At 32.6% G+C, this 71367-nt stretch overlaps 2 protein-coding genes and 1 long non-coding RNA gene across 3 annotated transcripts; all 3 read right to left on the bottom strand.

The window, feature by feature from the left end:
- Nucleotides 1-7274: 7274 nt before the first annotated feature.
- Nucleotides 7275-14488, bottom strand: LOC143081942 (BET1-like protein). The gene is made up of 4 exons (XM_076257578.1): nucleotides 14364-14488; nucleotides 10817-10902; nucleotides 9845-9901; nucleotides 7275-8640 (listed from the first exon to the last, which is right to left on the bottom strand). Exons 1-4 carry the CDS (start codon nucleotides 14389-14391, stop codon nucleotides 8473-8475), a joined length of 339 nt encoding a protein of 112 aa, XP_076113693.1. The 5' UTR covers nucleotides 14392-14488; the 3' UTR covers nucleotides 7275-8472.
- A 2911-nt stretch (nucleotides 14489-17399) lies between these two features.
- Nucleotides 17400-21185, bottom strand: LOC143081941 (uncharacterized). The gene is made up of 4 exons (XR_012980169.1): nucleotides 20987-21185; nucleotides 19608-19723; nucleotides 18621-18832; nucleotides 17400-17976 (listed from the first exon to the last, which is right to left on the bottom strand). It is a non-coding gene; the product is annotated as an uncharacterized LOC143081941 (long non-coding RNA).
- Nucleotides 21186-47136: 25951 nt separating this feature from the next.
- On the bottom strand, nucleotides 47137-71148 carry LOC143083638 (protein SpAN-like). The gene is made up of 13 exons (XM_076259915.1): nucleotides 70995-71148; nucleotides 65230-65329; nucleotides 59618-59756; nucleotides 58551-58620; nucleotides 57766-57975; nucleotides 53785-53911; nucleotides 52878-53003; nucleotides 52367-52518; nucleotides 51133-51281; nucleotides 50149-50270; nucleotides 49569-49678; nucleotides 48116-48237; nucleotides 47137-47781 (listed from the first exon to the last, which is right to left on the bottom strand). Exons 1-13 carry the CDS (start codon nucleotides 71052-71054, stop codon nucleotides 47502-47504), a joined length of 1767 nt encoding a protein of 588 aa, XP_076116030.1. The 5' UTR covers nucleotides 71055-71148; the 3' UTR covers nucleotides 47137-47501.
- Nucleotides 71149-71367: the final 219 nt, after the last annotated feature.

The following is a 71367-nucleotide window of genomic DNA, read 5'->3' as shown; positions in this document are numbered from 1 at the left end:
TAGCATTACAATAGGTACAGTCCTATAGCATTACACTATGTACAATCCTGTAGCATTAAATTAGCTACAGTTTTATAGCATGGCACTAGACAGAGTCATATATCATGACACTAAGTACACTCCTATAGCATTACACTAGGTACAGTCAATGACGTAGGTTACAGTCATATAGCATTACACTAGGTACAGTCCTATAGCATGACCCTAGGTACAGTTCTATAGCATGACACTAGGTACAGTCCTATAGCATGACACTAGGTACAGTCCTATAGCATGACACTAGGTTTTAGTCATTTAGCACATTATGTACAGCCGTATAGCATTACACTAGGTACAGTACTATAGCATGACACTAGGTACAGTCCTATAGCACGACATAAGGTACAGCCTTATAGCATTACAGTAGGTACAATCATATTGCATGACACTGTGTACATTTTAATAGCAGTACACTAGGTATAGTCCAATAATATTACACTAGGTACATTTTTATAGAATTACTATAGGTTAGTCTCACTCTTTTAGCATTACAGTAAAAACAGTATCGTTACACTACAAAAGGGATATTTCTCAAGGCATTACAACTTAAAGAACATGTTTTAGCTTAAATAAACAAGCTACATTCCTATAGCATTACACTTTAATGGCATTCTTGAAGAATGACACGAGATTGTAAACATGTTAATTTTTAAGTACAATTAGATATAAAAAGAAGGTGTGGTATGATTGCCAGTGAGACAACTCTCAACAAAGATACAAAGTGACACAAAAATTAAAAACTACAGCCTGTATATTTTTGTTCCGAATATGAATAAAATATATACCATGGAGGTTAAACAATCACCTATCAACCAAATGATAACAAAAGAAGAGCAAGTTCACATACAGAGGGATACGGCATCTGTAAAAAGACAGTTGATATCCTATATATTTAAAGATAACCATATGTTTTATAACATTGGTTGGAAATTGCAGCATAACATTTTTTTGTTGCTCAAATATTTGTGGTACATGCTACACATGTTGCTCAAATGTGTGTGGTACGTGCTACAAATGTTGCTCATATTTCAGTGGTACGTGCTACAAATGTTGCTCAAATCTTTACAAGTCAATTAAAATGTACCTTAGAATACTGTACACTGTAATGTTTTAATTCACTATATAGAACAGAGCAGTGAATAATCCAACTCTTTTAAAAGAAACACAAATATCACACAAATTAATAGAAGACTGCTGTTCTAACAACATAGTGCCCAATAAAGACTGGTGATGATGTATGAGGCTCCGTTAGACTTAGCATGATTTTATTGTTTGTAAACAAAATAGACAGGTTATACCAAAGTTCAGCAATATGAAGTTTGCATTTCTTTAAATATTGACAATGCAATTTCCCAAAGGAACTCCTTTTACGGCTAAATATGTTCCACTTTAACTATGAAGTTTTGAAATCTTATCCTAGAATTGAAAGTGCATATGCACCACAATTTTTTTCAAAGGTCAAAATATAGGGCTGTGCGGCATATTTTCAACATTATATGCCCTAAACTTCGTGAGTTTAAACTAACACTAATTTTCTTAACTACCTCTACCTCGAATGAAAGGTTACCACATATTTCAATGTAAACAATATGCACGTGTTTATTTACTGGTAACATTCCAAAGTTATGTCGATGTGAGATGGAACACAGATGGGGGCTAGGATGAAATTTGAAAAAAATAGGCAGGACAAGAATTTTGAGTTAAAAAAAAAGGCAGGATGAGACACTGAAAAACCAGATGCTCCGCAGGGCGTAGCTTTATACGACCGCAGAGGTTGAACCCTGAACGGTTGGGGCAAGTATGGACACAACATTCAAGCTGGATTCAGCTCTAAATTTGGATTGTGATTAAATAGTTGACACAGCATAGGTTTCTGACACAGAATGAATGTGTTCTAATGAACTTAAAATTTTTGTTTTCTCTTAGAGCAATTCACTATGCTGTTGAATATTAATCCTCTCAAAAAAATGTTTGAGAAATTTTCTTTTTTATTTATGAAATTTCAAATGAGAAAAATTGAACCCAATTTTTTTAATCACATCCCCCTTTCCCTTATTCCAAAACTAATCTCAATTAAAATTTCTAATGGAGTTTGCAACAATAACTACTCATTTAAATACATCATAAAATATTAAGATGTAAAAAAACTGCTTGTTATCACTGAATGGTAAAGATTATTTTAATTTATCAGTTGGTAGTAAAAAGTGAATATACATTGTATATTGTATATAACAAAGATTTAAGTTGATTCTGGACAAAGAAAGATAACTCCAATTAAAAAAAAATCTTGCTATTGCACAATATTTTGCAATTAGATATTTCTTGCTTACTATTCTGGACAAAGAAAGATAACTCTAATTAAAAAAATTTTGCTATTTCACAACATTGTGCAATTAGATATTTCTTGCCATTGCGCAATACTGTGCAATTGAAAAGACTTGCTATTGCACAATACTTAATATAATAATTTTGGATCCTGATTTGGACCAACTTGAAAACTGGGCCCATAATCAAAAATCTAAGTACATTTTTGGATTCAGCATATCAAAGAACCCCAAGATTTCAATTTTTGTTAAAATCAGACTAAGTTTAATTTTGGACCCTTTGGACTTTAGTGTAGACCAATTTGAAAACAGGACCAAAAATGAAGAATCTACATACACAGTTAGATTTGGTATATCAAAGAACCCCATTTATTCAATTTTTGATGAAATCAAACAAAGTTTAATTTTGGACCCCGATTTGGACCAACTTGAAAACTGGGCCAATAATCAAGAATCTAAGTACATTTTTAGATTCAGCATATCAAAGAACCTAACTGATTCATTTTTTGTCAAAATCAAACTAAGTTTAATTTTGGACCCTTTGGACCTTAATGTAGACCAATTTGAAAACGGGACCAAAAGTTAAGAATCTACATACACAGTCATGACAGTTAGATTCGGTATATCAAAGAACCCCAATTATTCAATTTTAATGAAATCAAACAAAGTTTAATTTTGGACCCTTTGGGCCCCTTATTCTGTTGGGACCAAAACTCCCAAAATCAATACCAACCTTCCTTTTATGGTCATAAACCTTGTGTTTAAATTTCATAGATTTCTATTTACTTATACTAACGTTATGGTGCGAAAACCAAGAAAAATGCTTATTTGGGTCCCTTTTTGGACCCTAATTCCTAAACTGTTGGGACCTAAACTCCCAAAATCAATACCAACCTTCCTTTTGTAGTCATTAACATTGTGTTTAAATTTCATAGATTTCTATTTACTTAAACTAAAGTTATTGTGCGAAAACCAAGAATAATGCTTATTTGGGCCCTTTTTTGGCCCCTAATTCCTAAACTGTTGAAACCAAAACTCCCAAAATCTCCCAACCGTTCTTTTGTGGTCATAAACCTTGTGTCAAAATTTCATAGATTTCTATAAACTTAAACTAAAGTTATAGTGCGAAAACCAAGAAAATGCTTATTTGGGCCCTTTTTGGCCCCTAATTCCTAAAATGTTGGGACCAAAACTCCCAAAATCAATACCAACCTTCCTTTTGTGGTCATAAACATTATGCTTTGAAGTCTGCTAAACTAGTAAAGAAAGTCCCAGTCAGAAATAAAAATCAAAATAGGTAAAAAAGACGACCTTGGTACTCTGAATCTTGCCGTGAACTTGGCGTTACAGTAAAAAATTATGCAAAGTTAGTTAATAAACATCCCTATAATTCTGAATACAGACATAAATTTTATTCTTTCAGATCTAGACTTAGACGTCTATGTAAATATGAAGAAAATAAATACAAAAAAGATATATTTTCAGAACTTTATACATGTGAGAAAGACCAAAAGATGTTTTGGAACATCTTGAATAAATTAAGTAGACAAAAAAGTAATAACAAAGAAAATGAATCTTTACCCCAAGAAGATTTCATCCAGTTTTATAAAAAATTAAATAGCTGTGACATAAATCACAATAGTTTTCACTCTAAAATTATTAAAGATTTTGACTCTCTAAAAGAAAAGTTTAATTTATCACATGTTACAGATGACTTAACTCACTTGAGTTCAGAGATAACAATTGAAGAGATAGTAACAGCTATTCGTTTAATTAAAAATGGCAAAAGCACATCAGCCGACATGATTTCAAATGAAATGTTGAAAAATGCAATCCCCATCTTAATAAAACCACTTCATAAACTCTTTAATAGCATATTCGAATCTGGTCAATTTCCGAGAATATGGAATGAGAGCTTACTTGTTCTCTTGCATAAGAAAGGGGACAAATTTGATCCAGGGAACTATAGAGGTATATCTATTAGTTCAAACCTGGGTAAACTTTTTAATAAAGTTATATATAAACGTTTAGTAAAATTTATGGATATCAAAAATTTAATAAGTAAAAATCAAATAGGTTTTAAAGAGAAAAGTCGTACAGCTGACCACATATTCACTCTTAAGACCATAACTGATCAATATAGACAAAAAAAGAAAAAAGTTTTTGCTGCCTTCATAGACTTAAAAAAGGCATTTGATACTGTATGGCGACTAGGCTTATTTTCTAAACTCATAAAACATAATATCCCCCAAAAAATGTTTAATGTTATTTATTCAATGTATACTGATACAGTAAGTAGAATAAAATTCTCTAATGGGTTGAGTCCTCCATTCCTATCAGAAAGGGGTGTTAAACAAGGTGACGTATTGAGTCCCCTTCTTTTTAACTATTTTATAAATGATCTAGTAGGTAATCTTGATAACAAACATACGGATCCAGTTGCTATTGGGGATACCTCTTTGAACATTCTGTTATATGCAGATGATATTGTTTTACTATCTGAAAGCAAAGAGGGTCTACAAAAATCTCTTGATATTTTACATGAATATTGTTCAACATGGAAACTACAAGTTAATACTGATAAATCAAAAATTATGATATTTAATTCTAATGGCAAGACATTGTTAAACCATTTTACTTATGATAATGCATATCTTGAAACAGTAACAAATTATTGTTACTTGGGTATTGTTTTAAAGTATAATGGCAATTTTTGCCTTGCTGTGAATACTCTAATGGAAAAAGCCAGGAAGGCATACTATAAAATAAAGAAAACTATAGGTCTCAACAACCCATGTAGACTTCTTGAAAAATTGTTTGATTGTTTAGTTACTCCCATTCTTACATATTGTAGTGAAATTTGGGGGGTGGATTCACATTTTAAAGACTCTGATCCATTTGAAAAACTTCATGTTAAATTTATCAAAGACATATTAGGGGTTCACTGTAAGGCATCTAATGATGGATGTCGAGCTGAACTTAATAGAATTCCCTTGAAAAATAAAATATTATATTCAATATTCAACTACCTGAACCATATAGTTTCTTCGGAAAATTCTTTGGCATATGATATATTCACTAAATCTGTAGATTCAAACCCTTGGGTCATAAAGGTCAAGAGTCTTTTGAATGAACTTGGAATGTCTTATATCATCAATAACTTTAATTATGTTAAAGGTAATTTAAATTCTATTAAACAAAGAATTAATGACCAATGTTTGCAAGTTCAAAATGCAAATATATTTGAATCCAAAAAGTTAGACTTTTTCAAAAGTGTCTACATAATGGGCAGAAGACCACCCTATGTTGATATATTAAAAAACAGAAGTGACAGAGCTGCAATATGTAAGATCCGTATAAGCGCTCATACACTGATGATTGAAAGAGGGAGACATCTAAATATTCCCAGAAATGAGAGATACTGCTCTGTATGTAATTCTGGTCAAATTGAAAATGAAAAACATTTTCTTTTACATTGTGAAAAATACTCAACTAAGAGGGACATATTTTACCATAAAGTTTCAAATATAATCGTTGATCCTACAAGATTTCAAAAACATGAAAATAATATAATCTTTTTATTAAATAATAATTCATACACAATCCTAAAATTAACTTCCTCTTTCATCTCAGACAGTTTGAACCTGCGTAAAGCAGAACAAACTCTATAAAATTGCTAATAATCATTGTTCATAATATTACATATTAATATTGTCATTATTTTCAATACTTAATATGTTTGACCAACTATGTAATTGATATATTTTTTTTTAATCATTTACTGTTGATGATATTGATATCGTTCGATGATATTGTTCTAAATATGCCTATTGATATTCTATGCATTATTACTATTTGTATACCAGTTGTATGGGCCATTGCCAATTATTGTAATTGTGTTTGTGCCAATAAAATATTTGTATATTTGTATTTGTATTTTGTTAAAATTTCATAGATTTCCATTCACTTTTACTCAAGTTAGAGTGCGAAAACTAAAAGTATTCGGACGACGACGACCCAGACGACGACGCCAACGTGATAGCAATATACGACGAAAAAATTTTCAAATTTTGCGGTCGTATAAAAAGTCAGGATGACAATTTAGGTAAAAAAAGTCAGGATTAACTAAAAAGAAAAGGCAGGACGGAATAGAGTGAAAAATAAAAAGGCAGGACAGAGATTAAAACTAAAAAAAAATGCAGGACAAAATTTTTCATCCTAGCCCCCCCCCCCCCCCCCCCCATCCCCCATAAAAATCAAATGGTAGCTCCCTTACAGTGTGGACAACTGGAGTTCTCATGTTATACTGAATCCTTGATCATTAGTTTGTTTGTCATCGGCGATCAATAACAACGATTTTACACCCACTCAGTCTGTAAGAGGCTTTCCAGTGGGGATTTAAAAGGCGGAAAACTGCTTATTTGAGTGAATTTTCTAAGTTCAAGGACCATAACTCTGCACAAAATCATAAGACCAAAATAAATTTCAATCTTAATCTATAACTTCTTATGATAAAACAATAAACCAAATATCAAATGAACATCTTCAAGTAGAAGAAAAAAATGTTGAAAACTGATATGCCAGAATGATGGATGGACAGACAGACAGACAATAGAAACTAAGGAAGCATGTGATATTGTTAATGAAATTGACAATGTCATCATAGGTAACATAGCAATAAACAGATTATCATTAGTCCACTCAACTCGATTGCTTTTCTCACTAATGCCTTCCGGGCTCAAGTAAAAAAAACCAATCTCTCTGAGAGGAGCAAAGATAATCTACAATTTCATGTACATGTTTATATATATCTTTTTCATGACAATTAACAATACCATCTATTCCATTCACAAAATGATGGAAAAAAAGAGAAATAAAAATGTGCAATAATACTGAAAGTGATAATAAATTAAACATGTTTTAATGATATTTTATGGTCCACTTTTATACAAATATAAAACACACTGATTGTTAATACAAGATGTTTTGCACATAGAACAATACAACAAAATATACATGCAACTTTTAAAACAATATTTCATGTTTTTGAAATGGCTTCCGAATACTCTACTATCTCAATTGAACATGTTGAATGACCCTGTATTCAATTTTAAAGGAGTAAACTCAAAGGAAAAATCAAAATGGAAAGTCCATAATCAAATGGAATATGGCAAAATCAATCGCTCAAAAATATTAAACGAATGGATAACAACTTTCAATCTCCTGACTTGATTGAACAAACTAAATGTCAGAGCTAAGTAAGGGAAGTGCTGGACTGGTACAAGATCTTTATTGAAATTCTTCACAATAACATTTGTATATTCCGAAGGCATACTGAATATTTTATGGAGGGAACCAACCTTAGGAAAGTGCATACACATAATCTGTATCGGTTTTAAATTGATACCAACAGTGACCCGCACTGAAGAAAATGGATGTTTCTCAGAATATTACCCCATCTATATAACAATAATGCACAATAAATATTAATCAATTACACAGCTTTTAAAAATACCATTGAATGTACTTTATCAAAATAAATGAATAAAATAACTACACTACAGCTCTTGTTAATTTTGATAATATCCTCTAACAAAGAATCTTCCTGAGGACAAATGTTAAAGCTTAAATTTTGGAGCACATCTTTACATACAAAAGCTTATATATTTTTTCTAAAGATTTTTGATGCGTCATCTCTTATTATGGATAAAAGGAGTGTATCCTCAACACAGGTTGAACAATGGTGATGTCATAACAGAGCATTTTCCACTATGTACCAATGCCCACCATCCAAAAAATTCACCTAATTAGCTATAGGGTTAATTATACATCTCAAGGTACAATCAAAAAAGTTTCTAGTGTCAAAAATTTTCAGATGCTCCACATGAAAGAATGTAGAATGATTTTCTATTGTCAAAATAAATGACATGAGTCACCCCATGATAGAAGTCAAGCCTGTATAACCTCTATCAAATATGAGCAAACAAAAGAATCCTGTTCAATTATACCTTGGGACCAACAGGGAGAAACTGCAGAGGTGTTATAAGATAATCAACATTCAATGGTATTTTAAAACTCATTGCAAAACAATATAAACATTGGAGACCTCTCAACTAGTCACTTTTGTAATGAGATAATATGCTAAGAAAAACAACAGCACAAGTCCTATAATCATATAACACATCAACTTCCTGTTTCCTTTGTTGGCTGACACCATATGAGAAAGTCTATTAACTGTTCCTCCTAATAATCCATGTGTACTCTCAAAGTCATTACCCTGCAATGTAAAATTGTTATCAGTTGTGATGATTCATTTAGTTTAACTAGTATTTATTATTTTACAATTAAATGTATAGCCTTTGTATGAGGTGACCTGAAAGAAGTATATTGACTGATGACAAAGTCTGAGGTTGATATATTTTTTTGGGTCGATATATCCTGTATTGACCTGATACATACGCTTTAATAGTTATATTATTAATTTCCGACCATATTTGTATGAAAATCATCATTTGATTTTGTTGGAAATTTATAGCTACATATCATATTGTCTCAAGACAGGAGACAATATGATTAGTTGTTATTTCATTTATTTTTTATGTTTGTTTTTTAAAATCTTATGTATTTAAAGATGTTTTGTTCAAATAATCGATCTTGGATTTTATATTAGGGAATACGTTGATATGATTGGTCGAGAGAACTTTCGGTAGTTGACCTTGATATTGGTTATTTTTCGATAGACGACGTTGACCAATGTAAACAAGACGGTGGCAATAATAACACAGACGTTAACAAAATTTATTTTCACTGCACTTTAATTGTTAAATAAAATAATATACAAAAAACATTCCTTTGAATGATTATAAGAGTTTTTGCAGTTAACTTTTTGTCAGATAGCAAATTTCATTGATATACATGTATATATGTATATATATATATACTTTTATGAGAGACAAACTTAAATAAAATTTCAAAACTTGTTTCAGAGTTACATATTTGACTAAAGTACTACAATGTAATATGAAAACTTTTACTGTTTATGCAATTGCAATAACTTTCAATATTATTAATTCGTATATTTCAACTAATATGATTCATTCAAAAGGATTCAGGGATACAGGTGTGTAGCTACTTTTACGTCAAAACGGCCAGGCATACCCTTGAAATTTGATAAAAAAAAATAAAATAATTAAAATACAATACAAAGAACAGATTAAAAGCACATCAGACTTGTAATTCTTCTTCACTGGTTTCACAGTTTCAACAAAATGGTAACATACTAAATGTACTATATTTTTTTTTCATTTTCTGTCAAATTCTTAATCTATTGTAAATTTTTGTCACTTTCATTTTGTTTAAAGCAATTCATTAGTATCTGTTGAGATTTGATATGTGTCTTGCCTTTTTGTCGACCCTATGACTTTTATGTTTTTAATCAACAAAATAAAAATTGTGAGAAAACAAGAAGATTGAGAACCTACCATGTCGTCCAAGTATCTGTTAGAGTCTTTTGATTCTGTTTCTATATCAAACGCAAGCTGAAAATAGTTAAATTATGAAAGAGAACTATATGAAAATTGAATCAGTAACAGATTAGAGGGCCTACAACTTCTCTGTTTGAAAAATATATTGTTTTATCATGTTTATGCATATAATCTTCCAGTTTTGCTTTACTCGCTTGCTATATATCATTCAATAATTAAGTGCTTGTATGCACTGATGGGTACAAATTGCTTAAATTTATCAGTGGGAAGTGAAATTAAATATTACATTGTATAAAGAATTGAATGTAGTTGATTTAACTACAATTATTTGGAGTGAGGAAGGTTAAACTTCAATTGTAAAGATAACTTCAACAATGACAAAAATATGATATTTTTAGAACAGATATTAGATTCATGCACCTTGCACAAGTTACAGTAAATTCAGAAATTATTGTGTTCAGTTTTAACTAAAAATTTATCTGGCAGTAAAGACATTCAGATATTTGATTGTTATTCTTAAACACTATAGTCACACAATAAGAACTGTCTTATTTGATTGGCATACAGCTGAGCATCTGCTGTGTTTTAAAGATAAAATTCATTCCAAAAAACACAACATCCTCATGATCCTGATCAATGTTACACATTTTTTTAATCATTGATACAGTGATGTTTTTGAAAAATTTATATTATGTATACATGACCAGTAAATTCACAAATTATTGCTTGCATTTATTATTGCGATTTTGTAATTAAATTTTAGACTAAAATGCAATTTTATTTTTTGTGATATTGAGAAAAGTCCTGTTTTATTCATATAAAAAAAGATTCAAAATGTGAGTTTGAATTATTGCAATTATAACATGTACATGTACAATGTATAACACTGTCCAATTTTTCGCAATAATGAAAACATTGCAATAATTTCTGAATTTACAGTATTCTGTATTAAGTCAGGTTAGCACATACTGATTTCAGTCTTGATACTTTGTCTGATAATCCATCAACTCGTCTTTGGTTTTCAGAATCAAGCATTTCTTCTGATCTAGACAATCCTTAAATGTAAAAATATATGGTCATCATACAAAAATTACATGTCATATTGCCTAGGGCCACACTTAAAAATATTTTGGTTTGCCCAAACCCTACCCAAACATTGAGACGGTGGGTAGGTACAAATGTACATGTACATGTAGGTAGGCATTTTCTTTTTTTTTTTGGCAAAGATAAATTATAAGTATCCGATGTTTATCATATTTATTAGTCTTCATGCCTATCTGAATGAAAAAAAATATTTTCACATCAGGACAATAAAAGATTATGAGTAGGCAGCTATTTTCTGGGTAGGTAGGGTTAGGGCAAACAAACCTATTCTTTTTTATGGCCTACAATGTAGTTAACATGGTTTCTAAATCTACATCACATGTATGTATTCCATTCTACCCCATTATTAATCAAGGGTATACATTTACCTACATTTGTAATTGTAGAAATACTTTTTGAAATATATGTATTTCTTGGCAAGCATGTGCACTCAAGACTTATATATTTATTATTGCACATAACGATTTATTTTGCATCCTAGGGGAGTTAACTCAATTTTTTTTATACTACCATTTTATATATGAGTAACTGTAGTAAAGTACAAAGGAAAATATTTAAAAATTGATTGCCTGAAATACACATTAAATTTACTTTCCAAGCATTTGTTGAGCAATATTAATGAAACTATTTAAGTAAGATGTCAAAATTTCCTTAATCTAGTTATCAAAGAGAAATTAAAAATTTAGAAATAAACATGATAAAACCATGATAAACATACATGTAAATGTACATCATTTTATACATAGTCCAAGTATATAAATTTCGAAAAGCTTTTACAAATTTTAGAATCATCTGAATGAAGAAACCATATGCAAAAATTAAAATCACAAAAATACTGAACTTAGAGGAAAATCAATTCGGAAAGTCTATAATCACATGGCAAAATCAAATAACAAAACGCATCAAAAACGAATGGACAAGAACTGTCATATTCCTGACTTCGTACAGGCATTTTCAAATGTAGAAAATGGTGGATTAAATCTGGTTTTATAGCGCTAATCCTCTCACTTTGATGAGTACATGATCATGTTTTGTAAATTCAGAATGATATTATCTGTAATGACCTGATACATGCTATAGAGTTACATGTGTATCTATTTAACTAATAAAAGAATTCAACTCGTGACAGAACGACATTGATAATTAACTCATGCGCTACACTCATTTGTGAATTAACGTTTGTTCGGTCACCTGTTGAATATTTTTCTCCACTTGAATTCTTCGATTAGTTATTCTGTAATTATATTTTTCTTCAATGGGTCCCAAATGTAATGGTCATGATAGTGTGATATGAATACACCTTATACATGTAGTTACATGTATTTGTTTTGTCCGCCATTACATTTTTTGTACATGTCATCACACAGGTTCCTGTAAGGCCAACCTTAAAAATATGTTTGTTTGCAGTTTTCCGACTGTACCTTCAGACTGAAGGGTCGGTAGGTAGGAAAAATATTTTATTTTATCAGCCAAAATACAGTTTAAACAAGCAGTTACACTAAACCAAGTTTCTTGTGAAGAAAAAAAAACATTTTAAAACAACAAACACTGGACATGCTGAAAACCAACATCAAATGAACAGGCATTTTCAGATAAAAAACTTTTTAACCAAAACAGAAACTTTAACATAGTGTCATTATCCAATTTATGACATAAAATATGGTATAATTATTAAATACTGGAACACTTATAAACAAGGAATGTCATTATGACTAGAACTGTTTTAAAGAAATATATTCAGACATGTATGCTTCTTGACTAGAATGTTTTCATGAGTAGAGTATTTTCATCAGAAAAATGTAGATATTAAAGATTTATAAGACAATGTATTAAAGAGTGTATTTTTAATAATAAAAAAAAATAACCATTGAATCTTCCTCAATTGAAAAAAAGGCAACTTGAAAAAAAAGTATTAAGACATTCGACTGTTTTCATATTTCTAACAATATTTAATTATATGTGATAAGGTTATATTTTTGCCAGGCTTTAATGAAAACCAAAGAAATCTAAAGTTTGGGGTGAAATCCATAGCACCCCATTAAAAGTAAATGGTCTGTACTGAAATGTTTTTAATGCATAAAAAAAATTGGCAGCATAGCTCCTAAGGACATGTTTTAATTGAATTCACACAGGCCACACAGTTTGGGTATATTTAATATTGTAAGAAAGAGAATAATTGCAATGAGTGGGGCAGCCGGCCCCCTTATCCTAAAGGAGCATACTCATTGCAATCGAAGATAGATTTAATATAGAGAGAGTATATTTATTTTTCAAGCTAACCATTCATTTCCTCTACATCTTTGTGTAGTTAGGGTTGCTTCTTATTGATTTGGCATGATCTATATCCATTAACCTTTCAAATGAGCCCTTCCTCCGTACAGGCGTGTTTACAGATATCCATGAAGATTTAAGTCACGGAGGAGTGGTTTCATCTTTGTCGTCTTCACAACGATTTGTAGAAAATATGCCATACTTCAAGCTGCTGTCGAATTATTTAACCACTAAAATTGGTTCCATAAAGTCAGGCTCCACAGATTGTGTACCCGATTTGTTTGAGACAGAATGGTTATCGTGTCAGTTATGAATATCCGCTGCATCATCGTCAATGATATCATCACACATCATTACATGTGCCTGAATCTGTATAAACAGTTTACTAATAAACTTTTTTGTTTGTTATTTGTCTTAAAATTGACACGAGACGACAGCGTAAAGTACTCCTCCGTGACTTCATGGATACCTGTAAACAATTTCCATGTGCTCTATCATTAAATGGTCACATGAACGCTTGACGGGAAGCTAAGAAAAACCGAACTTGAAATGCGTAATTGACCCAGACTTTAAATCATTTCCGGAAAGGACCCAAAGTTCCGGATCGCGTCAATAGAAGTATTAAAAAAAAATTCTTCAACTATAAAGCAATAAAATTTTCACAGTCGGGAGGATTTTCAAGGGTCGGTCGGTAAACTGCAAACAAACAATATTTTAATTTAAGCCTAAAATTTTGACGCCATAATACAAAATATCTGACTCCACAATGAATGGAAAAGTGATTGTTGTGTGACGTCAATAGTTTAAGCAGTACAGATTCTAAGGGCCAGCCAGGAATAGTGATATGGTGTATTGGGGGAACATTAGCACACACACGAAACCAAACATGAGTAAAAGGGAAATAAAGCATCAAAACACAAATAAAAAGGCGGAAAACGTTGTACGAAAATAACCCTTAACCCCCATCTTAGAGTAAGGGTTATAGACAATTATGACATATCAGGCTGTAACACTTTCATGCAAACATGATCTTGATACATGATATAGGAAGATGTGGTATGAATGACAATAAGACAACTCTCAATTCACAATGTTTTGATTGAAGAAACGAAATAAAAAAATTGACGCGGATAACTATTACCATTCCGGTTGTTCCTGTAATCTGTCATTTTTCAGAGTGTTGATGTGTCAAAATCTCCAGCAAAACATTTGTTCAATGTCAAAACTTATTCTAAACAAAGAGTTATTGATTGCTATTAGTAAAACGTATCAATGACATGACTTTTCATCTCTAATACTTTATCCGTTTCCGGATAAAAGGTTGAAAAATTTCCGGAAAAGAATAACATTGATTAGACACCAAATATTACAGTGTGTTTTTATATGCCTTTTACATGTTTTATACACCTTTATTCTAAAGATGGACCACATTTCCCCCTATAAAAACAAGATCGCAAATAAAATATAAATTATTGTGTAGGCATAGTGAAGACTGTCATACAACCGACTGGCATTCAGTATAAAGTTTTACTCAGTGAAACTATTTACCAAGAGGGTACTTGCTTGCGAGTTTTGCACGTTTTCGTTTATTTAAGATCTTTTTCATTCGATTTATAATCAAAAAGAAATATGAAACATCATCTCCTTAAATAAAAAGAAAAAAAAGCCCTCAATCGGACACTCAGATGACGGGTCCTTAAAAGTTTTATTTATAATATGAGGAAGCTGACTACTGTGTTATAACAGTCTCAGATTCTCAGGAGGAAGGCGTTATCTTAACTTTACCAGCTAATGAAGCCAATATAACTAACTATGTCCTTACATACAGTTTACGGTAGTTTTGATCTAAAATATAATAATAAATTCCGAGTTGGAATATTTAAGTTAAGGGTCCATAATGTTTTGTACTGAAAACAATTTTATTGGCGATTTATCTGAATGACAATGCTTACATTCATTATCTTGTGAAATTTTCATATCCATTTTTCTTTCTTTGCAAATGTTAGATTGGTTGGCGATTGATCTGATATCTCAAAAAAAGATACCTCTGATATCAATAATCTAAATAAGATCTGTTCGGATTGTTTTCTTTCTGAGATCTGCGATTTTTCAATGAACGGAGACATAATTACAATCAATCGATCGCTCTGGCTAAGATCATCGAAGCATGCACGTTTAAATCCTGCCTTTCGAGTTATCTTAGCGCTGTTCTGTGTTTTGCATATTCAGTGTTCGTCATCTGTGAAACAGATTTTCCATAACGGTCATCCAACTCATTATGGTCTTCGTAATTTTTTTGTAGGCATGACTTTAACTTCACAAATTGGAACTATTGGTTAACACATTGTAGAATTGAGTCTTTTAAAAGCATCCTTGAATGACGTTTTTTTTCAAAAATTTTCTCATTTTTTTGTCTGATATTTTAATAATTGTAATATGATGGCTTGTTATCTTAATAATTGTATTATGATATGATGGATAAAGAAAATTATGCTTTCACTGTTTTGAGCTAATCATCTGTTCAGCAAGGATAAAAAAAAAAAGAAGAGTAGTGATCGATATGTAGTCGAAAATAACCTAAGATTTCTAAATTGAATTGTTCCAAATTTATTTTCTGTCGGGATCTTTATAGCAATACATTAAGGTAAGGGTTTTTCTCATTGATGAAGCCCGTACATTTGCACATAGTTGCTCATTTTACTTTATTTGAACTTTTTATGATAGTTGTCTCATTGGCAATCACACCACATCAGTCTCATTACAGCAGCACACAAAACGCAGAATCGAGGAATCTAAAGAATGAGCACCACTAACACCCACTAAAACCGGGGTGATCGCAGGTTCTCCGGAAGAATAAACTGATCTTTCTCTACATGTAGCTCCAGTCATGTTGCTCCAAGTTCAATATCTACGCATGATAAGTCTAATTTGGTATTTACATTGATGGAAAATGAGACTGGGGTTGTGTTTACGATGATCGGAACATATTCGTTGTCGGTCTGTGAAACTGATATGCCATGTTGGTCATCCAACTCGTAATGGTGTATGTTATTTTTTCGTGGGCATGACTTTAACTTCACCACTTGGAACTTTTGGTTATCGCTTAGTCGAAATCTTAATCAACTCCTGATAGGAATTATGTCCTTGAATGACGGTTTGTTTTTATATAATTTTTTTTTCGTTTTTTGCCTGTAATCTTTACTATTATGTTATGATAGATAAATAAAATTATGCTTTAACTGTATTACGCTAATATTCCGTTCAACCAGGCTATAAACAATGCTAAAAAGGTCAAAATGTTTTATGAAAGTCCATAAATGGCAACTACAAATAGAGAAAATTTATCTCTCCCAGGCCATGCGCAAACACCAAATTAATTTGAATATCATAAATTGCATTTGGACATGCTAGGCTTAACACTCGTCATGAAATATCATTGAATCTTGTTTTATACATTTTATTCCCTTTTCTAAACTCATCAGACTTTACAATTTATTTGTAGTGTATTTTTTTAATTGCAATTTATATCGAACCCGTATCAGAACTTTCGTATTTGTTATTTACGTGTTGGTGTGAATCTGAAAATAGCATTGAATTTTAGATTTTCGCCTGTTCATTGAATCGAGGAAGTTGTCGCCGTCCTATTTCTCTTTTCCATGAGGAAAACACCTTTCCTATTTCTCTGAGTAAAAAAAAATCGTCAAATATTTTTCACTGGACGTCACGTACATAAATCATTAATCAATGAATAGACAATATAAAATATGCGTATTTTTAACCTAGAAAACAGTCAATATTTATAAATTCAATCCATCAACCATTAAACGTAACAACAAATCGACCAATACAGCGGTTCCAACCACTCGATATAAAGAACTTGTCACTTGATACATTGCAAACATTTTATAACCAACAAACCAACCAACCTTCCAACCAACCAATCAACTAAAATTGTCTAACATATATTACACTCAGGAAATATGGAATGAATTTCTTTAACAATTGTTTATAAAACATACATTTGATACACAAATGATTGTATACATGTTCGTTGGTAGTAATTTTACAAAAGCTGCTCCTGTACCTATAGACACCTTATAAATCAATAATAAGACTATCGAGCATAATTCTTAAGTATATATATATATATATATATGGCTTATTATACTATGAAACACATGCGTTTGAGTCATATTTTTATTTATTTACATACTTAAAGCAACAAGTATGTTTTGGTCAAACTCCAATCAAAATAGTGTCACATAAAATTGAGGTAGCTTATACAAATAGTAGCACAACTAATTCATACATAAGAATAGAATCTTATGTTCTACATACTCAAACTTAGAGACATGTAATACATACATGTATATTATATGTACCTGCCCAAACGACTTGTTTGAACAAGAACCCCAAACGTTTAGGTATGCAATGGCAATGTATTGAACTGTTCTTTTTACCATACTGCATGCCTGCATGCGCACTAAAGTAAAATGTAAATGCAGCCATATGTTTTGTATGTTTTCTTCCAATATACATTGTATATGTTATCTATTTGTGCGTAACTTTGTCAAATATTTCTTTATTCAGAATACACAATTGCATAATGAGACCGTTGCTAGGACACACTTTACGACATCTTCTGATACACTTTACGGCATTCCAGATAGGCAACTGTTCCTTTAGCATGAGATAGGCAATTGCCATTGCGGGCGATTTTCGGACTCCGCCTGAACAGTGAACCAAGACTTTACCTGCAATAATAAAATGGTATTGTATTTTTTTCCCTTAGATACAGTATATGAAACAAAAAATATCGTATAAAGTGTCAGTTTGTTTAGTTATAAAATATAAAGGGTCGCTATCAGGGGGCAATGGGGTCCAGGAAGAATTTTTTGATGACGAAAACTTTGTTTTCCATTTCTAACACCCGCTTTTATCTTCCACAGGTAAATATAATTATAACATCGTAATTTTGTTCACAACTTTTGCAAACTTGCTGCATTTGGTTTTCCAGACTTTTCATTTATATGTAACTCAAAATGAATGATCACAAATTTGAAATAGAAAAGGAGGCACTGACTGCCATAATAGGAGCCCCCTACAGACATGCTTCAGTGGTCACCTATATAATCAACAAATGTTCCCCACAAAAAAGGGGGGCTGGAACAGCCAATGCTAATTTTTAGATTTAATTTAAAATAAAGAAAACAATTAACTAGCTGTCGATAATTTTGCTCGTGTATATATAGAGAAACAGATACCGTTATACCCTGAATGATAAGTAAATTGCACCGATTTTTAGCTTGGTTTTTACTTTCATTTATAGCTCTCACTTGATAGAGTCCCAGAATAGTGCACGACACAGTAGGAAAAAAGTCTGATTAGATTAGCTTACCTCCATCTTTTATTATGTCCTCTATCAGGTCCGCACCATCTTCAACAATATTCAATAAGCATGTGTACACGTTATCATCCGAACTTAGTGGACAGTATTTTATGTCATAAGGTTCATATATTAATGGGTTCGTTTTCACTTCGTTTGGAGATAGATTTATAACTAGATTTATCCCAAGTTCCTTTAGTTTTGCCGCATCCCGTGCAATAACCCTGAAAAAAAGAATATGGAGTTATAAAACATTGTGAGTTAAATTGTATTTTGTTTTGGCTGTTCTGTTCACTTGATTATAAACATACCCTGTTTGGTATCCACCGAAAACGCGTCACTGACATCGTTACTACTTGTTTCCGTCTCTAGCAATGAGTTTGAAGATGTGCTGGCGGAATTTTAGTAATCAATGCTTCTATGACTGTCATGATCTGAACCACAAATGAAGTACATAGTCCCTGCACGTATTTTGCAGTGTTAAATTTTTAAAGCATTGTTTTATTCTAAGAATCAGTTCAATGCACTGACAACTTATAATGTACTACACTCGTAGAGTTTAGAGCTTGACATATGGGCAGTTACCTTTAGTAGAACAATGAATATTGAATTTTTACTAGATGTCTTTTCTGATGTTATTGTGTTGTTCTATTGGTGTCGCAACGACGCACATACTATTACGTCGCATTTCTTTTTATTACTTAAGCACCCCCCCCCCCCCCGGCACATACTATTACGTCGCATTTCTTTTTATTACTTAAGCACCCCCCCCGGGCACATACTATTACGTCGCATTTCTTTTTATTACTTAAGCACCCCCCCCCGGGCACATACTATTACGTCGCATTTCTTTTTATTACTTAAGCACCACCACCCCCCGGCACATACTATTACGTCGCATTTCTTTTTATTACTTAAGCACCTCCCCCCCCCCCAAAAAAAAAAAGAAAAAAAAGAAGTAAAATAGAAAAATAACGAAAGGACAATATTTTTACTTACTCGTTTCCTACAAATAGATTTTTGTAGACTTCATTTATGTTTGAGTCTGCGCCATCAGCTTTCCTGTCCATAAAGTACATTAAAACTTCGTTACAAAGTTGGACATCGTACGACTCCTACAAGTTTAACGTTAAAATGTTTATTTGTAAATAATAAACATATTAAAAATCATCATGCATATTTTAATTCAATATAAATATTATGCCAATGAGAATGACATCTATTTAGAAGAGACCGAATGTGGCGGAAGTTAGCAACCATTGATCCCCGCATGGTGTACACAAATTTACATCATGATTTACTCTGTATTCACATCTTTATGTCAGATTTTGTTAAATTTGTTGGGAGATTTCAATATTAAAATAAGAAGATTTCTAATGAGACAATTCTCTTTACCTTTTATTTTGTTTTATTTAGTATACTAGTACAAATGTAAATAAATGCTATTGGAATTTGAATTCGTGCTGTTACATATTTTCCCGTATCTTGATTATTTTTTGTCATTTACCAAGGTCATTTTGATATTCTTCTATAGTGTGGTTCTAATAAAGAATGGATTCATTGCTACATGTATGTGGTGTAAAAAAGTACAACCGCTTTACTTTTCTGGCAATCCCCTGAAGCTCGAAGCCTATTAGTGGAGCGAAGAGACAGCTCAGAGAAAACCGAAGTCCTTAAAGTTTTGCCCCGTTCGGGCCGAACTTGTTCCCTAAATTGCTGAAAAGGAATGTTCCGGTGCAGTTCATAATTTTGAGCCTGGCGCTCAACGATAAAACTAGTATCTAGCCCGGAGCCCTTTCCCCCATCTTTTTCCCCTTCCTCGCGTATCATTACTCCGGAAATATGCAAAATGGTGCTTACAAACCAGAACAATCAATATGACTGATTTTGGTAATTAGTCATATTAAATAGTTGTTCTTTGAAGTAACATTCATAGACATGTCAATAGCAGAATTGTGCCATTTTTGTGTGCGAAATAACTGGTGGGATACAATTGATAAATGTATTTGTTTTTCCTCTTCAAATTATTAAAACACAAACCTTAAAAATTTACCATTTGAAGACAGTTATAAATTTCTAAAGGATAAAGAAAACAATACTTGCTAACGATTTCCCAAAGAGAAAAAAAAATGAAATGGATAAAAAAATATATAGTAAAAGGTTATTAACCAGAAGAAGATCGAAATTCCAAACGAGCAGAGCTATACGAACTCAATAAGTATATAAAACACAATCAACACCATAGAATAATGGCTCCGTAAGAATGAGACAAACATCATGACTTTCAATTTAACCCAGAGTCACAATTTCGATAAAAACTTTAGCTTCTCTTAACACTTAAAATGTAAAATTTAACACGTATATATATTCCTACTCACCATTTTGTTCTATTAATCTTTCTCATTTGGTCTACAAGAAGTCGGTCAGTGTTTAAATTGGTAGATAGGTCCAAAAATAAACCAGTTCCTTTCAAATTAGAAAGAAGGTATAAACAAGCCTATTGTTTTAATTTGAATAAAGTGTTTATCTCCATGACTGGATCATTAATTTTCAATGAAGCTAATTGAAAAATGAAAACCATGAAAAAATTTTAAATATGAAATCGATAGCCTGTTTACTCTATATTGGCGATATTTAATATTCTTAATTTACCATTAAATTTAAAAATGGTATTTAAAAATAAATACAACATTACATGTACGTGATTTAATCGAGAGTGTTCGTAATAATACGGAATCACATTAATTATTACGCGATACAACTCTACATATTGGGTATACGATTCGGACAAAAAAATTCTTTCACACAGAAAATTCAACAAAAGTCGGTCATTTTTCACTTGTGATATGATATGAAATAATATAAAAGAAACTTCGCATAATGACTTACCAATGACAGTAGAAACTTTACAGATTTGGCTGTATTTATATAAAATAAATAGAAAGTATGGTAATGTATAGACAAAGTAGAGCTGTTTCCCGTCCTTTTAGGCGCACGTTCATTGAATTAATTTCGTTCCTTAAAACAGATGTCTTTTGTTTGCTTTTGCTTATCTGATTTCTTTAAACCCATTAGTTTTAGTTCGGTTTAAAAAAAATCCAGATTTTGCTTTTTAAAAGTTATATTATATCAACGATGCTGTCAAAACTTTCAGTCGGAAAAATACAAAGAATACAGTCATTATCAATTGAAAAATAGAGATTCAAACTAAAACATAAAATTCAATTGGATTGGATTGAGTGGACCCCGGGAGAGTAATGTGCCACTTTAGTGGCAATAGTCGTCATTGAAAATTAAATATTTAAACAAGACTATAGAAATAGTTCGGGGCACACTTAGTTGCTCTTAAAGGGTAATCTGCTCTGCTATAGTGCCCATTGTTCAAAACTGAAGATTTCAACAGAAACATGGTTTGGGCATGCTCAGTTGTTATGGAAGGGTACTTTGCTCTACTGTTGTGTGGCAATTATCGTCATTCAAAACTGAAGATTTACACTAGATAATAAAAATAGTTTGGGCAAACTCATTTGCTCTTGAAGGGTAATATGCTCTACTATAGTGCCAATTGTTCAAAACTGAAGAACAAAAACATAACATTGTTTGGGCGAACTTAATGGCTCTGGAAGGGTTATCTGCTCTTCTTATGTGGCAGTTGTCGTGTTTAAAATGATGACTTTAACAAAAACATAAAAACACTCACTTTTAAAATAGTTTGGGCACAGTCAATTGCTCTGGAAGGGTAATCTGCTCTACTATTGTGGCAATTGTTGTCATTCAAAAATGAAGATTTTAGACACAGTTGGAGCAAATTTCGGAAACTAAAGGACTATGGGTAATCCCATTGCCTGTACACCAAAATGAAAATAACGTTACATCATTGGATGCATTTTCATTGTTTAGAACGTTTTAAACCAATCATAACGTTTCGGTGTACGCTTTTAAAAATATTACCCAGAATAGATTCTAAAACGGCGAAATTTCTGATTACGCTGTAACATGATGGAAATTGGCCCATTTTTTACTTTGAAAATATAGCAATTTTGATTTTCAATGAGACATTTGAACATTATTTAAAAGTTTGTGTTAAAGTGGTTCAAAACAAGATAAATTGCATTACGAACAGTTTCAATGCTGCATATTCATTCTTGTTTTTAAATTGATGCACTGCGTGACGAAATACAAATTACTTATATAACATAGTCTTAGGCCGTGTTCACACCAAACGCCGTGTCCAGTAAACATGTTTACATTTGGTTTAATGTAATCTACACTAGTTTCACATAAGATTTGTCCACATCTTTACACCTTGTTTAGTTACCTGTACATAAGATTTGTTCACACTTATAAACTATATGTCATTTAAATGTTCATTACGTAGAACCGAACTCAATTTTTCGAACAACTTTTCTAGCAGCTAAGGGAACGACCATTTGAATTAAAAAAAAAGGAGGTATGGATTTCCCACAATTTGATTAAAAAAAATCGGGTCATACAGGTGTCAGACCACCAATTACTCCCTCCAATTTAGAACGTATGTAAAAGTAGTCCTACTTTGACACAAAATCGTGCTTTTGATGTCATCGTTTACTTAGACTAACCAACAAATTTGCAGAAATGAAACTTTTGGTGAAAGGGAAATATATCTAGACCATTTTGAGCCAAAATTCACTTGTCTATGAGTTTGCATTAAAAATTCAGGATTAATGCGCTACATAGTACACTAATTTAAGATTTCCAGAAAACCGGGAGTTATTTTGGTAGTATCTGTCTTTTCAAAATCAGAAATTTGTTACAAGACTTTAAACATTGGTTGAAAATTGGCATGTAGGAAGGTGATACATGTACAATTCAGGATATACCTGGTTTCCTTGAAGTTAAACTTAAGGTAAAATATTTAGAAAGCTGTGAAAATTGCAAAATTTGGTTGAACAGATAGGGATTTTTAATTGGTGGTCTGACACCTACAGATGATCAGAATGAAAAAATAGTCTGAATCCAAAGTTTCCCCATACATTATAGTGTTAAATATTGAATTGGTACCATCGAAAAAAATTGAATATTAATTTTCGAGCGAGAAAAAATTCGGAATCAGACCCCCCCTTTTTGTTTTAAAAGTAAAGTGGTTGCTCCTTTAAGAAAGTAATTTTGGATGATTTGCAGTAGTTCTGTCAGTGTGTACGTCCAGTCGATTCGGGAAGACCTTTTCAAATGAATTATGTGTTCGGCAATGATGATGAATGAGTCTTGATTAGGGGTTAATAAGGCTACGGTAAAGTGTTTTTATAACAAATAAGTATATCAAGTTTAGACACATATTTCTGTAAAGAACTTCATTAATAAGTGTTATAAGTATCAATCTTATATAAAAATCGTTTCTTTTTTACAAATAAATGGAAAAATTACAGTTCGGAATGTCTAGTTTTGTGTACACTGAACCTACACAAGGCCTACATCGACTATCGACTGCATGTAGACAAAACATGATTTAAACTACATGTATTAAACATTGAGTTTTATCAATGGGAACGTAATTATGTTTAGTTTATGTGTGAGTTACACTAACACAACACCGAGTTTAGGTCAATGTGAACACGGCCTAAGGTTTAACACGCATGTATATGACCTGATTTAGTTCACAATTTTAATTTGGCAGACCAGGTAAATTTCCCAAATGATACCGGTAAATAAATGAATTATGGGACATGTGAAATATGACGTTTTGTTAGTTTGTTGACAATTATCATAGTTTGTCCAATATATATCAGATATAACATACGTATTTAAGGCTTATACATCTATAAAGTAATGCATGCATATGGTGAGGTGAAATGAAATATGACTTAAACGTGTTGTATGCAAAATGTAAGTTCAATTTAAAATTTTACTTTCGTTTTTCTGTTTACCATAGATACAAGGATATACAAATGCAACGTTAAGGTTCATCATAAGGAATTGAAAAATATGGCCGTGTTGACACCTCCAAAATTACTATGAGTACAGACAAACTGGTACATCCAGGAAAGTTTTAAGGCATGGCAGGAACTAGATATATAAAAGTTATATGAAGTCTACGTTTCAGAAAATTAAAAACTTACCTGGATTTTGATGTTCATTTTTTTCCAGTCTGCAGAAGATAGCAAAATAAACAAACACCTGAGTTTCATTTGATACGGTCCACTCAGTTACACAGTTTAAACCTGTTAAATCACCTATTATTTACAGGTAAAATTGAGAAAGGAAATGGTGAATATGTCAAAGCGACAACCACCCGACCATAGAGCAAACAACAGCCGAAGGCAACCAATGGGTCTTCAATGTAGCGAGAATTCCCGCACCCGTAGGTGTCCTTCAGCTGGCCCCTAAAATATGCATAATAGTACAGTGATAATGGACGTCATACTAAACTCCGAATTATACACAAGAAACTAAAAATTAAAATCATACAAGACTAACAAAGGCCAGAGGCTCCTGACTTGGGACAGGCGCAAAATTGCGGCGGGGTTAAACATGTTTATGAGATCTCAACCCTCCCCCTATACCTCTAGCCAATGTAGAAAAGTAAAAGAATAACAATACGCACATTAAAATTCAGTTCAAGAGAAGTCCGAGTCTGATGTCAAAAGATGTAACAAAAGAAAATAAATAAAATGACAATAATACATAAATAACAACAGACTACTAGCAGTTAACTGACATGCCAGCTCCAGACCTCAATTAAACTGATTGAAAGATTATGTCTTCATCATATGAATATCAGGTACAATCCCTCCCGTTAGGGGTTTAGTATCATACTATCATAAAATATATGAGAAGAACATAACCCGTGTCATGCCAACAACTGTTTTTTTTAAAAATAAATGTGTTTAGTTCCGATGCAAAGACCCTATCAGTGAATCAATGTTAAAGTCAAAATATGCAATCTTTAATGACCTGACAACAGTATCGTAACTATATCCCCTTTTAATAAGTCTATTTAAAGGTTTTGTTAGTTTCTGAGGAGAATACTGACATTTTTGTGCTTTATAAAGAATATTTCCATAAAATTTTGGATGTGAAATACCTGAACGTATAAGATGTCTGCATGTTGAGTTATATTTACGAATTATTTCCTTATACCGGTGATAAAATTTAGTAAATGTTTTGACCAGTTTGTGATATCGAAAACCCTGGTGTAATAATTTTTCAGTAATACATAAATTTCTCTCGCTAAAATCTAATACATTGTTACATACACGAGCGAATCGTACAAGTTGAGATATATAAACACCATAAGATGGTGACAAGGGAACGTCACCATCTAAAAATGGATAATTAACAATAGGAAATGAAAAATCATCTCTTTTATCATAAATTTTTGTATTAAGCTTCCCGTTTATGATATAGATATCAAGATCGAGGAAAGGGCAGTGGTCATTGTTATCATTAGCTTTATTTAAAGTAAGTTCTACAGGATAAATTTCTTTAGTATACATACTGAAGTCGTCATTATTTAGAGCCAATATATCATCCAAATATCTAAAAGTATTGTTAAATTTTTGTATCAAATGTTGTTTTGATGGGTCTTTGCTAATTTTAGTCATAAATTGTAACTCATAACAATACAAAAACAGGTCCGCAATAAGTGGTGCACAGTTAGTCCCCATTGGAATTCCAATAACTTGACGATATACGGAATCTCCAAAGCGAACAAAAATGTTATCAAGTAAAAATTCAAGTGCATAAATAGTATCAAAGCATGTCCAATTGACATAGTTCTTTTGTTTATTGCTACTAAAAAATGATCTAAAAGAGTTTGAACATATGTACTCGCATTCCGACTTTTTAAATGCCCAGTTAATTAGGGATGTGAATTTTTTCTTAATAAGAATATGAGGCAAAGTGGTATATAGGGTAGAAAAATCAAAACTTTGAACAGATTCAAAATCACCAATATATGCATGCAATTTATCAAGTACTTCCAACGAGTTTTTGACACTCCAAAAGTAATTAATTCCACTATTTTCAAAGGCCTTATTTGAACAATTTATTATCAGGTTTTTTATTGTACCAAGTGTACTAGTAAGTAAAACAGACAATTTAGTAGTTGAACAATGGCTGGAAGATGAAATAAATCTATATTTGTAAGGTTTTTTGTGCAGCTTCGGAAGCCAGTACATAGTTGGGACTTTCATTGTGTTTGGTTCTGCTTGTAAAGAAGTAGCTAAAAGTTTATGTTTGTTACAGATGTCGTTTTCTGAAAATGAAGTCAGTTGGAATGTTGGTGAATTCGTGATTTCCTTTTGCAGAACCTCTATATAAAATTTACGTCAAACAATAATGATATTATTAGCAGCTTTATCAGCCGGGACAAAAACAAATTCCTTGGCTAGTTCTGTTAGTTTATTTTTGATACGCGAAATAGGGTTTTTATAGTTTTTGTTGAGGGTAAAATGTTCTTTAAAATGTTGTATTCGAATATCAACTATCTTCATTACTGAATTAAAAAAAGAGTCCAAAGATTTTTTGTCAGCTTTTTCCCGTTTTACCCATTTCAAACAGTAGGCGCGGAGTGAGTCGTTGATGATATTACGACACTCATTCCAGTTAATAGTTGACGGGGGACGATATTTAGGTCCTTTACTGAGGAATGATTTTAACTCTCGGTCGCGAACGATGTTAAGGTCTCCTGTTATAACATGGGAAATTGGTCCATAGGTGTATTCTGAATTACTGCAATTACACGACATAGGTGTATTTTCAGTGATATTTACATCTTTACACAATTGGCTATAATTAAACACATATTTTCGGGTAGATTTCTTGTAAATATAACAAATGAGAGGGAGTTCAGTATTATCAAAATATCCAGGAATTTGGTCTTTAACAGAATGGTCGTTAAAAATACCGGCAATATTTACAAAATCAAAACCTTTATTGACATACTTTATTTTAATAAAATGTTTTTTATGATCTTCAGGGCGATCAATTTTTGGAAACAGTTTAGAATAACAATATGCCATTATAATTTGGACAATTTCATACTTAGGACTGTAATATGAAATTGTGTTGCAATCCTCTAAAATTTTATTTAATTTATTTATAGGTAAAGAACAAAGCTTGGTTAACAGATAATGTCTGCCGTTGTTTTTTGAAATGGAAATTAGGTCCGAAATATTTGTATGGTTGGTCCGAAATTTTCTTTGATTGCGATTTTTTCTGCGTCCATGAGAACGATTTTTACGAACAGTTTTAGAAACTATATCCAAAATGTTAACAGAATCGGTTCTTGATATATTGCCAATTCCCATGATATTATCATTAAGACCGAGAGGGTAGACTGTCTGTAATTTTTTAATCCAATTTAATTCATTTATTTTTCGTGATCGTACAAACTTGGAATGAGATTCACCAGGCTGCTTATTTACTACTTCTAAAGGTTGAACTGTTAAATATTTAATAGGATGACTGTGCTTCTTAAGATGTTGATAAATGATACTTTTGAATTTATTGGGTCTTTTAAAACGATACAGGTGTTCTTGCGTGCGTTTAGATAAATATCGCCCAGTTTCACCTACGTACTGAATACCGCATCCCGGTTTGTTTCATGTGAGTAAATAAATAATACTGTTTGTTTTTCAAGTAATATCAGTTTCAAAATTTAGAGAAAATGTGCGACCATTAAATGTGGACCTTACTGTATTGTTGGTGGAAAGACGGGGACACGTAAGTCATTTTTTGGCATGACACTTATCGATAGAAGGGTAACCACGATTTTTATTGTTAAAAACGTTAGCTATGGTAGTATTTTTATAGGTGTCTATTGTCCATCTATTGTCCATTTAAATCAATACTACTCACAACATTGATTATATGAGGGGAGCTTCTCAATCGTTTTCACTACTTAGTTAATTTTAGCACCTTCTGCAGGAACGAAAAAAAATGGATAGCAAAATCTAGAAAAGTTTATAATTTTCTGAAACATAAAATGCATTTAAAATTTATATATCTAGTTCCTGCCATCCCTTAAAACTGTTGCAGGTGTATAGGTTAGTCTGTACTCAGAGTAAAATTTGGGGTGTAAATACGGCCATTTTAGCAAAAAGGTTATGATGAACCTTAACCATTATCAGTGGCGTATCCAGAAGTTGTCATAAGTGTGGGTCCACTGACTGTATAAGAGGAGGCCCGGTATGGTCGTACTTCAATAATTTCCTAAATAACCATTTTTCCCGGAAAAGGGGGGATCCTGCCCCCCTAAATGCGCCTCTGATTTAAAGTCATTAACATATAAAGATTATTCTAAATAATATATCATTTACAGTTCTTCCAAGTGGGGATTGGTGATTAGAAATATGGACACTTGGGTTTTCTTGCGACGGTAGTAAAACGCTTGCCAATGTGGGACTAGACCGAAGTAAAAGCTTTGTTTTTGGTTGGTGCTTTTGCTCTGTAGGATGTACAAGTACGCAGCCACGTCCGGTCAGATCAGGACTTTAAATCTGATGCCTCTTGTTAAGAGTGTTCCACGCTATCTGCACGTTACGAATCAATGTGACAAATGGTTAAGGGGTTCATACATGTATATAGGTAACCTGTTGCAAGGCTTAATGTTTTACCCTTTTCAATTTATCTTCATCGTCCAGTTGCAGTCAAAATGTCTAGAACCTTCATCCTGTAACTGCTTTTTAAACAGCACCAATCTATTATTGCACTTATTGTAAATTTGTTCTCGCCATAGAAATGCATGAAATATTTGTCACTGGACGTTAACCAACAATGATGATCAATCAATCAATCAATCAATCAATCAATCAATCAATCAATCAATCAATCAATCATTAGCAATTCTTATTACAATGTCCAAAACTCTTGATTCCTGATAATTTTCATCATGCAGTAGCTATATATAGTGATGAATTATATCTCGATTTCCACTAGTCCGAGATTACTTTGACATCCAACGGCAGTTTTGCCAGACAAGCTGGGGCCGTGGTGAAAATCTAAATACACTTATCGCAATGAATGTCGAATATTTTATTAACTATACAAACGCTTGCGAGAATACTGTACACTCACTTGGGCCTAATCGGAGATTACTCTGGCGTCCAACGGCTGTTTCGCCACTGAGGCCAGCTGTGGGACGATACCTGGCCCCAGCTGGTCTGGCAAAATAACCCAGGACGTCAGAGTTATCTCGGATTAGATTTCCACTTGGTTTCACAGTTTGTATACTCAGTCCGTATTAAAATTAAATTTTCCAGAGACAATTTTATGGATGAGATGTGAAGAATTTGTTTCCTTTTAAGTCTTTTACTTGAAAGTTTTAGAAGAATTCTTTTTTACACCTGGTTCGTATAAATGGAACAGTTCTGTCAATCGTAAAAGATCAATCATAATCATTTTCCAAATACATTTTAGTTTTACAAAAGATCATCAGTTTCTTGAGTGAAAATTCTGTTCTCCGACGAAAGATTAAACAGTTTTATTTGCTTAGAAGAAAAACTTAGAGGCTCTAAAGAGCCTGTGTCGCTCACCTTGGTCTATATATTCAACAAAGGACACAGATGGATTCATGACAAAATTGTGTTTTGGTGATGGTGATGTGTTTGTAGATCTTACTTTACTGAACATTCTTGCTGTGTACAGTTATCCCTTTCTATAATGATTGGCCCAGTAGTTTCAGTAGAAAATGTTAGTAAAAATTTACAAATTTTATGAAAATTGTTAAAAATTGACTTAAAAAGGGCAATAACTCCTTAGGGGGTGATGGCCCCGGGTCAATTGACCATTTTGATCATGTTGACTTATTTTTTAGGTCTTACTTTGCTGTAAATTATTGCTGTTTACAGTTTATCTCTATCTATAATAATGTTCAAGATAATAACATAAAACGGCAAAATTTCCTTAAAATTACCGATTCAGGGGCAGCACTCCAACAACCAGTTGTCTAATTCATCTCAAAATTTCAGAGCAGATAGATTTTGACCTGATGAACAATATCAACCCAATCATATTTGCTCTAAATGCTTTGGTTTTTGAGTTATAAGCTAAAAACTGCATTTAACCCTTTTGTTCTATTTTTAGCCATGGTGGCCATCTTGGTTGGTTGGCCGGGTCACCGGACACAATTTTTTAAACTAAATACCCCAATTTTGATTGTGGTCGTTTGATTTTATTTGGCCAAGTGGTTTCAGAGAAGATTTTTGTAAAAGATAACTAAGATTTACGAAAAATGGTTAAAAATGGACTATAAAGGGCAATAACTCCTAAAGGGGTCAACTGACCATTTTGGTCCTGTAGACTTACTTTGCTGAACATTTTTGCAGTTAACAGTTTATCTCTATCTATAATAATATTCAAGATAATAACCAAAAACAGCAAAATTTCCTTAAAATTACCAATTCAGGAGCAGCAATATGGATAGTATAGAATAATAGATTATGAGACTTATAAGACATCATACAGCATTTGGGAAACTTTTAACACTGTAATAACAATAAGATATACCGAAAACAGTAACGATGACTCATCGTCTGACAAAATTATTCGGTTAAAGAAAATTAAAAGGCGGTTAATTTTTCAATTTCAACTTTGAAATTGCTAAATAAGAAATCCAAGGACTCAGTGGCGGATCCAGAAGGGGCGTAGAGGATGTACGCCCCGCCCCCTTTGATTGCACTTTTAAACAAAATAAAGAAAAAAATATTAACAGACTAGACTTCGTGAACTATTTATATAATAGTTCTTGAAAAAAATTGTCATTATCGTGATATATGGAATGCCCACAGGACAGTGGTATTGACTAAGATAGTGATAATGACTGAGCCTACGGGCAGTCCATGTATCACGATAATGACCAGATTTTCAAGAACTATTATGTTTATTTCATTGAGAAACCATGTTTTGGAAATTCTCCTTAATTCAAAACGCTTAAAGCGATCTCGAGTAGTTGTACGATTTCTATGGCAAAGAATGAAGACCAGTCGTACTAATACTGCCATTCATTTTGGTGCAATTTTTCAGTATATAAATACTTAATAAAGTTCTCTTTAATTCTATAATTAGCAAAAACATATAATAAACAATTCAACAACTTAAATATAATATTAAAAATAGGAACACGTTTTATAAAAGGTACATTTATCTAAACAGAGAAACCACGCCCCATCGGTCATTAACAGAGAAACCACGCCCCAACGGTCATTATCAGACGGAAACCACGCCCCAACGGTCATTATCAGACGGAAACCGCGCCCCACCGGTCATTATCATGTAAAAGTTCGTTAACAACCGTTTTTAGCTCACCTGGACCGTCGTCGTCCGTCGTCGTCGTCGTCCGTCGTTAGCTTTTACAAAAATCTTCTCCTCTGAAACTACTGAGCCAAAGTAAACCAAACTTGGCCATAATCATCATTTGGGTATCTAGTTTAAAAAATGTGTCCGGTGACCCAGACAACCAACCAAGACGGCCGCCATGGCTAAAAATAGAACATAGGGGTAACATGCAGTTTTTGGCTTATAACTCAAAAACCAAAGCATTTAAAGCAATCTGACCGTTGTTGGGTTGCTGCCCCTGAATTGGTAATTTTAGGGAAATTTTGCTGTTTTTGGTTATTATCTTGAATATTATTATAGATAAAGATAAACTGTAAACAGCAATAATGTTCAGCAAAGTAAGATTTACAAATAAGTCAACATGACCAAAATGGTTAGTTGACCCCTTTAGGAGTTATTGCCCTTTAAAGTCAATTTTTAACCATTTTTCGTAAATCTTATATATCTTTCACAAAAATCTTCTCCTCTGAAACTACTTGACCAAATTTAACCAAACTTGGACACAATCATCATTGGGGTATCTAGTTTAAAAAATGTGTGGCGTGACCTGTCAAACCAACCAAGATGGCAGCCATGGTTAAAAATAGAACATAGTGGTTAAATGCAGTTTTTTGCTTATAACTCAAAAACCAAAGCATTTAGAGCAAATCTGATATGGGATAAATTTGTTTATAAGGTGAAGTTCTATCTGCCCTGAAATGTAGATTTTGGCTTATAACTCTGAAACCAAAGCATTTAAAGCAAATTAAACATAGGAGTTATTGCCCTTTAGAGTCATTTTTTATCAATTTTCGTAAATTTTGTAATCTTTTACAAAAATCTTCTCCAGAAACTACTTTACCAAATTAAACTAAACTTAGCTACAATCATTATTAGGGTATCTAGTTTAAAAAATATGTGCAATGACCTCGCCAACCAACCATGATGGCGGCCATAGCTAAAAATAGAACATAGGAGTAAAATGTAGATTTTGGCTTACAACTCAAAAACCAAAGCATTTAGAACAAATCTGACAGGGGTAAAATTGTTTATCAGGTCAAGATCTATCTGCCCTGAAATTTTCATCTGAATCGGACAACCCGTTGTTGGGTTGCTGCCCCTGAATTGGTAATTTTAGGGAAATTTTGCTGTTTTTGGTTATTATCTTGAATATTATTATAGATAAAGATAAACTGTAAACAGCAATAATGTTCAGCAAAGTAAGATTTACAAATAAGTCAACATGACCAAAATGGTTAGTTGACCCCTTTAGGAGTTATTGCCCTTTAAAGTCAATTTTTAACCATTTTTCGTAAATCTTATATATCTTTTACAAAAATCATCTCCTCTGAAACTACTGGACCAAATTTAATCAAACTTGGACACAATCATCATTGGGGTATGTAGTTAAAAAAATGTGTGGCGTGACCTGTCAAACCAACCAAGATGGCAGCCATGGCTAAAAATAGAACATAGGGGTAAAATGCAGTTTTTGGCTTATAACTCAAAAACCAAAGCATTTAGAGCACAATATGATATGAGATAAACTTGTTTATCAGGTCAAGTTTATCAGGTCAATTTCTATCTGCCCTGAAATGTAGAGTTTGGCTTATAACTCTGAAACCAAAGCATCTAAAGCAAATTAAACATAGGAGTAATTGCCCTTTATAGTCATTTTTGTCGAGCCTTTGACTTTAGTCGACAAAGCGAGACTAAGCGATCCTACATTCCGTCGTCGTCGTCGTCGGCGGCGGCGTCCACAAATATTCACTCTGTGGTTAAAGTTTTTGAAAATTTAATAACTTCCTTAAACTATACTGGATTTCTACCAAACTTGGACAGAAGCTTGTTTATGATCATAAGATAGTATCCAGAAGTAAATTTTGTAAAAAAATAAATTAATTTTTCCCGTATTATACTTTTAAATGGAATTAGGTTTTCTGCCAGGAAACAACACATTCACTCTGTGGTTAAATTTTTTAAAAATTTAATAACTTTCTTATACTATTTTACATTTGTACCAAACTTGGACAGAAGCTTGTTTATGATCAAAAGCTAGTATCTAGAAAGGAATTTTTTGTTAATATTTGGTACCTGTGTATCTGTATTTTACTTATAAATGGACTTAGTTTTTCTTCCAGTTAACATTACATACAGTCTGCAGTTAAAGTTTTTAAAACATTTATTCGATTAATAAACTATTCTGGAATTTTTACCAAACTTGGACAGAATCTTCTTACAATCAAAAGATAGTATCAAGAGGAATATTTTTATTGATTGTTTTCCTCATTTTTGTTGAGCCTGGGAGTTACCCGCAAAAGTAGGCGAGACACTGGGTTCCGCGGAACCCTTACAAATTTTTTATCATTTTTTCTTAAATTTTGAAATCTTTTACAAAAATCTTCTCCTCTGAAACTACTGGACCAAATTAAACCAAACTTAGCTACAATCATTATTAGGGTATCTAGTTTGAAAAAATGTTTGCAATGACCCCGCCAACCAACCATGATGGCGGCCATAGCTAAAAATAGAACATAGGGGTACAATGTAGATTTTGGCTTATAACTCTGAAACCAAAGCATTTAAAGCAAATTAAACAAGGGGTAAAATTGTTTATCTAGTAAATATCTATCTGCCCTGAAATTTTCAGATGAATTGGACAACTGGTTGTTGGGTTGCTTCCCCCCTCCAATTGGTAATTTTTAAAGAAATTTATCTGTTTTTGATCATTATCTTGAATAATATTATAATAGATAGAGATAAACTGTAAACAGCAATAATGTTCAGCAAATTAAGATCTACAAATAAGTCAACATGACGAAGATGATCAGTTGACCCCTTAAGGAGTAATTGCCCTTTTTTTCGTCAATTTTTGTAAGTTTTTACAAAATATTTTCCTCTATAACTAAAGGGCCAAGTTTATTACAGATAGAGAAAATGTAAGTAATAAGAATGATCAGTAAAGTATAAACTACAAACAAATCACCATCACACAATTTTGTGTGAATCCATCTGTTTCCTTTGTTTAATGTGCACATACACCAAGGTGAGCGACACAGGCTCTTAGGAGCCTCTAGTTTTGGTCCGTTTTGTTCTGTCAATGACCAATGGAATTTATTACTGAAGAATAATGAATGTCATGTGACCCCTTTTTATCCAATAAGAGAATCTTATTCTCAACCGATATGAAATAATTAATTTTCATGCGACAATTCTTTACCTTTAAAGATATTTTTAGTTCGTATTTACTGTAATGTATGTATAATTATTGATTATGTCAAAGTTATATGTGATTCGCTACGGTGGAGTTGACCAGTACGTCGAGAAAAACGTAACTCAGTCATTTTGAAATTCAAATTACAGTAAAATTGAGCATGGAAATTGAAAAAGTGTCAAAGAGACAACAACCCGACCATAGAGCAGACAACAGCCGAAGGCAACCAATTGGTTTTCAATGTAGCCGCTCGGAGAAACTCCCGCACCCGGAGGTGTCCTTCAGCTGTCCCCTAAACAAATATGTATACTAGGTCAGTGATAAAATGGACGTCATACTAAACTCCAAATTATACACAAGTAATCTCGGACTAGTAAAATTAGGAAAGACTATTACAAAGGCCAGAGGCTCATTACTTGGGACAGGCGCAAAATTGCGGCGGGATTACACATGTTTTTTTTTAGATCTCAACCCTCCCCCTATACCTCCAATAAATGAAGAAAAAACAATGCTTATACAGAGGATGACAAGCATGGCGCCCCCAAAGCGACAAAATATTGAGCAAGAACGTGTTGGTCTCTATTTCACAATTCCACCTGACAGGAAGTAATATTTTAAATTCATATATTAATTCTTGCATTTATCATTGCGATTTTGTAATTTTAGATGCGAATTCATTTTTTATGATTTTGAGAAAAATCCTATTTAATTTATATAAAATATTTGAAAATGCGAGTTTAAATTATTGCGTTTACAACTCTGAGCATTGCATTTATCGCAATAACAAAAACCTCGCAATAATTTCTGAATTACAGTACTCTAGCCATTACATCCCGGTAAAAAAAAGTTACACAACAATATTATTTACCTACGAACATGTTTAACCCCACACTCCCAGCCTATTGATAACATTGCTAAATAGTGATCCTCATTCAGTAAGCTCTAGATGTAGATTTTTAAAAAGTCTAAGGTTACGGACCATTTGATTTGATTGGATAGTCTGAGATATTTTAGAGAAAAAAATCTGACCCTCATTTTTGCCTTAAATACAATTATTTAGCTTTAAATAAACATGATGAATAAAAAACTGGAAAGGAGGGGGAGGGTGTGGGGGGGGGGGGGTCATGTAAATCTCATATCTGACCGGAATATCTGTTTCGCCGAACTGATCTGATATACTGAATATTTTTTTCAGAGCCCGACTGCAACTTGCCTGCTGGGTGTAGCCTATATGTCTCCATGTGTCGACCGTCATTCACAACTTCATTGTCATTTCCGATTCTCCGATTCATTCGGGGTCTTTGGTTGATTTGCAATTGGAACCTCTCACTTCCCTTGTTGGGTGAAACATTTTAACCAAACATTTGGATACAAGTTTCTTGTTTGTCTTTCTTCGTATTGTAAATTTCATTAAATAACCGTATATCTTGTTTACAACAAGAAATCTGTGATGTTTCTGCTAACTAACAAACGAAAATTTTCTATGTCCATTTCATACTGAACAAGAATGTGTCCTCAGTACACGAATGCCCCACTCGCACTATCATTTTCCATGTTCAGTGGACCGTAAAATTGGGGTAAAAACTCTAATTTGGCATTAAAATTAGAAGGATCATATCATAGGGAACATGTGTACTAAGTTTGAAGTCGATTGGACTTCAACTTCATCAAAAACTACCTTGACCAAAAACTTTAACCTGGAGCGGGACAGACGGACGAACGGACAGACGGACGGACGGACGGACGGACGGACGGACGCACAGACCAGAAAACATAATGCCCCTCTACTATCGTAGGTGGGGCATAAAAATCCCACATCAAATATATTAATTAGTACATGATACATAGCTTTGGATCCATCCGAGTCATTTTATAATAGACAATAAATGGAGGGAATACGGCACCAAAAATGTCCAACCTCTATTCTTTAACTAAAATGCATTTTACACTTATTAAATGTATTTAAACCAAAAACAGGTAAAAAATAATTGACTCGCTCCGCTCGGGGAAATTTAATACTATGCTCCCTTTCCAAAATCCTTGATCCGCCCCTGAAGCTAGGTTGTCGGCTAACTTTTAAGTGAAAGAACATAGAAACGAAGTACAACAATGGAGACAATACTTTCTAAATTCCATGTTTCCTTTGCTTACCTTCATCGTGAACGATCACAGCCAAATATATTTGAAAACTAAGGATATATCAAAAACAAAAATATTTGAAGCCAATACGAAAGGTAGTTTAATACACATGGTTATGATAAATCTTCATTTACTTCTTGATTTATAAATTCATCCAACTAACAGTCAAGCTAAACTGATCTTTATATATTTTATTTTATTGTAGAACTGCAAAAAAAAAAAAAAAACCAACAAAGCCATGGCTGGCGCCTCGAATATACAGTGGTGTGAACCGTGCGGTAGAGATGGAGAAAACCAACAAGCTCATTCTTGGTGTAGTGACTGCTCTGAACCATTATGTGGAGAATGTCTAAAGTTCCATCGAAAAGGGAAAACAACAGCGAATCACAAAACAATCCCTATTCTTCAAGCTGAAAAGTTAGGATCTTCGGTTTTAAATATTCTGGATACCTGCCATATTCATGAAGATCAGAAACTTTCTCTCTTTTGCATACACCATGACCAAATCTGTTGCGCTTTTTGTCTTCGTGAATCGCACAAAACATGCGAAGATGTTCAGTCCATAGAAAAGGCGTCAAAAGGTGTAAAAATGGGAACGGCGATTGACGATTTACAACGGCGTATTTCAGAATTTTTGCTTATGATAAGTAAAATACTCGATGTATACAAGAATAATTTGAGTTCTCTATCTGGACAGAAAGATGATTATAGGGGGAAAATCAGAAGATTTCGGAAAGAACTTAATACCTACTTGGATGAGCTAGAACAAGAAATTTATACCAAACTTGGTGCCTGTGATAAGGAATGCACGAGTGAAATTGAAAAGAAAATTAAAGATCTGACCACAAGACAAAATAAATCGGCGTCCAGACAAACTGCTATAGAAACGTTAAAAGAACATGCTTCCGAAACAAGAATATTTGCAGCAATCAAAACTATAGACCTCTTACAAGTCGAAGAGGAAGTACTTTTGACAAAGTTAGAAGAAGATTTGGTGGATTATAAACTGTGCATGTCCCCGTGTCCGTTTGAATGTATAGAAAAAATTAAACCAATCTTAGCTACACTATCCGAATTAAAAATAGAGAAGATCAAAACGTCAGTTCAACACCCACTTAATGTGAAACAAGTTCACGCCTACAAAAATCAACAACAAAAGTTCCAACTTTTTTACACAATAAGTTGTTCTCAATTGGAAATGGAAATAATGAACAACGCTTGTTTCACTATGGATGATCTAATCGTTTTTAATGGCAAGCCGTTTTGTGTTTATGATACTATTAGCTCCAGTGTTCGAACAATAAAGGTATCATTTAACGCTACAAACCTAACTTGTGGATTGAACAATAATATGTATGCATCTTTTCCTGCTGTAGGTGTTTACAATATAGACATTAAGAACTTAAATGAAGGTCGATGTATCAACAAGACAAGAGTTAGATCTGGTGAATATGGACTGGTCAAGCTGAACAATACCATGCTTTATTCAAATATTGAAAACGGTATAATTCTTTTGAATGGAGAAGGAACTGTTGTCAAAACATTAAACTGTACATTCAAAGCATGCTTCATGTGCTTGGAAAAGCGTGGTGAAATACTTTTATCTGATGGTAAATCAATTATACATATGCCAGAATCTGGTTCACACAGTAAAATTCCCATCAAGATGAGAACTGGCGATGAGATCACAGGACTAGACGTTGATAATCAAGGGCAATTATTTGCATGCATTTGCAACAAAGAAAAAGGAGCAGTTGAGCGAATAAACACAACTACAGGATACAGGGAACCAGTATTAGAAAATCTCGTAACCCCGCGTGATATCGCTTTTCATCCGGATCCGACTGAGAATATGTTTCTTGTTATGACTGATCATGGCAAAGAATGCGCAATTTATCAATTCAAAAATTAACAAGCACTTAAAACTTATTGTTTTAGCGTTTAACCTATGACAGTCTGTTGGTTATGTCGATTGAATTGTATCGCATTTACTTTTTAGTATTGAATCGCAAATTACAACAAAGAAATTATTTCATTTTACTTACAGCCGATTGCATTTAGTGTGTAGATTACAGTAATATCTTTGGTTAGCGTGCTTGCTAGATGAACCGTGAAGTCATTATTAGGTTAGTTAAACTACCCTCCTTTAAGAGTAGACTAGTCCGACAGATAACCAATCTTTCTGTCTGTAGGACTAGGCTACTTCGAAATGAGGGTAGTATACCTAACCTAGTAATGACTTCACGGTTCACCTAGCAATCAAGTTAACTAAATATGTTACCTTTACATACACACTCAATGCAATCGACTGTAAACATTTGATTGATTACTTGCTGTTAGTCGACCATACATTGATAATAATTTCAGTTCATTAGTTATCAGTGCAAATATACAATACATAAACAGGTTCTGCAATTGTCCTTATAGAGGTGAAGAGCTAGAAATTTCGACCGCTATCAGAATTTTAAATCATTTAACGACGCAAAAAGCCTTCTTATAACAAAAATTTCCTCTATAGCAATGATAGTCTACTAAGGGAAATTATACAACTATAATGAAAAAATACAATAACAGATCTTATTCATTATTATATTTTGCTTTATTTCTTAGCAGTAAACATCTATTTTAGCTGCATCTGATGTATTATATTAAGTGTCTCCAGAAAGTTTTATAAAACATAAAATAATAATTGCTACAGATTAGAGGTATGTCTTTGAAAAACAAAATATTTCTCTTCATGTAACATGCATGGTGTTAAAAAAGATATCCCCCTTGTCTTGTGAGATATTGAGTCTTGATTTCTAATTCATTGTTATGTCTCTTGGCATTAGAAGGATGAAATAGGTGACAAAGGTACAAAAATGTAGTCATTTCAAACATTGCAATACCTTGAGACTTTCTGTTTAGTTTGTATATTATATAACTTATCTTTAATTTAATATAATTCTACAAATTGTTGACATAGGATGTGATCCCCGATGGTAATATAAGAATTTCAAGTTTGTTACTTTTTCGAAATTACAATCAATTGAAACCTCAAATTAGAGAAGAAAAAAAATGAACATGTTTTATATACTTGAATGGCTAAGTTTTACTCTAAAATAAGAAATTTGAATTTTTTAAAACGATTTTTTTTATTATCAAAATCTTCATAAATTTACCGATATTTAATTATTGGCTTATCAGAACGAATTCGTTGATGATTTCTCGTATGTAGTGACATATCTACGAGACCAGTCGTTTTAACTTCGGCCACTGCATAAAATATCTGTAATTTTTTTGTTGTATATGGGATCTTCTCAAGGTGTACATGTGCGTTAGACAGAGATCCTCTGACCTCGACCTAATATCTCCGATATCCGACCAATTATCAAGGTAAAGACGTGGTTAAGTCTAGATGTAACATACTATTATCAAACAGTCACAATATTTGTGTATAAAATGATTGTAAGGCTGACTTGTCAGACTGGCCTTGGTGTCATTTTCAGGGGCAGTTGTTCAATGTTAATTTTTTGGTGTGTGTTGGTTTTTCAGATACTGTAAGTAATAGCTCACCTGTATTTGATGTATTCAATTATTGTAAGGTGTACATGTCCGTCTGGCAGAAATATTTATAATAAAAATGTAATAAGCATATTATATAACGGTATAATAACATCATATAATGATAAAAGCTCATTTTTATGAAAATTATGATTATTATAAGACAGTTTGGGAGTTCCATAGATTAACATATTATTTAGAATATCACGTGGTAGTTACTGTTATGTAGTATTATTATGTACTGTATAACAATGGGGTAGTTGTTAAACATGTTAAATGAAGATTATAGCTAAGATTATAGTTGGTATGTATATATTTCAGCTTAGTCAATGTAGAATGTATTTAATGCATCATATATGACCAATGTCAAATATTAAGGTTATCTTAAATATAAATGACCACGATTCTACTTTCGTTTTTGTGATTATGTTATACCTTATTCAATATGTCATAATATATTCACAGGATTACAATTTGTTTGTTTATCAATGTTTTTATCTAATCTCTTTTCATATTTCCTTTTATGGATTCGAGCGACACTGATGAGACTTTTGTACACAGAACGCGCGTCTGGCGTTAATACAAAAAATTAATCCTGGTATCTATGATGAGTTTATTTACAACCACTGGGTCGATACCACTGCTGGTGTAGTTTTAATTCCCAGAGAGTGTCACCAGCCCAGTAGTCGGCACTACTGCGCTGGCATGAATAATCATTGATATGGTTATATTTATAAATTTACTGTTTACTAATCATTTGAATTTTTGAAATACTAAGGCTTTTCTACCTTAGGAATATATTACCTTAGCTGTATTTTGCAAAACTTTTTGGAATTTTTTTCCTTAATGCTCTTCAACTTCTTCTTTATTTGGCCTTTTTAAATTTTATGGATTCCAGCATCACTGATAAGTCTTTTGTAGACGAAACACGCGTCAGGCGTAAATACAAAATCAATCCTGGTATATATGATGAGTTTATATGTCATTTTTTCTCTAATTCTTTCACGATTTATACTTTTCCTGACCTGTTGATATTTTTTAAATTTAATCAGAGTGGTTCGTTTGATTGCAGAACTTCATTGGTGACGTCACATATAAAGAACACATCTTTTTGCAGATCATTTGAAAAGAAGAAATAAGTTTGCCTGCATATTGTTTTAAAATCATTATAGAAACAGATTCCAACCCCAAATGTCGTGTAACACGATATTATATTTATCAATTGCCCTTAAATGATAATATGGCACCAATGTTACTTGCTTTCTCACCTTTTATCTTTAAACTGTAATACCTAGATAGAAATGGTAATTAACAAACCTCATCAGCAAGGGAGAGGGAAGTAATTATTGACATGACTGAATCTGTCGTGCTCTTTTACGAAATCTTTAAATTGTTTTAATATTTTTTAACTCATTAAAAGGAAACTAAAATGATTCATTGTAACTAAATATTTTGATGACTGATAAGAGGGGTTCCATTCGGTTTTGAGAGAGGACGCGGGCTTAAGTTACGTTTGTTGAAAAACATGTTATTCTGACACTGCACAGTGTAAATTAATCACTCTCACATCGTTTTTTTTTCAATTAAAGCTTTATATCAGCATTTTTTTCTATCTGGATATTGTCTTATTTACCAACTTTATAACAAGTCGAAGGTGCATCATATAAAAATAAGATGAGATGGTGTATTTGCGAATAAGAAGACCATCCAGAAGATTCAGAATGATAGAATGTTTTTAAATATTCACCATTCATTCATGGTATTATGCAATCTATAAATACAACAGAAGTAGTACCGCTGTTCAAAAATAACAGAACTACATAACCTGATAACAAAATCAAGGTAGCTAACCAAAAAATCAAAACCCAAAGCGACTTTTTAAATAAGGGCTAGGGAATCGACTACTAAGACCCATAATTGACAATCCATAATATTAAGTCAATAGGCAAATTCTCCCCAGCATATTTCAGCCGAAGGTGTATACAATTAGAATATTGACGGGGTCGTTTATATTACAAAACATTTTGATATAAATACTATAAACAATAAAAAAAATTGTTACATACGAACTTTCAAAAAGAAAGAAAGTGCAAACATGCATTTAACAAATGGATTTGTAGTATAAGTGCAATATATTGTTTAAACATCCTTCAGTGCATGTTATTTAAAAGAGAAATACAAAAACATTTAATTTTGATCACATTAATGTTTGTTGTAGGGAAAAAAAATTTCCAAACATAACTGGCTTCCTTAAAAGAATGGCGGAAGCCTCAAACATACATATACAGTGGTGTGAGCCATGTTATCGAGATGAAGAAAATCAAAAAGCAGTATCGTGGTGTAGCGATTGCATCGAATGTCTCTGTTACACCACTGGGTCGATGCCACTGCTGGTGGACGTTTCGTCCCCGAGGGTATCACCAGCCCAGTAGTCAGCACTTCGGTGTTGACATGAATATCAATTATATGGTCATTTTTATAAATTTTCTGTTTACAAAACTTTGAATTATTCAAAAAACTAAGGATTTTCTTACCCCAGGAGTAGATTACCTTAGCCGTATTTGGCACAACTTTTTGGAATTTTGGGTCCTCAATGCTCTTCAACTTTGTATTTGTTTGGCTTTTTAACTATTTTGATCTGAGCGTCACTGATGAGTCTTATGTAGACGAAACGCGCGTCTGGCGTATAAAATTATAATCCTGGTACTTTTGATACTATTTACACCACTGGGTCGATGCCACTGCTGGTGGACGTTTCGTCCCCGAGGGTATCACCAGCCCAGTAGTCAGCACTTCGGTGTTGACATGAATATCAATTATATGGTCATTTTTATAAATTTTCTGTTTACAAAACTTTGAATTATTCAAAAAACTAAGGATTTTCTTACCCCAGGAGTAGATTACCTTAGCCGTATTTGGCACAACTTTTTGGAATTTTGGGTCCTCAATGCTCTTCAACTTTGTATTTGTTTGGCTTTTTAACTATTTTGATCTGAGCGTCACTGATGAGTCTTATGTAGACGAAACGCGCGTCTGGCGTATAAAATTATAATCCTGGTACTTTTGATACTATCTGTGTCGAGTGCGCGAAATTTTATCGCAAAGGGAAAATAACAGCGAACCACAAGACAATCCCCATTCTTGGAGTTGCACAGCGCATGCAAAGATGTCAAGTCAATTGAAAAGGCATCAAAGGGCGTGAGAACGGGAACTTCGATAGAGGATTTAAAACGGCGAACGTCAAATTGTTCGCTTGTAATATGCAGGATAGTCGAGGCCTACAAGAACAATTTGAAGTTAGTAACTGTCCAGAAAGACGGATGTAAAGAAAAGTTAATAAATATTCGAAAGGAACTTATCGGATTCTTAGAGGAACTGGAACAGGTAATCGATAAAAAGGGAGATGACCTTGAAAAAGAATGCAAAGACAAAATTAAACAGAATATTAAAGATCTGACAGCAAGAAAGAATAAATCAGAGTCCTGGCAAACTGCTATTAAAACGCTTGTCGAGCATGCTTCCGAAACTAGAATCCTCGCAGCCGTTAAGACGATTGAGCGTTTACAAGGCGAAGAAGAATCTTTTTTAGATAACTTTCAGGAGAATTTAACGGAATACGAAATTCGGCCGTCTTCATTTGACTTCACAGGGAAGATTAAACCAATTTTAACTAAAATATCTGCAATAAAAATTGAAAAGATAAAAACTAGAGTTCAAGAACCACTAGATAATCAGCAAGTGCAACCTTATCATTTTCAACAAGGAAGAGTTTGTCTTTATCAGAAGATCAGTTGTTCTCAGCATAAAATGACAAGAATTTACTCTGCTTGTTTCACTTTAGATAATCGCATTGTATTTTCAGGCCACTTTTTACTAAATATTTATGACATTGCCAGCGCTAGTGTCCAATCAATACAAATGAAATATTGCCCTCTAGACATAACTTGTGATTTGAAAAATGATACTTATGCATCTTTTCCCGCCGTAGGCCTCTGCAAATTTAATAAAGAGATCTTGGCAGAGGACCCTTGGTTTACCCAGACAAGCGGCTGTTTCAATTGTGTCAAGGTGACAAATGACAAGATTTATTCAAATATCAACTCACGGAAAGTTGTTGTCTTGAATAAAGATCAAAGAATTCCCAAGTCTTTGAAAACTAAAATTAAGCTGGAGTTCATGTGCCCGGCAGACCACAATGGAATATTTATTTCTGATGGCAAATCAATCAAACATTTGACTGAAAGTGGCTCAATAAGTCGTATTCCTTACACTCTGAAGAGAGACAATGATATTACAGGACAAGACCTTGATCAGCAAGGGCAATTGTTTGTATGTGTTTCCAACAAAGAAGTAGGTTCCATTGTGCGAATAAACACGGTAACAGGATACAAGGAACCAGTATTAGAACATCTTGTAACTCCTAAGAATATAGCTTTCCATCCGACTAAGAATACTTTTCTAGTTATCACTGATCATGGAAAGGAATGTTCCATCTATGAAGTCACAAAGTAACACGAATTTTAAACTTTTTGTTCCGGTAAAGAACCGTCGGTTGCGATGCCGTGACTTTTTTTTTAAAGCTTACTATAATGTATAGGTTTTGTTTATTGTAGAAGGCAGTACAGTGAATTGTAAGCAATTTAATTACTGAAATCTATTTCATTTGGACTCTAGCAGGAAGCATATAATTCTAAAACAAAACAGAACTAATAGCCATCAAATAGAACCATGTGTTCGTACTGACGTTCAAAAGTGGTATTATACTACAGGGACATAACTTTGTAAATGCAACTGAACGTTTTAATCACATTCTATATTGCTAAGGCAATATTAAGCTTCTCAATTTTCAAATGTGTTGATTGCCACACCGCTATTTATCCAATGGAACTTTAGTGATGAAGTAGGTGGTTCAAGTTTCTTGATTTTTTTTTTAATATTTTTGTCACATATAAATATGTTGTAAAATATTTATGAAAATCAAAAATTAAAATCACAAAAATACTGAACTCCGAGGTAAATTCAAACCGGAAAGTCCCTAATCAAATGGCAAAAAAATCAAAGGCTCAAACACGTGCACATCAAACGAATGGATAACAACTGTCATATTCATGACTTGGTACATGCATTTTCTAAAGTTGAAAATGGTGGATTGAACTTTGTTTTTTTTTAGCTAGCTTAACCTCTCACTTGTATGACAGTTGCATCAAATTCCATTATATTGACAACGTTGCATGAACAAAAAAAAGACACAAAATGTAAAAAAAAAGTCAATAATACAGCAGCCAACATTGTGCCATAATTATAAATACTAAGAAAATACAGAAACATGTAACAAAGAAGCCAAAAATGGCATACAGACCAAGCATATTAGTAAAAATTAAAGACATGAAAAGAGCAAAATTAATTTTAGTCGAGTACCACCTTAAGTTTGTCAAAGCAAGTTAGATGTAAATATTAGCTTATCAGCACATCCATGTTTGGTAGAAATGTTTCGACGAGCGACTCGAGCTGTGACAAAAGTAGAATGATTGAGAATAAAGATATACACCGATATAACAAAAAAGTCGAATCACAAAAATACTGTACTCCTACACAGCTACTTTTGCATAGGTACTATTTCTGTACGAAAAAATTGTAGTACTGGATATCTACTTTTAAAATTCAGTACTATTTTGTTACTCTAAAATGATTGTAATATTTAGGTACCTGTATTTTACAGTACTTTATTTGTACTAGAAATTTAGGTACTACAGATTTTTGGTTACTACCGTTACATTTTCAGCATTTTAAAAGTTTTTCTATTTCAAATCTCTTAAAGTTATGATTTTCAAACATGGAATATTGTATTATTTATGTACCAAAATATTTAGTACAAATCAAGTACTGTAAATTACAAGTACCTAAATATTACAATAGTTTTAAAGTAGTGAAATAGTACTAAATATTAAAAGTAAATGTCCAGTACTGCATTTCTTTAGTACAGAAATAGTACCTATGCAAAAGTAGCTGTGTAGGAAAATTAAAAGCGGAATATCCCTTATCAAATGGCAAAATCAAAAGCTCAAACACATCAAACAAATGGTTACAACTGTCATATTCTTGACTTGGTATCGACATTTTCTTCTGTAGAAAATGGTGGATTGAACCTTGTTTTATATCTAGCTAAGCTAAACCTCTCACTTGTATGACAGTCGCACCAAACTCCATTATATTGCCAACGATGCGTGAACAAAACATTTTAAACAAACAAAATTGTAAACCACCAACTAAATCCAAAAAAGCACTGACCTTTCGAATAGGTGTGTACATTATGTAGGTCTAAATACTGTTTGTTAACACTCAAATATATATACTTTTAATAAATTGAAACATAAAATAATCTCATAAAGAATACACTGGCATCGGTGCACATATTTCAATAGAGTCAATTTCGAAACTTTTAGATTTTAAATTGTGTTTCAAAATTCCATTTTTAAAAGTAATACAAGATCACTTAAATGTAGAAAAAGTGAGAACAATGTTTATTCAATACTAGTATCACAAAGTTTCATCTTATATTTGAAACTTGAAATGAAAATTAGCAGGAAAATCTGTTTTTTGTAACTTAAGAGTAAAATTTCGAAGATTTTTTGAAGCGAAATGTTGAAAAAGTAGTGTTACAGCAGTATTTGTTAGACTGCAACACAAATATATTATTCCTTCTATTATCGCAGAATATTCGATAGGTCCATATTTCTAAATATATTCCATGCACTTTCAAGATAGGAATTAGATTGTGTCTGTTCGTTGTCGGAAGAGAAAACAGAGTAGAAAGAACCGAGAAAGTTTGTTGGTTCTCCTCGTCCAGCACCATATCTTGGTCGTATTGCCTTCACTTTTGCTTTGAATCCTATACCAGATGTGCGCATGTCTGATATGAAAGTGAGGATCATAAGATTACCATCGGAAGTCAATGTTTTGTTTCGTAGACCTTCGCCGCAATATCTAAAAGAAAATGAAGCATAAATTCAGATAGACAATTATGACCTAGCTTTGTACTTAATTCAGTTTAGTTTGAAATGTCAAAAAGTTTATCTGAACGATATTGTAATATATTGTAATATGTATTAACATAGTTAAATAATAACACTCAATGCAACTGATCGAGAAGACACACATTTTTAATGAAACCGTTTAAAAAAAGTTGAATGTTATCTAAATAAAAGTGTGGTTGTATCTACCACGTTATGAAATATCAAGAATATGTGATACATAGAAATATGATACAAACGTTTTTTGTAAACATAGAATTTACACCTATATAATTAATTTGACTTACTTCTTTCCTGTATCTAATGCACTGTATGATTTTTGTACTAGAACATAGTCGTCTTGACAACCACTCGTTACAGCCAATCCAAACACTTCAAATGTTACTTCTATTCGCCTGTCTCGCCTTGTCTATAGAAAATATCATTCATTAAATTTCTGGAAGATTTATGATTCATATAGCAGAACTATGTGTTTCAAGAAGATAGCGAATTTATAAAAAAAAAATTGTGGCAAAATTATTTCAATTGCTTTTGATATTCAGGGAGATATTGGTTCACCCACTCGCTAGCAAAGCTCGAACTTTTAAACGTTGAACATTTATAGTTTTCTGCAAGGCGAGTAAAACTTGTATCTTACTTGGAGGTACTTATAATTCAAAATCACAATCTCCATATACAAGTTGTTTCGTGATTAATAACGTGATAACTGTAAGAGACCAGGATACAATCGAAAAATGCGCTCTGGTTTTCAATTATTCCAGAAAAAAAAATGTTAGGTACAAGCAAATGCTAAAAGATATGGAAGACTGGTATCGGCATTCTATCTTTAAATCTTTTACATTTCAATATGGTAATTTTTCATTTTCAACTTGACATTTCTCATTAAAATATGTCTAAGTTCAAGATTCTCAGTTTGGAACCGAGAAAAGTCAGCTTGGTGCTGAAAAATGTAAATTCCCCCTTAAGCTTCTTTTAATTAATTTATATTTACATTGTGTCATAGATCAAATTTATTTGTTCAGTTTATGTTCATTTGCTTTTGTTTTTATGTCTTTTATTTGAGTTACGCCACTTCAATTGATATTTTATAGTGCGTCCTTTCTATGTTGGGATGTTACATTTATAAGATGTCAGGTAAAGGTTAAGGTTTGTGCAGAATTGAAACGTTTAAACCCACTGCATTTTTTCCAATATGTCCTTAAGTAAGGAACCTGATGTTCAGTGGTTGTTGCTTGTTGGTGTGGTTCACAAGTGTCTCCGTTCTCGTTTTATATACAGATTAAACCATTGGTTTCACAGTTTAAATGGTTTTACACTAATCATTTTGGGGCCTTCTATAGCTTACTGTTCGGTCAGAGCCATGGTTACGTGTTAAAGGCCGTACTTTGCTCTTCAATGGTTTACATTTACAAATTGTAACTTGGATGGATGGTTGTTTCATTGGCACTGATACACCATCCTTATATCTATTTGAACTAAAAATGTCAGATTGGAAGTAAGAAGTGTTAACTTCTGTTCAAAGTAGGCAATATAATTCTTTATCAAGTAGCCACAGACTCAAAAGCTTGAAATGACAAAAAAAAAACAGAAAAAGTTAGGTGATTTACATTCATTTAACAACCCGGTCTACCTTAAAACATGTTTTTGCATTCTCCCTCTCAATGTGCATGTTATATATAAACGTTACAACTGTTCGTTTAAAAAAATACTCTATCAAGATCTAAAGCAAGAGTTGTTCACCTGTATAACATATTGACATTCCATGCTGTCTGTGTATTCATTGGGATATCCAGGGGAGGTAATATATTGTTCCTTGTTTCGGAGACGAAACCTGCCACCACAAGCTGTGTCTAAAATAAACAGGTAATATGAATTAAACGATCATTAACATATTTCAAAATGTTGGCTTATTTAAAACAATGAACCTGCACTTTATCATTTATCCGTTGTTGAAAAAAGCAATCAAATGCAAGTTTTTCGTTCTATACTCTTTTTGTTAATACGATCGAAGAAAAGGACGCATTTGTTATATCACACTGAATGTATAAGCATGGAGCAAACTTCAGTCAGAACAGGACGGTCTATTCTGACAATCAGTCATTTCAAAGCAACGGTCCAAGTCACTGACGTGACAATAAAAATGTCCATTTGAAGTTTTTTGGTTGAACGCTGGGATTCTTCTTCCATTTATTCCTAAATATTTGACACTGGACTTCAACCTCAAATACGTTTACATTCAACAACTCTTGAGTATATAAACATCGAACTTATTTGTTATTATACTTTAAAATTGCTTTTTTTTTACTATCTATTTCCGTACCAAAATTCTTCATGCAGATAAATCCTCTGTTAGAATTCTTCGAACAAGGTCCTATTGACAGGAACTGACCGTCAGTGGATCCACAAGTATCTCCTTCCTCTGTACCGAGATCGTGAATTGACCTAAAATGGAGACGAAATATATTTTTAAACATCACCAACCGAAAAAAATACAAATAAATGACAGAACGTCACAAATGAGTAAATTAGCCATATTAATAATAAAACAACAGTAGTAAGTGATAGGGTTTTTTTTTTGTTTTTTTTGTTATTTTCGTATTAGATGGATGCATATCTAAGGGAGCTACCATTTGATTTTTATGGGGTGGGGGGGAGGAAAAATTTTGTCCTGCTTTTTTTTTAGTTGTAATCTCTGTCCTGCCTTTTTATTTTTTACTCTTTTCGGTCCTGCCTTTGTTTACTAGTTTATCCTTACTTTTTTTTACCAAGTTGCTCATCCTGCCTTTTTTTTTACTCACAACTCCTGTCCTGCCTATTTTTTTCAAATTTCATCCTAGCCCCGATAAAAATCAAATGGTAGCTCCCTAAACAAAAAAAAAAACAAAAATCTTACGAGCAAATGATATAACGGACTTGTTCATTATAACTTGTTCATAAGATATACACTCATTTTCCGAGAGAAATATGTGTTATAATTGATGATGTATACCATTTTGTTCTTGTTTGTCCGGATCATAGATTAGAGAACTATGTATTTACTTCAAGCGTCAGTCTAGAATGTCTCTTGAGTGTAAAACTATATAAATATATAAAACCAAAACATGCATATACATATATATATATATATATATATATATATATATATATATATATATATATATATATATATATATATATATATATATATATATATATTATGTATCATATAGATTCATAAATTTACATAGTATGCTTAAGTTTTGGTACAAAGATGATTCATTCATTAAAAAGACTAACATATCATTCTATCATAATAGGTACTTACATTAGGGAATCATTGTATGCTTGCCCATCAAGCCATTGGTAATAGGGTAGACTGTTTAACCATTCGCTAGCAGTACGCCTGACTCCTAACCAGATACTTTGGGTGTCGCCAGTAAACTTCATTTCTTCAAGCGTATTCACAACCCAGTCCTACAGAATATGCTTAATATAAAATATGTTTGATTTTTTTTTAATTTTACATTATTTTATTTGCTTTTTTTAGACTATCATCTATATAATTCGTATTATAGTTTTATTTTAGGTGTGTTGTTTTACAGTCTCAGATTCAATATGGAAAGGAGTAGGTCCGGTAAGGGTTCATCTGATGAAAGATTTTTTTACCCTTTTTAAACACATTAGTGTCTGTTTCAGTCGATTCAATAAGTTTAAATGAGAAAGATTTGAACTGATTTAGTCATTTCAGACGTTCAGATTCAAGCTTCGATATGTAAAATCTTTCAAATATGCCATACTATGTCCCTTTTCAGACAGTTTTTGTCAAAAATGAAAGTGGCCGCATCCGTGTTCGCTCTCAATATTTATATATGTTATGTATTATCATCAAATAAAACTTACGTTTAAATATTAAGAATGAACACAAATGCGGCCACTTCCATTTAAGACGAAAACCGTCTAGAATTTAACTCAAATTTGCGAATATTTCAGTAATTTAGCATGATTTAATGATGCTAGTACCCGACTATGTGTGCATTGTTTTGTCAAACAAATTCCATATTTATGTAGCAGAAGTGTTCCTCTTTCCAATAAATAGCTAAAAATGTAATTTTAACAATTTTGGGAACAAAAAGGGGACTTACTGGACCTATTCCTGTAAGATAACCACATGTTAACTTATCAACAGTGGTTGATGTGATACTTGAACAGAAATATTTGTGTTTGTTTTTTTAGAACTCTGGAATACTGTTTTGTGTCGCAAATTGGGAATTTAAATGAAGATAAAATGAAATTGCAAAATAGCAAAAAAAAAAATAATAATCGGTAAATACAAGCTAAGCAAATATTCGTTAGACAGCCACACCATCTGCAAGCTAGAGCAACATTACAATAACTCATTTAAAGATCTATAAGCGATTGGAGTCGATGGAAAGTTCCACCCAATCATATATATCATTTTTTTAGGATAGGAGTATAAAATTATATTGTTTTGTACCAAGAACGTGTCATTTTACTGTAGAAATTATTTCAGTTTGACTCTATCGAATTTAATAACTCACCTTTTCGACTCCGGTTTCAAATGTGACATGAGTTGCTCTCTGATTCGTACAGAAATTTAAAGCTGCGTCGTATGTGATGTAAATATTTGGATAAAGTCTGTAACAACGACCATTGGCAAATACCCACCCTCCAGGACATTTCCAGGTTATTACTGAAAATAAAAATATCGCTTGGTTCTATATACAGTATTTGAAATATGAACTAATTGATCTTTTTGTACTGTGAACCATTTGGTTGTCGAGACTTGTCGAGTAGAAAAAAATGTCGCGAATATAAATCGTCGCAAAAATGTTCAAGTTTGATTTTCTCACCAACAACGATACATTTTGTAATGCCACTGCAATACTTATTTAGTATATATAAAATCTAGAAAAAGGAATCGTCGCAATATCATCCTTATAAGGTTCAACGGAAAAAAAGTACACGAAAATAAGTTGGTTTACAAAACTGTGGCATGTTGATGTGATCGTCAAAGTAACTCACATTTTGTAAGTCTATAATTATACTTACTTCTTTGGTATCCAGGTATTGGGGCTTCACAGTGGTAGCCTATAAAACCATCCGGACATATACACTTGCACGTGCTGCCACCTATATAGCCTCCGTTCAGGCATCGCTTTGATTTATCGCATTGCTCTAAAATACATATTTAAATAATGTATTATATTTGTACACAGTACGATGAACCAATGTTTAAATAAAAATGTTGTGAAAGAAATACAATTTAATGCAAATTTTGGAGAAAAGAAACCAATAACGATTTAGTAAATCAATAAAGCTGTGAATTTCTATTTCTCTAACTTATTTAAGATTGTATTGTTTTGATAAACGAAATCTTATTGTAAATGATAATAAAATGCATTGCCGAGCGCAGCCCGATACGACAGCAAATGTCAAACCCTGAACAGCTAGGGAAAGTTTGGACACACTATTCAAGCTTGATACTGTCTGAATTTGGATTGTGATTTAATTTTTGATATACTATAGGTTATTGACACAAAATAAATGTGGTTAAAGATCTTAGAGATTTTAAATGGGACTTTTGATACCTAATTAAATATCCGCCAAATCTAACAACATAATAAATGTATGTAGCTATTGAGTTGTATTTCTTTAACTTATTCAAAAATTTGTTGTTTTGAAAAACGATATATTTTTTCTAATTGATGAAAAAAATATATAATACTATATATATGCTGAAGAGAAATACTTTTAAAAAACTAACAAATAACCAATATATCAAATTTACAACACACTTTTCGTGCATTTTTTCCACCTTAAATTTTTAAGATTCTAAACACGAACAAAACGTTATTTTAGTGTGGTTCTCTCCCTTTTCTTTCATTTAACATTGCTACGAAGTCGTAAAAGTCAAACAGATAACGGACAGACGAACCAGTCAATATTTCTAACTTACCGTTACATCTATAAGCTCTGTTTACCCACATTGCATCATAAAAGCTGATTTTTGTTGCTCGACCAATGACAGATTGATATGCCGGGTCTTTAGTCTCCAAAACCGCTTGTCCGTTATTTGACCAAGACTGAAACAAAAGGATGATTTTTTGTTAAGTTTGTCGTCCACTTTAACATTATGTATATGTTACAGTAAATAGGTGAAATTAGGAATTACATGTAATTACTAAAATTTAGGAATTACAGGTAATTCCCGATGCACTTAGTTAATACAAGTAATTCCTTAAACGGCCCAGTTATTATCAGTAATTACTAATTTTAAAATGAATTTTTACACCTATTTACTGACTGCTAAAACAATGTTGTATTATGGTTAGATGATCAAAAGTTATGGTAATACTAACTAGAAGATCAGTTAGTACTCTTAAAATTTTGAATGGTTGATTTGTATGAAAAAATCTATTGAATAAATATGGACTTTCAAATATTCGGTTAAATCAGAGTAACTTTAGTTTTAATCCAAAATGGTTAAAGTTGACCATTATACAGATATTTTTTGACCAATTTCAGCAGATATGGAAATCAGAAATGGAAAATTCTCCCAAAGCATTATGTTTTAACTTTTTAAAGAAAACTTTGAATTTGAAGAATATTTAGACTTATTACCTTATAAGATAAAGTTATGTCATTAGCTTCTAGATATATATTGTTTAATCATTAATAAAAATGATATAGTGAAATTAGAATTCACTGTTAGCAGCCAATCTGGTTCTATTTTGTTAAATTAGCTGAGAAACAAGGTTGATGAGTTGTGCACTTGCGAGTGAATATTTGGACCTCATTGAATACCTTCAATTCAACCCCTAGCTGGAGATGGGTTATTGATGTATTAAGCTATTAAAATTGTAAGGGTTTTGCAGAACAAATAGTCTCGCCTTCTTTTGCTGTTAATCGCAGGCTCAACAAAAATGAGGAAAAAATATTAAAATTTTCCTCTAGATACTATCTTTTGACTAGTACTGTAAGAAGCTCCTGTCAAAATTGGGTAAAAATACAGGATGGTTTATAAATTCTAATGTTTTAAAAACTTTAACTGCAGAGTGTATGTAATGTTAACTGGGGAAAAACTAGTCCTTTTATAAGTAATATACGAAAAAAAGGATTTTTTTTCAAACTTTACTTTTGGATATTATCTTATGATCATAAGCATTAAGCTTCTGTCCAAGTTTGGTAGAAATCCAGGATATTTGGAGAAAATGATTTTAAAGTTTTAAACCACAGTGCACGATGGAGATTTTAGTTTAACAAAATTATGAAAATCAATTTTGAATTGATATCATTGTCTTGCATGCATATATTTACGGAGTTTCAAAACCTATAAAACCACCATTTTCCAGTTTCAATTCATAAAACACTAAAGAGTATGCACTTTTGATGTGTCTTATATTCCAGCATCCCTAAGTAAGCTCCCTTAAAATACCCTACCCTTTACTTTTTTATTTGGTATCTTGAATTATGTTTTTAATTTTAAAACAAAAACATCAAGTTAGTAAATAGCTATAAAAATGACATTAAAAATCAGTGATTACCAGTAATCACTGAAAAAACTAGTAAATACATGTATTTACTAAATTGGCTAGTAATTACAGGTATTTACTGAAATGTTTAGTAATTACATGTAATTCCTAATTTCACCTATTTACTGTAACATATATATATATACCATGCATTTCCTTTAGTACACAGAGGCGGATCTAGACATTTTCATAAGTGGGACCCCACTGACTGCCTTAGAGGGCCCCGCTCTGGTCATGCTTAAATGATTCCCTATATAATCAACCAAATGTTTCCCAGAAAAGGGGGGCCCGGGCCCTCTGCTCCCCTAAATCTTCCTCTGGTACATACAAAAGTGTAATATGAATCGACAACAACACTGCATAATACAACAGATCACATCAAATAGTAACACACGATTTCTACGAGAGAAAAAAAACCTTACAAACAGAGATAATCGAAAAACGAACAACGCACTAACTAAATATTTCTTGGTATATAGGTAAAACATGAGGTGAGGTAAGGGAGCTACCATTTGATTTATTTATGGGGGTGAATATCAAGTGTTTTCTCCTAACATAATTGTTGGGTTGATTTGTTAGTTGATGGTTAACGTCTACCGGAAAAAAATACTGTAACAGGCATTTTTTATATGTTAAGTATTTAATTTTGGATGTAACGTACGCTTCTTCTTATTGGCTGACAGTGTTTTGTATATCAGCTCATAGACATAATTTGTTCATGTTACCGTGACGTCATCAACGTTTTTTCATGATTAACTCCGGTTTTAGATGTAATTTAGAATTAAATTATAAGGAATGACTATCATATTCTTTTTCCGACGCGGGTATGCGTGCACCCCATTTTTGATGTTATTTCTTCATAGACAGAAAAAGTATTACAGTTATTCCTTAAATGTTACGCGATTTGAACTCGTATTGTACAAGTCTAAAATTCTTTCAATTATCCTTTTTTCTATAAACTCTATAATCACCCTAATCTGATCAATTTTATAAATCTCACTACAAGCCATTTGCAATACCTAATTGCACAGAATTTCGTAAGATAGACTAGAACTCGAAAAAATGGTTTCATCCTGTGCACGAGACAAGCACGATGTACCACCAGACCCAGTAGTCGGTGCATTGTGGCGAGACACAAAAACTGATTGGTCAATTACGATATAAGAATTCGTGAAAAAACCTGAGAAGGAAGTACATGTATACTAGATAGCATAGTTTTATTTGTCGATCAGAGGCTATAAAATATGGTAATTTTAATGAATTATGTATGGTTAGCTTCCACGTAAAGGCCAATATAACCTCACTGACCTAATGTAGGTCACTGAACATGAATTATTTTACATTATTTCAAATGCAGATTTGTGACATTAAAACGCATTGACGAATATAATCACGATAATTGAATCTGATTACATTGTATATTTATTTTTATGTTATTTCGAACTTTTTGGATGCTTTTGAAGTAATGTATAGCACCCAAAAAGTTCGAAGTAATGTATATCATTATAGAAATTTGCCGTCATAGAGTACAAACAATTATTAATTTATGGTATGTAAAAATATATTTCTGATAAATTTTGAGTTTTAGATCAAAGATTCCGATCACTATTTCCAAATTATCTCATGAATTATAATATGTATTTATAATAATAACATTACTTTCTGAATGTATTTCATTCACAGATAAGTCATGTTTATAAACTTTTGTTACAGTTTATATATTTTTTAGTTAAATACAAAAGTTCGTTCTAGAAAAAAAAACAAGGGTGAATTCATGGGTACATGGGGACAAGACATTTTTGTGAGTCCTCCCCCTTTATACCAAAATCCGATATATTTTTTTGGCTTAGCCTATTAATTTCAATTATTTTTGCTATTTACTATCAAATCCAAGTGTATCATCCCTAGCGGTCACCTATACACTATATTTTGCTTTTCAATTCATGGACCAAAAAATGCCTTATCCTAGTTACTTTCCCCCTTCTACATTTATGACCTGATATATTGTTTTTGTTTTAACCATTTTTCTGCGTAGAGGTTGCAGTGTTGTTTCATTAACATAGCATTTACAATTTGATTTGGAATTGACAAAGGACACTATAAACAATTGAGGTAATACCACCGTTGCCATAAACAGACCGATGTATAATAAGTTAACAACCAATCTCCTACCCAAAATCATAATTTAATAAACATTGGTTTGTTCTTAAACGTATAATACCCAAAAAGGAAGTACCTTCTTCCAAAATTAGTAAGTTCAAAGACAAGTGTTAAAATTACGTTCAAATTAAGACAGGATAGTTTCCAAAAGTAGAGAACGAAAATGTGTTTGCCGGGGGACATAGTATCAACCAGGAGTATATATTCAAAACATAGCAAAGGGAACAGTAAGAAAAGGAACATACTTTTGGTTTATAATGCATGACGCTGGCATAGTCATACACCGTCCCGAATAAATCATACGGGGTTCCCCGCATCACTGTGGTATCAAACTGTGCGAAGGAAGCCATGTTGATATTATCATAGTGGACTATGACGTAACCATCTCTATCTGCTCGGCGCTGTGTATGGACGTGACCAATAGCATGACCAATTTCATGGACTATAGAAACTGTCTGAAAAAATACACATTACATTTCAGTTTAATAAACAAGTCTCAAGACTACAAATAAAACATACATTCAGTTGTTGTTGGTTATTATATCTGTCATACTAGGTTTACGTAAATGTTATTGTTTGAATTTGCACCACAAGACTACACATTTAAAGCATACATTCAGTTGTTGTTTGTGGTCCATATCTCTCGTACTAGTTTTTCGTAAATTCTATTGTCTAAATTACAACGCTAGTTTAGTACTGAAATCAAGAAATTACTGTACACAGTTGATGTAAAGTAAATTCAGGTTTAAGCAAATTTTCATAAAGGAGTGAGTGGACATTGACTGACATTCTCCATGAAATAATCGACCAAATTTTCCAACAAAAAGTGTTTGGGGTCCCCGTTCCCCTGCTCCCCAATCCTCAGCTATTAATAAGCGTTTGGTTGCTACTTTAAAATTTAGGCACGTTAAAGTATGTTGAGCGAGATTGACTGAAATTACAGTAGATTGCTTATAAACCTGTGTTACACAATTTGTATATTGTCATGACGACCAAATTAACAGTTTTGAAGATACAATTACAGACTTACATCAAGACAACCAGGACTGATGCCAATGGTTTGTGGTTGTCTACTAGCAAGTCCATTCTTTGAGAAACATCTGAAAGTTTATCAACATCAATATGAAATTAACAGAAAATCAATTTTACTCAGTTAAGTCTCAAGACTTCATAATATATAAAAAACGCCAAGTAGTGCTTTATGTTTAAGTTGTAATTGAGTTTGAGTAACTGTGAGAACTGTTAGATGATGGCCGGTCTTGTTGGGATGTACAAGTACAAGTACACGACTACGTCCACTCTGTGTTTTGTTAGATGTAAAAAAAAAACTATCATGTATTTCTATTTTAATCCGTATAGTTAAGCCCTCTTCAACTGATTTTTATAGTTTGTTCTTATGTTGAACTGTTATACCGCTGTCCGAGGTTAGGGGGGGGGGGGGTTGAGATCCTGCTGACATGTTTTACCCCGTCAGCTTCTGTATGTATGTGCCTGTAACAAGTCAGGTGCCTGTAATTCAGTGGTTGTCGTTTGTTGTTGTGTTACATATTAGTTTTCATTCATCTCTTTGTACATTAAATGATTGGCTGTTAGTTTTCTCGTTTGAATCGTTAGGGAGCTACCATTTGATTTTTAGGGGGAGGGCTAGGATGAAAAATTAATTTTGTCCTGCATTGTTTTTAGGTGTAATCTCTGTCCTGCCTTTTTATTTTTCACTCTGTTCGGTCCTGCCTTTTTTTTTTTTAGTTGTCACTGACTTTTTTTCACCTAAATTGTCGTCCTGACTTTTTTTTGCAAGTGTCTCATCCTGCCTTTTTTTTTACTCAAAATCTCCTGTCCGGCCTATTGTTTTCAAATTTCATCCTAGCCCCCCCCCCCCCCCCTCCTAAAAATCAAATGGTAGCTCCCTTAAACATTTGTTTATTTCGGGGCCTTTTATAGCTGACTATGCGGTATGGGTTTTGCTCATTGTTGTCGGCCATACAGTGACATAATACATGTAGTTGTTAATTTCTGTGTCATTTGGTCTCTTGTGAAGAGGTGTCTAATTGGCAATCATACCACATCTTTATATATATATATATTAACAGTACTTACGTTGAACCTAGATAAAATTCAACATATCGTTTGGCGCCCATTTGTTTTCGTAATTCTTCCGTATATGGTACAAACTGAATACACGTGACCTCCTCCCACCTGTTCATAGCAACCCGTATCTTTTTCTGTTGCTCTTCAGCTAGTTGCAAGACATAATAATTTAAACATGTACATAAAGTTGTGCAAAAGAAATAAAACATGAGTTAAGATAAAAAATACATTTAGGAAGGCCGTACGGTGTCCCATAGTTTTTCTTTAACCTCTACGTCATTTAGACTCCGTTGGAGGGTTGTCTCATTGGACGCCATCACGAATTGGTTGAGGTTTCGGTGGCCGATTGGTCTGTGTTGCTCACCTACTGTACCATTTGCTTGTCTACACCGAGGTTGTGAGTTCGAACCCCCCGCATAGCAGGCCGCCGAGTGAGGGACATTCAATACTGATAATAATGAATAGGATGGCTAGTTTTCCTTCTAAAAGATCAGTGGTTTTCTCTGGGTGGTTTGGTTTCAGCCATCCTCCACCAATTGTAAGTTGCCAGGATAAAGGCCAAGAGTGTTGAAAGTGGTTTTTTACACACTAACAATCAAAAAATCAACAAGTTGTTTGGACAATATGTAATAATTAAGATCAATGATACGGAAGCATATTAGCGCCACACATTTTTTTTTTATTTTTCTTCCTATGTTTGCGTTATAACGCAAACCTTTGCGTTATAACGCAAACCTTTGCGTTAAACGCAAACCTTTGCGATATAACGCAAACCTTTGCGTTATAACGCAAACCTTTTGCGGTATAATGCAAACCTTTGCGTTATAACGCAAACCTTTGCGTTTAACGCAAAACCTTTGCGATATAACGCAAACATTTGCGTTTAACGCAAATATCTTGATTTCAATTATTCATTAAGTTTTGTATATATGTCCGTCTGTCATGCATTTCGGATGTGATTTACTAGTAGATAAAAAAAGAAACATACATAAAAGGCCAAATCATTATAATAAATATGCATAGGAATAATGGAATAATTGAAGTGCAATTATACATAAATTAAGACTGATTTGTGCATCAGAAAAGTATATAATTTAACAAGAAAATAGATATAGTTTAGTATATAGTCATATTAGAATTGAAAGATCAAAAATAATGTCATACAATTGTAAAACCAACCTCCAAGTCAAATAGACAAAATGATCTTTCTGCTTTAAAATGAATTATTAATAAGGAAACATTTTTTTTAAATCTCAGAATATGATCAAGATTCTTTGATAGAAAGTCATTGAATTTTCATTTCAATATAATGAAGTATTATTAATATGCTTGGGTAGCAATTTGAATAGAGAGAACATAATTTTATTAATAAAACATCTTCATTATATACATTTATTGCCAAAGGGTAGCTTGTTTGAATCCAACCTACTTTACACAGTTCTCAAACGAGAGCTTACTTTGGAAGTATATTTATATTCGGTTATAGCTATATTACCAGGGTTGATTTTTTTCTTAGGTATAACCTCAATTTACTCAATTTTCTTTGTAATATATATATATACTAGTAGAAACATGGATATCGTTGTTGGGGACCTTTATAGTTTGTTGTTCAGTGTGAGCCAATGCTCCGTGTTGAAGACCGTAATTCGGCCTATGATGGTTTACTTTTACGAATAGTTACTTAGATGGAGAGTTTTCTTATTGGCACTCATACCACATCTTCTTATATTATTTTGCTCATTATTAGTCAATGATATGATCTAATTATTCAAGCATTTTACTTTGCAATTACTACAAAGGTGATAAATTTTAATATATACAGCCTCCTCCATTAATAACTACGGTTTCCTTTGGATCTTGAATAAGAAATAAGATAAAACAAATGTTTGCGTTACAACGCAAATGTTTGCGTTATAACGCAAAAGGTTTGCGTTAAACGCAAAAGGTTTGCGTTACAACGCAAATGTTTGCGTTATAACGCAAAGGTTTGCGTTGTAACGCAAACATAGGAAGAAAAATAAACTAGAGGCTCTCAAGAGCATGTGTCGCTCACCTCTTACTGTATTTACTGATGTTGGCCATCTTGGTTGGCAGACAGGGTCATTAGACACTTTTTTAAAATAGATACCCTAGTAATGATTGTGGCCAAGTTTGGTTAAATTTGGCCCATAGTTTTAGAAAAGAAGGTTTATGTACAAGTTACAAAAATGATGAAAAGTTGTTCAATATTGACTATAAAAGACAATAACTCCTTAAGGAGTTCTCTGACAATTTTGGTTATGTTGACTTATTTGTAGATCTTACTTTGCTGAACATTATTGCTTTTTACAGTTTATCTCTATCTATAATAGTATTCAAGATAATAACCAAAAACTGCAAAATTTCCTTAAAATTACTAATTCAGGGGCAGCAACCCAACAACCAGTTGTCTGATCCATCTGAAAATTTTAGGGCAGATAGATCTTGACCTGATAAACAATTAAATCCTGTCAGATTTGCTCTAAATGCTTTGGTTTTTGAGTTATAAGCCAAAAACTGCATTTTACCCCTATGTTCTATTTTTAGCCTTGGCGGCCATCTTGGTTGAATGGCCGGGTCACCGGACACATTTTTTAACTAGATACCCCAAAGATGATTGTTGCCAAGTTTGGTTAAATTTGGCACAGTAGTTTCAGAGGAGAAGATTTTTGTAAAAGATTACTAAGATTTACGAAAAATGGTTAAAAATTGACTATAAAGGGCAATAACTCCTAAAGGGGTCAACTGCCCATTTCAGTCATGTTGACTTATTTGTAAATCTTACTTTGCTGAACATTATTGCTGTTTGCAGTTTATCTCTATCTATAATAATATTCAAGATAATAACCAACTAGAGGCTCTCAAGAGCCTGTGTCGCTCACCTTGGTCTATGTGCATATCAAACAATGGACACAGATAAATTTATGACAAAATTGTGTTTTGGTGATCATGTTGTGTTCGTAGATCTTACTTTACTGGACATTCTTCTTGCTACAATTGTCTCTATCTATAATGAACTTGGCCAAGTAATTACAGTGGAAAATATATTCTAAAAATTTACAAACATTTACAAAAATTTATGTGAAAACTGTTAAAAAATGACTATAAAGGGCAATAACTCCTTAAGGGGTAAACTGACAATTTAGGTCATGTTGACCTATTTGTAGATCTTACTTTGTTGAACATTATTGCTGTTTACATTTTATCTCTATCTATTATAATATTCAAGATAATAACCAAAAACTGCAAAATTTCCTTAAAATTACTAATTCTGGGGCAGTAACCCAACAGCAGGTTGTCTGTTTTGTCTGAAAATTTCAGGGCAGATAGATCTTGACCTGATACATATTATTCATGTCAGATTTGCTCTAAATGCTTTTGTTTCAGAGATATAAGCCAAAATCTACATTTCGCCCCTATATACTATTTTAGCCATGGCGGCCATCTTGGTTGGTTGGCATGGTCACGCCACACATGTTTAGCACAAAATACTTAAATGATGATTGTGGCCAAGTTTGGTTAAATTTGGCCCAGTAGTTTCAGAGGAGAAGATTTTTTAAAAGAATACTAAAATTTTAGAAAAATGGTTAAAAATTGACTATAAAGGGCAATAACTCCTTAATGGGTCAACTGACAATTTTGGTCATGTGGCCCTATTTGTAGATCTTACTTTGCTGAACATTATTGCTGTTTACAGTTTATCTCTATCTATAATAATATTCAAGATAATAAGCAAAAACTGCAAAATTTCCTTAAAATTACCAATTCAGGGGCAGCAACACATTTGTAGATCTTACTTTGTTGAACATTATTGCTGTTTACAGTTTATCTCTATCTATTTGGGCCAGGTGAGCTAAAACAGCAAAATTTCCTTAAAATTACCAATTCAGGGGCAGCAACCCATTAAAAGGTTGTCCGATTCATCTGAAAATTCCAGGGCAGATAGATCTTGACCTGATAATCAATTTTACCCCATGTCAGATTTGCTCTAAATGCTTTGGTTTTTGAGTTATAAGCCAAAAACTGCATTTTAGCCGTGGCGGCCATCTTGATTTGATGGCCACGTCATCGGACACATTTTTTAAACTAGATACCCCAAGGATGATTGTGGCCAAGTTTGGTTAAATTTGGCTTAGTAGTTTCAGAGGAGTAGATTTTTGTAAAAGTTTACGGACGACGGACGCCGGACGACGGACGCCGGACGACGGACGCCAAGTGATGAGAAAAGCTCACTTGACCTTTCAGGTCAGGTGAGCTAAAAAAAAATGTGTGGCGCTAATACGCTTCCGTACAATGACATCTTCATATTATCATCTATTTCTCAATCTTGAAATCGTCAAATTTGTATTTAACATGACCAGCATCACATGTGCCACAAGTGAAGCAGGATCTGATGACCGTTCCGGAACACCTGTAATCACTTCCAAGTGGTGCGAGTTGAACATTCTAAAGTTTTGTATGTAGAGTTTGGTGAAATCTTTTTTGTCTTTCCAGGTGATATATCGGGGGGGGGACATAACACTCGCAATTTCCTTCATCACCAGTCAACAAGTCTATTTGACCATTATTGAAGCTTTGATGGGGTCAATGCCTTCTGGGAATTTTTTCCGCCAGTTTTATGCTTGCTATGTGTAATTTTATATAGTGAGAACAACTTTGAAGTATTTGATATCGAATTATTGGATAGATCTCAGAAAAATGTGAATAATTCACATTTGATTAACGTCAAGTGGACACTATTTCATGCATTTAAAACTAGACAATCATTTCGTTCCTGGTGGATAGTTTTCTCAGTGGCAATCATTCTACATTAAGGAAAGCCTCAGTTGTCATCTATATATATTCTTTGTGTATGTCGACCTTGTGTGGTTTTAGAGAAATGTATTAAATTTTAAAACATACCAGAAAGGCAATGACTGCCACAAGGATGATTACGTTATTATGTTTATAACTAGCTTCAATCTTAGTTTCAAAGTCAAAAAGCGCCAATAAACTTTTGTTTCAAAGAGAAATTTAGATAATATGCTTGGCATAAAGATAATTCCAGAATCAATGTTTATTTCACAAGTAATAGCATGTAAAACTACAATTTAATACTACATGTTGGTATACATTAAGTAATTCTGTCTTATCTATGAGTATAAAATTGGTCGTTTATATTCATTATTAAAATTCTAATGATTTATACAGTTCGCCAACTTCTTTTTTGATGTTATATAAATATTCTATTGAACATTTGTATTTGGAAAGTCTTCAGATGTAATGCTAATCGGAGTCGCTTTTATATCTTTATTGAAATTACTGTAGCTGTAATTTTCTTTGTTTGATGAAAAATATCTATGTTCTGCTACATGCATATGTCTTTGAAAGTTGAGATAAATGAATTTTCACATGCAATCTGATCATGTCGAAATGAAACTGAGTCCTATTTTATCCTAAGTTAAAGAGTTCACAAATTATAAGAAATAAGACCCCCCCCCCACTCCTAAAAAAATAAGTGTAAAAAGAAGTAAGAGCAAAGACTTGCTCGGATAATTATTCATTCATTGTGACTATATTTTTTTGCAGCAGCCCAACAAGCTTAATCTACAGAAGTTACTCACTATATTGAGAGGCAGGTATGGTGTACGGAATTATCCCATCAGGCCATAGTGTTATTGTGGTTTCCCGTCTTACACGTCGTACATGTGTATTACTGTACACCTGTAAAAAAGATAATTTCGAATCAAAATTACAATTTTACTATGAGAATATTTGTTTTATTTTATGGAGTCGAAGATCAACTGATGTTTTTTTCTTTAACAAGCACCTTAAATAAATAAATCATTCCCTTTTCTGGAGATATAGAACTCTACATATACAATACCAAAAACATTCTTTTGGAAATCATTTCTTATATGTGTACTGGAGATGGAACATGGGAGCTACACGACAGGTGCCGAACGTAGAGCAGGATCTGTCTACCCTTTCGGAGCACATGAGATCACCCCCAGTGTTTGAGCTTAGTCTTCGTTTTTATACGACCGCAAAAATTTTAATTTTTCGTCGTATATTGCTATCACGTTGGCGTATTCGTCGTTTAGGGGCCAAAAAGGGCCCAAATAAGCATTTTCTTGGTTTTCGCACTATAACTTTAGTTTAAGTAAATAGAAATATATGAAATTTTGACACAAGGTTTATGACCACTAAAGAAAGGTTGGGATTGATTTTGGGAGTTCGAGTTCAAACAGTTTAGGAATTAGGGGCCAAAAAAGGGCCCAATTAAGCATTATTCTTGGTTTTCGCACAATAACTTTAGTATTAGTAAATAGAAATCAATGAAATTTTAACACAAAGTTTATGACCACAAAAGGAAGGTTGGGATTGATTTTGGGAGTTTTGGTCCAAACATTTTAGGAATTAGGGGCCAAAAAGGGCCCAAATAAGCATTTTCTTGGTTTTCGCACTATAACTTTAGTTTAAGTGAATAGAAATCTATGAAATTTTGACACAAGGTTTATAACCACTAAAGAAAGGTTGGGATTAATTTTGAGAGTTCGAGTTCAAACAGTTTAGGAATTAGGGGCCAAAAAAGGGCCCAATTAAGCATTATTCTTGGTTTTCGCACAATAACTTTAGTATTAGTAAATAGAAATCAATGAAATTTTGACACAGGGTGTATGACCAAAAAAAGGAAGGTTGGGATTGATTTTGGGAGTTGAGGTCTGAACAGTTTAGGAATTAGAGGCCAAAAAGGGGCCCAAGTAAGCATTATTCTTGTTTTTCGCACCATAACTTTAGTATAAGTAAATAGAAATCTATGAAATTTAAACACAAGGTTCATGACCACTAAAGGAAGGTTGGGTTTGATTTTGGGAGTTTTGGTCCCAACAGTTTAGGAATAAGGGTCCAAAAGGGTCCAAAATTGAACTTTGATTGATTTCATCAAAAATTGAAAAATTGGGGTTCTTTGATATGCCGAATCTAACTGTGTATGTAGATTCTTAATTTTTGGTCCCGTTTTCAAATTGGTCTACATTAAGGTCCAAAGGGTCCAAAATTAAACTTAGTTTGATTTTAACAAAAATTGAATCCTTGGGGTTCTTTGATATGCTGAATCTAAAAATGTACTTAGATTTTTGATTATTGGCCCAGTTTTCAAGTTGGTCCAAATCGGGGTCAACTTTGTTCGATTTCATCAAAAATTGAATAATTGGGGTTCTTTGATATGCCAAATCTAACTGTGTATGTAGATTCCTAATTTTTAGTCCTGTTTTCAAATTGGTCTACATTAAAGTCCAAAGGGTCCAAAGTTAAACTAAGTTTGATTTTAACAAAAATTGAATCCTTGGGGTTCTTTGATATGCTGAATCTAAAAATGTACATAGATTTTTCATTATTGGCCCAGTTTTCAAGTTGGTTGAAATCAGGATCCAAAATTATTATATCAAGTATTGTGCAATAGCAAGAAATTTTCTATTGCACAGTATTCAGCAATAGCAAGAAATCTTCAATTGCACAGTATTGTGCAATAGCAAGACATTTTCAATTGCTCAATATTGCGCAATAGCAAGAAATCTTCAATTGCACAGTATTGTGCAATAGCAAATATTTTCAATTGCACAGTATTGCGCAATAGCAAGAAATATCTAATTGCACAATATTGTGCAATAGCAAGAAATTTTCAATTGATTGGAGTTATCTTTCTTTGTCCAGAATAGTAGTTAAATCAACTTAAATCATTGTTTTATACAATATACAATGTATATTCACTTTTACTACCAACTGATAAATTAAAACAATCTTTACCATTCAGTGATAACAAGCACCTTTTGTTACATTTTAATATTTTATGATGTATTTAAATGAGTAGTTATTGTTGCAAACTCCATAAGAAATTTGAATTGAGATCAGTTTTGGAAAAAGGGAAAGGGGGATGTGAAAACAAAATGGGGGGGGGGGTTAAATTTTCCTCATTTCAGATTTCATAAATAAAAAGAAAATTTCTTCAAACATTTTTTTGAGAGGATTAATATTCAACAGCATAGTGAATTGCTCAAAGGCAAACACAATATTTTAAGTTCATTAGACCACATTCATTCTGTGTCCGAAACCTATGCTGTGTCAACTATTTAATCACAATCCAAATTAAGGGCTGAATCTAGCTTGAATGTTGTGTCCATACTTGCCCAAACCGTTCAGGGTTCAACCTCTGCGGTCGTATAAAGCTGCGCCCTGCGGAGCATCTGGTTCTATATTGTGTTTTGTTTGCTATTGTCCGTCTGTTTGTCTTTTTCTCTTTTAGTCATTGCGTTGTCAGTTTATTTTCGATTTACGAGTTTGAATGTCCCTCTTGTATCTTTCGCCCCATATTTGATACTGTATTATCATTTTTGTAGTGCTTGTACTGATAACCATTATTGATCATTTTTTGCTTAAAGTAAAATAAGAATTGAATTGAATTAATTTGCTGAGTATTACTCAAAGATTGAGTTGAATTAAGTGTAACAGTGCACAGTGTAACTTGCATGTAGTTATTTTGACAACAACTGTTTTATAGCAATAATATCTTAAAAATAGTGGAGATGCAGTATAAACATAATGTTCGGTGTCCCAACATTTATAGTTCTGCAGAAACTTGCAAATTTTATACATGTATACACTTTCAAACATTTATTATTTTTTTAAGTAAAGTAGTGATTTGCATGGTCCAGTTAATATAAGTATGTCTGAAGCTGTCAAATTTTCTTGTAAAGCTTGTAGACTTTTCTATAATTTTGAAATTATATGTCCCAAAATTAGTTCACTACACTGTATACATCTTTTTGAGATAGAGATGGTGCATTTTTTTATTTGAATTTGTTCTCAATCTCGGTCAATTTATCCACTGGCACTTGTTTCTGTCGATAGGGGTTTGCTATCGGCACTGATAAGAAAAAACACTCGTACGAGTGTGATTAGTAAACATCCATTGACAGAAACAATTCATTTGCCTTAGAACATAGAAGTTCAAAAAAAGTCGTAAGATAATTTAAAACATAATTTTATTCATGTAAAAGTGAAATCCTGTTTAAAATTATAACTACATGTAAATTGAATGCAAATCAAACAGTTACAAATTTAAGTGCCTGTTTACGTCTAGTTCCTTCAATTTCCTCTAGATTTAATAGGTGATGTTTAGGGAACGGCCAATACGGTAAAATAACTCCAAGAAGGGGGTTGGGGGGGGGGGGGGGGTTATGGTTTTTACCTAAAAATATTTTGATTTCCAATCTAATACAAATGAATATTGTGGTCAAGCAGAAGAATATCTTATAGTGTTAAATTTTGAAAACAAAAAAACAGTTTGATAAAAAGCGTCAAAAACTAAAAACAATGCTCTTTGTGCGAAATGTTTTATTCAAAGTAAATTACCCTACCCCCTTTTTTTAAAAGTCAAATGATTGGTCCCTTTATTGTCGCTTAGAAGTATTTGTAAACAAGGTACATCACATAACATGTACTTTGGTTACACTTTTTGTTAATTATACAAATATTGAAGTAGTTTTACGTTTTTGTTTGAAGTTGAAATTACTTTATCCTCTATAAACAAGTTGTTTTATGTGTTTAAAATTCGAAAATCATTTATACAAATTGCATCAGTTTAATAAATGCACTGAATGGAATGCATATTTACGATGTCATTTTGTAAACTAATTCTTATACTGTTACAGTCAATGTTGCTATTTGTGGTAGATACATGTACATGCATCCTGAAACTGAAACAAAAACTACTTCAATCTTCCGTTAAGAAAAGTTTAAAACTATTTTAATTGCAAATTCAAAGTACATTTTCTAAATAAAAAAAGCAAAGCGCTGTTTTATTACATTTAAATGATGTTCAAATGTGATGTAAGAAATTACATAGAGCTAATGAAATATATGTATATAAATTAATGCTTTTGTTAATCAAAAAGTTGAATCGAATACTTTTATTTTAATAAATAAGTCAAAATAACTTGGATTCGGATGTCCCTTTGATATCGTTCGCCTCTCTTTGACATGATGTGATATTCAGCATGGACTAAACAAATTTGCAATAAGCCCTTTTTAAACCAGAAAACCCCATAATCCTGAAATATGGTGGCTTGTTCCAAATTTAGCGCTTGTATGTAATGTACTATATTTTAAATATGCATGAAGATTAAACTTTCAAGACCTCCTCCCCCAAACAAAAGCAACAAAAAACCACCGCACCGAAGAGAAAATATGCGTTCTGTTTAATCTAAACCAATATAGATTTTTGTTTTATAGGTTCTTAAACATGCAGAGAAAGTAATACTTTGCTAACAAGGAAAAAAAGGGGGAAGGGGTCTTTACGGATATATATCACATGTGATTGAGTATTTAGTTACAACCTGAATTGGCAAACGATTATTCCCTTAGGCCCTCTACCCCTCCCCCTTTTTCGTTAATCGGTCACTACATTCTTTTACTTTACAACTTTACTCATATATAGTCAAATTTGTCTGATATTGTTTTCTGATTATTCATTCATTTAAACTCGATATATTTTAAAACGTTTGTATCTATTAACTTCTTTAGTAAAAATATGCAAAAGGCATACGCTTCAAACGTAGCAAAGGTATTTCGAACACCTGTCGTGGCTCGAAAAAAACTTTAATGTAATTAAAAAAATAATCCTTGTCAAAAACACATGTTATAAGAAAGCTGATTTCATTTTTTATTTGAGAGTTCTGGGGCGGGGGTTAGGGGGTAGGGCACGAGGATTTTAAGCGGATTGACTATCATAGTCATTTTCATCTGTCACATGCCTGTTTATTTTCTTCAACAAAAATAAATTCGAAATTTTGTTCACAACTGTTTTCTGCATTTTGGGTTGCAGAATATTCATGCACTGTTAATCAATTTCAACTCTCACCTGGCAGAGCGAAATTGAGTTTAAAATCTACCACCCCCTTTCCCCCGGACCCTCCAGATTTTGTTTGTGTTATGATTGATATTTGGAATATGTAAAATTATTGAAAAGTTCCCAAGTATTATTCTTTGGTCTTAGCAATATTCTGTCGGTTTCAGAAACCTACAAATGTTTAATCCTGTGAGTGAAACATATAAAGGGGAAAACTGACCACACCTCTTTGCATTCGCCTGGTTTCTCCCTGTATGCTTTATATTTGAATACTTGTAAATAAGGCTGAGATATTTACATGTATTTACTATTATCTTCATTAGGTCATGTACATGTTGTAACATAAAAGATAACTCTCAAATTTTAATTGTTACATAAAAATAAACACAAACATCATTCTAGATATAAAAAAAAAATATATATATAGCGAACCTGATCTTTTTGTAAGAAAAATGTATAAATTGCTTAATAAAACCTTACCTCAAATAGTAAAGAAAATATCACAAAAATTGACAATAAAAACTGAGAATTAGAGGCCATCTCCACATATACAGTATATATACGATAATCACTTTTGTTTATTTACTAAAATTGTATCTAAATCCGTTATCAAGGCGCATGTACAAAGTCTCAGAAAAAAATTGATAACTCTGCCCGATGAAAGAAATGCCGAAAATCAAATATAAATTAAGTAGCATATATCTGTTTTAATCTCTTTTCCATACTTTGTTTTTATCTTGTGATTAGGTTTACGAAGTAATACCGTGAAGAGAAGGTTTTTATCAATATATTTACACATTTGTCATGCTATGTCTCGGAAGTTTATTATAGTTCGTGGTCTTGTAGTCGACAC

This window comes from Mytilus galloprovincialis, chromosome 7, assembly GCF_965363235.1.
Source record: "Mytilus galloprovincialis chromosome 7, xbMytGall1.hap1.1, whole genome shotgun sequence".
Taxonomy (NCBI): Eukaryota; Metazoa; Mollusca; class Bivalvia; order Mytilida; family Mytilidae; genus Mytilus; species Mytilus galloprovincialis.
This window is presented reverse-complemented; position numbering and strand designations above follow the sequence as displayed.

What these genes read in the sequence shown, in the direction of transcription:
- LOC143081942 (XM_076257578.1), bottom strand. Translation starts at nt 14,391, where the DNA reads ATGACAGATTACAGGAACAACCGGAATG. An exon ending in TTACAGGAACAACCGGAATG is followed by an intron (nt 10,903 to 14,363) that starts GTAATAGTTATC and finishes TTTACATTTAAG; the next exon opens with GATTGTCTAGATCAGAAGAA. An exon ending in ACAGATACTTGGACGACATG is followed by an intron (nt 8,641 to 9,844) that starts GTAGGTTCTCAA and finishes TTTACATTGCAG; the next exon opens with GGTAATGACTTTGAGAGTAC.
- LOC143083638 (XM_076259915.1), bottom strand. Translation starts at nt 71,054, where the DNA reads ATGGCCTCTAATTCTCAGTTTTTATTGTCAATTTTTGTGATATTTTCT. An exon ending in TATTTTCTTTACTATTTGAG is followed by an intron (nt 65,330 to 70,994) that starts GTAAGGTTTTAT and finishes TCTTTTTTACAG; the next exon opens with GTGTACAGTAATACACATGT. An exon ending in CATACCTGCCTCTCAATATA is followed by an intron (nt 59,757 to 65,229) that starts GTGAGTAACTTC and finishes TCTTGCAACTAG; the next exon opens with CTGAAGAGCAACAGAAAAAG.